At 35.6% G+C, this 72089-nt stretch overlaps 1 protein-coding gene across 1 annotated transcript; it reads right to left on the reverse strand.

Annotated features, from left to right (window-relative positions):
• Window positions 1–26735: 26735 nt before the first annotated feature.
• On the reverse strand, window positions 26736–28370 carry LOC131031600 (allene oxide cyclase, chloroplastic). The gene is made up of 4 exons (XM_057962755.2): window positions 28057–28370; window positions 27856–27977; window positions 27461–27604; window positions 26736–27331 (listed from the first exon to the last, which is right to left on the reverse strand). The coding sequence occupies exons 1-4, from the start codon at window positions 28292–28294 to the stop codon at window positions 27074–27076; spliced, it is 762 nt and encodes a 253-aa protein (XP_057818738.1). The 5' UTR covers window positions 28295–28370; the 3' UTR covers window positions 26736–27073.
• Between the last annotated feature and the right edge of the window lie 43719 nt (window positions 28371–72089).

Below are 72089 nucleotides of genomic sequence, written 5' to 3' on the forward strand. Positions count from 1 at the left end.
GATCAACTCTTCAGGCTTTGGTGTTTTATGTCATTTGTATCTTCAAGTTCAGTTGTTTGCGTTTGTTTGCCATCTGATTCAAGTAGTGTCATTTGAGGGCACTCATGCAGATTACAGTATTCTCTACCTAGTCATGTTCTATTTTAGTGGAGGTTCTTCATATCAACAGTTACTCTTTGACAGTGTTTGCAGTTATTTCATGCTTCAGTGGTGTTCTTCATTCTCTTTTTTTGTTCCTATCTTCTAGAACACTCTTGTTTGGAGGCTTCTTAGTCCTTCACTCGGGCTTTCATCTCTTCTTGGAGAGGAGTTTTGTCCACAAGGTTTTCTCCTTTTTTCTCCACTTTACTAAGATTTTATTGTACTTGGGTACCTCATCAGGCCTAGTTGTCGGGACCCATTGTTGCTTTCCTGCATTTTTACATTCTTTTTTAGTCCTTAGTTGTTTTTTAGCTACTCCCTAAGTTAATCTTAAGGGGGGGTGTTAGAGTTATCTTTTATTAGCTAATAATTATTTATTTAATTATTAGTCTATTATACTCTATGCTTAAGCTAAACTTAGGAATCTTATAATTCTTTAGGGTTTTTCTCCTTTAGGGTTTCAAGTATCCTCTTATAAGGATTCTCTCTTTGTATTTTATTAACTATAATTATTGAATTGCATTCTTGTTGCACAATCAATATGATTCCTCTTTTCTGGATCTCTGAATTCTGGCCTCCATAGCTTTTTTGCTTCTCTCTTTCTATGACAGGTTTGCATGTAGGTGATCTTTGGGAGCTGTAGAATTGATTATTCCTCAACTCTAATACTTCTCTTTTCTAAATTTACTTCCTTTAGACAGGTGTACCTACTTCATAACTATCAGCTTCAAGTGAGTCAATTTGAACAATCTCCTTCAATAGCTTTGGTTGATAAGAATGAAAGTGCTCAACAACCTTTTGTGAAGTTTAAACCAAACAAGGAATTCATCAAGTTCAATGACAATAACAATACCCAGGTAGTAGTTGCAACAACATATGTGCCTCCTTTATCCAAGTATTTAAAAAAATAATTTACTCCTGTTTCAGAATCTTGGCATAGAATTATGACATAATTGTTGAATAAAAATGTGTTGAAACTTCCTCCCATCAAACCAATTGACATATTCAAACCTTTGCCACCTTATCATGATTCCAAATCTTTTTTCCAATGCCATCATCAACCTGATCATGACATTGAAAAGTGTTATTCCTTAAGAAGTAGGATTCAAGACCTTATTGATAACAATATAATATCTGTAGCTAGTGTGAATGACAAAGGATATAAATTTGTAACTCCTCCTAATCAAAATCTCCAAATTTTAACTAATCCTTTGTCTTCCCATTCTACTAATGTGGTTGAATGTGAGCATCTTTTTTTTTCTCCTAATGACCTTGGCCTTGAATCTAATAATATGGTGAATCTTATTGATAAACTTGCACCTCGTAAGGACCTATCCATTACCTTTGATCTAGTGAGACTATTGATGATCTTGATGGCACACTATATATCACTGTGAAGATCAAAGACACACTCTCATGAGGGGTGCTTATTGATCCAATGTGCATGGTGAATGTGATAACTGAAGAATATCTTTATACTTTATAATTATATCAACTAACATATGATAAATCTTTTGTGGTGATTAAGATCTTTCATGATTTCTCTTATCTTGTTATTGGTTCTATTGCTCTTCTTGTTGAGGTTGGTACTAAGAGATTAGATGTCATTTTGCTATCATTCCTATGTCAGATCAATTTTATGTGAAGTTGGGAAATCCTTGGCTCTCTTCCATGAAAGCGATCTCTTCTACCATTCATAAGTGTTTAAGATTCCCTCAAAATGATTAAATCATAACTATTAATCATAGCATGTACCAACCTATGGTGAGGCGTTGAGATGTTAACCTTAATTACTTTTGGTCTAAACAATTTGAACCTCTTAAACCTGTTGTTGGTTCAAAACAATGGATGTTACACACAACTTAGTACTCAAATTAGAGACACAAGTTCCCAACTTAGCAACTATCAAAACCCCACTACCTTGACTTACTTATCTTATCAATCCGAGGACGTAAAACTTGAAATGGGACAAAAAAATATATGCACCAAGAGTGTCTAGGAACAAATCTATCCTACTTTAAGCAAATGGAAATACTAAACAAATATTCATAGGAAAGGAACTTGTTTTAAAATCACAACTCAAAAAGATTATACTAACTTGTACTATCAAAATATAAATTATTTCAACTCATACAAAAATAACTATTCTACTCTGTCTTGGCTGTAGGAACAAACACATAGTAACAGTTTGTGGCTATAGGAGAAAACAATGAGCAATTTAATGGAACAAAATTAGATAACTCGAAAGATAAAGTGCATAAAAGATAATCAGATAAAATCCGCACCAAGTGGGCCCCATTAGGTGAGTCTTCTGAAATGAAAGTTACAACAGAAACTAACTTATTGAGCTCACACAACCATATTAAAACACCATAAGCTTATTCAGAAAGTAGATATACTCTTTATTCAAAAATTAGTTGAACAACATAACATTGCTTGATACAAATATAATAACTAACTATCCAAGGAACACGAGAAGGATTTATAATATCCATTCTTGCAACAGTTCTCATAAGAGTCGCTCCACTTCCTAATATCTAGGTGGAGGATTTTATTTAGACTATGAAATCCAGGAAAACTAAGACATTTAGGACTCTATCCCGTCCTTGAACATATGCAAATATTCCCTAAATATGCTCTAACATCCATCATGACTATCAACAAAACTATTAATGAATCATGACTATTCTGAAGATTCCTTAATGAGCTTGGACAACTAGTGGCTGAGTTGCAACAATCCTTGACCCCTTCATGCCTTATTGTCCAGTCCTATCCATGTTGCCATGATTCTATAAATGAAGCCCTATTTCATCACAAAGAATTTTTCCACGTAGCTGCAACACCAAGATTAGAACAAGCATTCCCATCCACATTTCATCATCATCCATTGCAACACATTCATCAATCACACAAAGACAATAAATACTTTATACTTGCATTCATAAAATTCATGGTTTTGTCAAAATAAAGGTCTCAAACTATAGGTAACATAATTATCAATTAGGTCCATAAAGTCAATTAAAGCATGATATAAAGCCCATCAACAAATATATAAAAGTCCTAAGTATAGCAAAATGTTTGTAAATAAAAGCATAAAACTAAGGCTCGTGACACCCCCCAACTGAAGGTTTTGCTGGTCCACCAGCAAAAAAATTCTGATTCTCCTTCCAGGTAAGCAATATGAAATCATCAACAGAAGTTTCCCCTCTTGTCTTGGCAATAGGGCTCCAATAAACCGTTGATACTTTTTTGAAATTCTCCCATCTGTCCTTCTCTTGTTCTACATCATAATACTGCAAATCTTCCCAATGTGGAACAGGCCACCATAGCATAGGTGGCTGGAAGATTAGGAGTATCCACTTTTCTTGTTAATCGCGGCTTGGGTGAATGTAAGTGGTTGCTCTTCTGAGTGCTACATGATAATTCCTAAGGGAGTGAGGCTCTACTCATTTCAAATCTTCACGCAACCAATTCCATCTATGGGCTAGATGTCCATATACTGTTATGGCTACTGTTTCTGCCATTTGTTCGTATTCACCATAAAATTCTTCCCTCAATGATAGGATCCTCTTCTTAGTAAGTTGATTCCATCTATAATATATTTCATCAGGATCCACTATTTCAGCTCTCAATGACAAAGGAACAATCTGCTCCATGTCTAGGTATTCCCTAGCTTGCTCACCCCTGTTATTCTCATTCTGAATGTAGGACATAAATGTCCTAAGGTGAATGTTTTCGATTGAGTGTAGTGGATTTCACTATGGAGTATATGGGATGGCATTATTATGAAGATAAAATTTACATAGCAAATTCTTCTGTTGGGAAGAGGAGGTGTTATAAGCATTGATAAATTCTTCAGGTGTCATTAATGATGAACTTAATCCAGACAACTCCCTTCTTATCTTTTAAGAAAGATGCAATTCCTTCAAATAAAGGGAGTATACCCTAGGAGGTGATCTACAATAAATTGCATGAGGCAATAGAGTAGCAATATTGTCCATTCTATCCTCCAGCCTATTTATTTCTGCATCTTCCTTTCTTAGTTTTTCTTCTAATTTGATTCAAAAAGTAAAGAGCCAAACAAATAACCAAAGAACCATATTTGAAAATGTGCTTTTTGTCTTGCTTGATTTTCTTCACATTAATCACGAGCTCCTCTAAAAGAACACTGCACAGATCATAGTGCGCATCTTCCTTTACCATTTGGTAAGTTGCATGAATGGTTGTCCCTGACACTGAATTCAATCGGTTAGATTGATACACCTTATACCCAATGACCATTGTAGCAAACTTCATATCATCATCTTCAAATTCTATGCCAGTTAACTTGTTAACTGTAGGGTTTGTAACCTTTCACAGTCCTGGCTTCATACTGGTTTGATGCAAGCATTTCACTACTCTAATTGCCTCAGGTGTGATCTTGTAAGGTTGATCCAACTAGATAAACTCATGATGAATTCTTCTCAGCACATATCTCACCCATTCATTTTCATCAAATGACGCAAAATTTATGAATTGGGTGAAACCCTTTCTCTGCAGATGTATGAATTTCGGCTTCGAGTTATCGATTTCATCCATAATGATTTCAGTATATAGATCCGCAATGTCTTCTATGCTAGTTTCCTCAATTTCACAATGGATATATGCCCGTATATCATTAACATGTGAAACTCTATGTGGAACGAAAGAAAATGCGCCAATGGGATCGTCCTCTATGGATTTGTATGTATGCTTTTTAAATTCGGGACGAGTTCTATCCTTGACTTCAACAAATAATGACATAGCAATAGAAGAAGAGGATACCATTTCAAATTTTCAGAAGTTTAAACTCAGATATACACTTGAGAAATACCTTAACTTCTTATCGGATTCCCTAACCTTCTTGCCAAAACGCTTCTAGCTCTTTGATCGCCTTGATCTTCATCTCAAAAACACTATTCACAAAGTGAAAAATGAATCTCGTATTTTCCCTTTTATCCTCGCAAACCCTAATTTTATTTTGAAGTAAATGCACGTTAGATATCCAACCGGATGCCCTATTTAGCTACTAGATGCCGAAATTAGCCATCAGATTTCCAGATATCAACTGAATTCAATTCCTACCATCTATAATCCATTGACTACATATCTCATCAAGGGGTATTGCAAGATTTGTATGAATTTGTCTCCCTACATATCTCATCAAGGGGTACTGCAAGATTTGCATTAATTTGCCTCCCCTAAGGCCAAAAGCCCTAATTATCGGATGAGGGTTCTACACCAGATTTAGGCACAGTTCCACCATCTGCTTTAGATTCGTCTTTTCTCACCCACATCTTCTCATGTTTGTCTCTGATCTCTTTTACTTTAACCTTTGCTTTTTCATCTGATTTGCTCTTATCTACCAGAGCATTGTTCTTGCTTCTATAATACTTTGCAATGTGATAGGTTTTGTTACATGCACGACAAACACCATTATTCTGCATAGGTATGAAGTTCATCTGATTTGGTCTTGTCCTGCACTGATTAGAGATATGTCCAAAATTTCCACAAGCATAGCTTCTTTTGTTTTGAAAATTATTCATTACCGTTCTACACATATTTGACTTACATATGACCAAAGTTATTGCATACAAAACACTGACCAGTAAAGGTGGGAGCATTATTTATGTTGTTCATTCCATTATTCATCCTACTTTTTCATTGATTCGCCATATGACCAAACTTATTGCAAATAAAGCATCTACCATTGAATTTGTGAGAATTAGGTTGTCTTACCAGAGGATTCTTACTCTTCTTTTGATCAGGTTTTGGATTGCCTTATCCAAATCCGAAGGATTCACCTTTCTTAAACCCTAGACCTCGCATCAAGTCTCTGACTTTCCAACATCTCAGGTTTTGCATTTCCATGTCTCTGACTTTCTAGCATCTCATCAAGCCTTTCTAAGCTAGCTTTGAATTTGTCTTTGTATTCATTAGCAATAGCAAGTTCATCCCTTAAAGTAGCAATTTGTCTTTCAATTTCTTGACCATTATTCCTTGAATGTGTTAACTCAAGCTTCAACTGATCATTCTCATAGGTAAGCCTGAAGCATTCATCAACCCTTTCCTTCAATGATTGTGCCAGATTTTCTTCATTTTTCTTCCGGTCCTCAATCTCCTTAGTCAGCCTCATCATAATGGAATGCATCTCATTCTTCAAAGCAACATTCTCTTTTTAAAGCTTGTTAACTTCATCAAATTTATCCTGGTATTCCATGATCTGATCTTATTTCTCCTTCAACTTGTCCATTAGTTCTTTCCTCTTATCTCTAGAGATGTTTGCTTGATCCTTCAAGTCATTAATGAGGTCATTAGTAACATTTAGGTTTTTCTTCAAGGTACAAATCTCATTTCTAGCTGCATCAAGATCCTCAAGTGCCACATTGAGTTGTCTCTGAAAACCGGAATCAATTGAATCAATCTCCTGGATCTTTCTGAAGCAGTTAAGCTTCCTCAGAGGAACTAGGATCTGATGTCAATTGTTAGAATCAAGGAACATCGAGAGGGGGGTGAATCAATGTTTTGCCAAAGATAAAACTCAAAAACTTATTATTTATCCACCGGTTAGCAATGTATAACGGTAAAGAACATAAGTAAGCAATAAATAAACCACATATCCACAACACTGGAATTTTTACGTGGAAACCCAGAAAGGAAAAAACCACGATGGGGCTGGAACCCACAATATTCATATACTATGGCGAGGACTACATAAATATTACATACACGAGGAATGCACTTGCATTCAGGCTCACTGCTCAATTACAATGACCCAGAAGCCTACAACCTTCAGGGAAGTCTCACTAACTTACAATTTAATTGCAATGAGGAAATACAATTAAAGAACTTTGAAATAACATCTAATAATGCAAAAATGAGTTTTGGTTAAGCACAAGATCTTTGATTGTACTCGCTCTGCAATATGCTTTATTTATGTCTCAGTCAGCTACCGAATCACCTGGGAATCAAATGCGCACGTGAGACTATGCTCAATCGCACCAAAACGGATCACCACAACTATATTATATCAAAACCAATCACCAATTCAATCTTATATATCCGGTCATATAAAAAATAATCTCCTCCAATTTGGCTATAACAAATGTAACGTGTAGCTTCAAGCTGTCTTCAATCTCTAACAAAACATATCATTGGACCAAAACAATTTTCCAAAACGCTTCACCAATGTCGGCCTCGTCATTTTCACCTTGAACTTAGTCACAAAAATCAATGCAATCATTGGAAATCTTTCTGGACCAAAACTGCACTGGAATATTCCCAATTTACAGGTTAACACTTGTTTTCGGATAAGAAGAATTATGACCACCAGATCAAATCTCCAAGAGGACTTTCCATCAATGACAACCCTAAACCATAAATCAAGCATTGAAAATCACTTAATGGGTGTCATTTGCCAACTGGTATAGTATACAGTTTTGTGATCATTCTCATTTTTCAGTGAAGCAGGTTTTGGTTTTGGTGATCATTGATTAGTTGGTTAGGTATATGAAAAAGATTGCCATGATAATCCACCCTCTGGTGTTGATTCCTATGCTTGATTGAAGGTTCGGTATCCAATAGAGCAGCAAAACAGAGTATTCATCATGTTTGGTGGTATAAGGTGTGACTAGATTCTTAGAGTTGATTCCAATGATTGGTGATGTGTTCAAGATGGTTGATGAGACCTATGGGAAGTGCGTTATCATGTATGTTGGGTCCGAAATATGGTTCGGTAAAAGATCTAAGCCGACTTGCAGCTACACATTTCATTTTTTTATATTTGGTGAAGCCGACTTGTGGAAGATCATTTTTGTTGGTGCGAATATATAAGATTGACTTGGTTAGTATCTTTGTGCATGGTAATGATGTATGTAATGGCTTTAGGAGCGATTGAGCGTAATTTCACGTGCGCATCTTGATTTTTGATGATCCAGTGAGTAGTTGTAGAGCATAACAGAGCATATCGTTACATCAATCATAGCAGATCACCTTGAGCCTAACTGAAACTGATTTGTGGCATAGTTATATGCTATTTTCCAGTTCATCACTCAATGTAATCATTTTGTAATCATTTGTAAGGTAGTGAGCCTTTGTCCGGGGTTGTAGCCCCGTTTTTGTAATTGAGCAGTGAGCTCTAGGTAGTGTGCCTGAATGCAAGTGCATTCCCCTTTTGTAATATTGTTTTGCTACTGGCCATAGTGGAATAATATTGTGGGTTCAAATCCCACTATGATTTTTCCCTTTTGGGTTTCTAAGTAAAAATATTGGTGTTATGGTTGCATGATTATTTATTTTGTGTTGCTGCACTTTACTTTCCTTCTTATATATCCGGTGGTTAAAGAATCTAAATAACAAGTTTGAAATTTGCAAAACACTGATTCACCCCCACCCTCTCAGTGTTCATTGATTCCAACAATTGGTATTGGAGCTTAGTTCCTCCAAGAAAGCCTAATAGCTTGAGGAAGATCCAGAAGATTAAATCAATGGACTCTGGTTTGTAGAGACAACTTAGTGTGGCACTTAAAGACCTTGATTCAACAAGGAAAGATGTAAGTTCCTTAAAGAGAAACCTGAGTTCAGCTGAAGATTTCATTGAGACATTGAAAGAACAAGTGAGCACTTCAAGAGACAAGAGGAAAGAGCTAATAAACAAATTGAAAGAGAAAGAAGAACAAAGCATGGAAAATTAGGGCAAGACTGATGAATGTGAAAATATTGCTAGAGAGAATGTTGTTCTGAAGAATGAGATGCACTCCATTATTATGAAACTGACAAAGGAGATTAAAGATTGGAAGAAGAATGAAGAAAGCTTAACTCAATCACTAAAAGATAGAGCGGATGAATGTTGCAGACTAAATTATGAGATTGATCAGCTGAGGCTTGAAGTGACACAATCCAAAAATGATGGTCAAGAACTTGAAAGATAAATCACAATTCTGAGAGATGAGCTTGTTACTGCTGATGATTACAAGGAGAAATTCAAGGCTAGCTCAACAATGCTTGATGAGATGTTGGCAAGTCAGAGACATGGAAAGGACACAAGAGGACTTGGTTATGATAAAGGAGAATCCTCTGGTTTTGGACAGAGCAATGCAAAACCTAATCATTAGAAGAGAAAGAATCCTTAGGTAATACAACCTAATGCTTATAAATTCAATGGTAGACATTTTACTTGTAATAGATTTAGTCATATGGCAAATCAATGCAAAAGTAGGATGAATAATGGGATGGTGAATAATGTTCCTACCTTTACCAGTTAATGTTTCAAATGCGACAATTTTGGTCACAAGTCAAACATGTGCAGAATGATGAACAATTTTTAGAATAAGAGATGTTTTGCATGTGGGATGTATCCAATGCAGGATGAGACCAAATCAGATGAATTTTAGGCGTATGCAAATAAATATTGTTTGCCATGCATGCAACAAACTAGGTCACATTGCAAAATATTGCAGAAGCAAGAATAATGGTCCAATAAACAAGAACAAATCAGATGAGAAAGGCAAAGCAAAGGTAGAGGAAATCAGAGATCAACATAAGAAGATGTGGGTTAAGAAAGATAATTATAATGTGCAGAATGAATCCACACCTGAATCCGGTGATGGAACCTCATCCAGTAACTAGAGCTTTTTGGCCTTAGGGGGAGTTTTTCATGTAGATTCATAAAAAACCATCTTCAGAGATTTGTAGCTAATTCTGGAAGGTTGTAGAAGGTTTAGATCATGTATGTCGATGATACCCAGAAGATTGTTTGAAGACTTAAGGTTCCAGTGAGCGATTTCATGAAAAACAAGACAACTGAAAGCCAAAAGGTTGAAGCATTTATTACAACCTAAAATTAGGTTTTCAGAGGTTAAAAAGGCATTTCAAAGGTTCATTCTTCACAATGCGATCAAGAGAAAAGTGCAGAGCAACAAAGAGAAGAGACTTGGCAGGCTAAATCGAGCTTGTAGCGATCTGAAAGCAATTTCTTGCACCCAATTGAATCAAAAGGTATTTATCTATTTCGCCAAGTTATCTATTTTCAAATCCTAAGTTGAAAATGACATCTACATTTCAAATTGCTACTCCTTTGGTTTTTGAGATTAAGGATAGGGCAAGGCCAATTTTTAAGAAACGCCCTTTCAAGTCTATCAAAGATGATCCAAAAGGAGCATTTTCCTTGGTACCCTACGGTGTTCTTCATAATGAAGACATTAGAGCATACATCCAATGTGATCTTGAGGAGCTCGGTAGTGTTGACATGCTATCCTTGTATAACAAGCATTTGACAAACAACTTGGAAAACCTAAAGACGAAATATAAGATTCTTCAAGACAAGGGTTTGTGCAGTTCATCCATTTCCCGTCATTTTATGAAGCAGAATGGATCTGATACATCTCGAGAAGGGTCCATGATGAGTTCATGTGGCTAGATAGGTCCCATAAGATCACCAAGAGGGCGATTCAAGCCATAACATGTCTGAGTGCAATCGCTGAAGTGCTTGGTGTAAGGAAGGTATCAAATAACACTATGATAGCCACTACTGGTTCAAAGTTTGACAACAGAGCAATGACTATCAATGACATCTTGGAGCATGATATCAGATTTGCATCAATGGTAGTTGGTTACAAGTTCTATCAATCATGTAGGCAGAACTCAGTTTTTGGTACTGCAATATTTTCAGCCTATCAGATCCTGAAAGAAGATAAAAGATATGATTTATGTGAAGTTATTTTGAGCGAATTGTTGAGTAACTTAAAGAAGATCAAGCAAGATAAAAATCACACCTTCAAGTTTGGTTCCCTTATCATTTGTTTGGCATTATACTTCCTAAATGAGATCCCCGATATAAAAGGGAAGGTCCAATGGGCCTATGATAAACTGGTGGTCATGCAAATAAAGGAAGGGTTGTTGGGAATTTGTGACAATGTTATGAGGATATCCACATTATGGGGATACTTCAAGAATTTTCAATCCACTATGAAGAGAAGAGAGAGAATCCCTAAAGCCATAGTGGAGAAGTATGAGAAAACCATTTGTTTCATGGTGGATAAGGATAAATTCCTGATGGAGGCAGTAGAGTCGAGGACAGTGTGGATCATGCCCATGGGGTATGAGCTCGATGCAAACACACTTCAGGTATATGCAAAACATATATTGAGTCAACCCTTAGACAAGAAGGAGCCAAGATTTGGTACCTTTAACGAGAAGGACCTAAGCCTGCACCAGTAATTCTCTGAGCTGACAAGAAAGAGAAAGATCAGAAAGGAAGTGGAGGCTATTGTAGAATAGATGGGATTGAAAAAGGAGGATGCATAGAGGGCAAGAGCTCAAAATATACTGAGAGAAGAGGATGTAATCAAGCCACAACCCAAACCGGCAAACCCTCCTAAGCCATCCAAGGCAAAGCCTAGCAGATCTGCACCTCGCTCTGGAGTGAAGAAACCAATACCTCCACCCAAGCCCAAGACAACGATATCAAATGATAGAGTTGAGGAAAGGAAAAAGGAGAAGCCTTCAAGGGAGTATGTGGCAACTGAGGAGGAGACAGAGTCAAATGAGGAAGTTTAGAAAGTTAAGAAGAGTGCTACTTATACTAGAGTAGTCAGAAAACCATCTGATGATGCTCCATCATCCAAGAAGACAAAGACTCAAGGAGATCCATTCATAAAGCCTAGAGGAAGAAAGAAAAAAAAATCTAAGATAGATGAAGCTCTGGAGTCCAGTAAGGTTAAGATCATCCCTCCTAAATCCTTAGAAGAAATCAAGAATAAAATTATAAAGGATGGAAATTTGAATAATCTTGCTATATACTATGAGAATACTGAAGACAAGGAGCAGAGAGAAATTGAAGAAGCAGTTGTTTAGTACATGAATAACTTCAGTAGAGCTCCGATTGAACTATCAATTGAGATTCCTAAAGAGTTATATGATATTTTGGATATCCAGATAAATGTTGCTTGTAGGAAAGATGAAGAAATCCAAGAGTATGTTTTAGTAAACACTTGTTCAGTCATATCAAGGGATGAAGTTGAAATAATATTGAATTTGGAAAAAGAGAAATTCAAAAGCAAGAGGAGAATTAACAGAATCATGCTTGGTAAAATTGACGAAGTTGCAAAAGAAACAAAGCAAACAATAAAAGACTTTTTGTTAGAGTTGAGATATGAGGTGAATTAGGCAGAGGTTGCCACCCACCCGATAGAGCACATTCCTAAAGACACTTCCATTCCAAAAGTACTACAAAAGTCTTCGGTGGTTTGAAGGATCAACCATTTGTTGATCTGGTTGAGCAAGATGTTGCACAAGATGCACCTACTCAGAATGTAGTAGCAAATATCTCTGGTAATGCTACTCAGGAACCTCATGAGATAGAAGTAATTGTAGAGATGATAGCAAAAGGTGAAAAGGGTGTGAGTACAGAGGTTGAAAAGGAGAAGGGTGATGAGCCAACATAGAAACCTTCAGTAACCATGACTGCGACCAATGTCATTGACAAAGGTAAGGAGATTGATGTATAGGATGATTTTTCTCATGGTCCAGTGGATTTGAGCACATTATATCCTCTTCAAGCATTAAAAATTGCCACTCAAGATCAAATCAAGGTAAGGGAAGACTTGTTGAAATCTCAGTCTGAAGATAAAGAGGTCATCTCTCTTGCAACTAAGGTTTTGGAAAAGCTTTTGCCTAGTTTCACTCAAGACTCTGGTGCTTCTCCCTCTAGAAAGATTAAGAACATGTTAAATGTTGTAACACTAATTTTGTATCATTAGAGAAGGTTGTAGATGAATCTGCACAAAAAATATTTAATGAGATGAGATCGTAGAAAAATTTGAAAGAAGTTGAGAGAGATAGAGCAAGCCTAAAGACTGCTATGAAGAGTGTAGAAGAGGCATTGGATGAAGGCATAAATTTTTTCAAATCATGTCTTTTTGTGCCCAAATTTACTACAAACATTGATCAACAAATAAGAGATCTTGAGGGAAGTTAGCAAGTATCGGTCATTCTTTTGCACCCCAATCAGTTTTTCTGAGTTCCCTTGAAGCACAAATTTTGGACCATACCAATAAAATAAAGGGTTTGAATAAAGACAAGGATACAATTTTAAGTAGAGTGGGAGAATTGAGAAGTCTGATAACTCCCCGAGCGGACACCTTACTTGGAGCACAACAAGATGCAATCAATGCCTTAGGTAAATCAGTTCCATCTAATCTTCAGAGTCTTGAGATTAATGCATTCATGTATAGTGCCCCAATAAATGTTTTGGAGTGTTTCCTGAGAGGATGGAACCAATTTTTGGAATCCTTGAAGGCGACCTACTCAAACATATTTAAGTTCATGTAATCAATTGCATTCATTCATTCTTTTGTACATAAGTTTTGGTGGATTCCCACCCTTTGCCGTTGATGTCAAAGGGGGAGAGAGACAACAGTGGAAAATGGAGAAAGATGCGTAGATTGATGCACATCTTTAGGGGGAGTTAGCTAGTTAGTGTGTATAGATTTTAAGATTGTCGGATTACTTGCAGTGATTGGAACACTTATCATTTTTCACCAGTGTTGCCATCAATGCCAAAGGGGGAGATTATTGGAATTTGATGTTCCAGTGATGCTCCAGTGAAGATTGGTATTTCTTGATGGTTATAGATTCTTAGGAGTTGTCATTGATGGCAAATAAGCCTACTGATTTGATACAGTATGGATTTTTGGCTAACCATATGTCTTGGATAAAGTATTTCTGGATTAAGACTGCCAGTGCAGTTCAGTATACAGTTTTGTGATCATTCTCATTTCCAGTGAAGTAGGTTTTGGTTTCGGTGATTAGTTGGTTGGGTATATGAAGCAAATTATCATGACAATCCACCCTCTGGTATTGATTCCTATGCTTGATTGAAGGTCTAGTATTCAGTAGAGTAACAAAATAGAGTATTCATCAAGTTTGGTGGTATAATGTGTGACCAAATTCTTAGAGTTGATTCCAATGATTGGTGATGTGTTCGATATGGTTGATGAGACCTATAGGAAGCGTGTGATCATGTATTTTGGGTCCAGAATATGGTTCGGTAAAAGATCTAAGCTGACTTGCAGCTACATGTTTCATTTTTTATATTTAGTGAAGTCGACTTGTGGAAGATCATTTTTGTTGGTGTGGATATATAAGATCGAATTGGTTAGTATCTTTGTGTGTGGTAATGATGTATGTAATAGTTTTACGAGCAATTGAGTGCAGTTTCACATGCACATTTTTTGATGATTCAGTGAGTAGTTGCAGAGCAAAACAACGTAGATCATTACATTAGTCACATTGGATCACCTTGAGCCTAACCAAAACTGATTTGTGGTATAGTTAGATGATATTTTCTAACTTTCATCACTCAATGTAATCCTTTTGTAATCATCTGTAAGAAAGTGAGCCTTCCTCCGGGTTTGTAGCCCTATTTTTGTAATTGAGTAGTGAGTTGCTTGAATGCAAGTGCATTCCCCTTTTGTAATATTGTCTTGCTACTAACCATAGTGGAATAATATTGTGGGTTCAAATCCCACCATGGTTTTTCCCTTTTGGGTTTCCATGTAAAAATATTGGTGTTATGGTTGCATGGTTATTTGTTTTGTGTTGCTGCACTTTACTTTCCTTCTTATACATTGGGTGGTTAAATAATTAGAATAACATGTTTGAAATTTGCAATACATTGATTCACCCCCCTCTCAGTGTTCATTGATTCCAACACTCATTTGGGTCCTCATTTTGGCGTCCATGTCCAAAGGCTTGATTGGAGCCCTGAGTTTGCTCACACCATGCAAATTGATCATTATTTTCAACTTGCATTCATCTCTCCCTTATTTCTTGGTTAATGATTGGTAATAACTAGGGCGCTAGCATCCTGGTCCTCAAGGAATAGAGTTCCCAATGCCCTGGTCCTCCCAATCAAGACCCATTTTTGGGCCCCTTAACAGTCACATCATTTTGGTTGGGACCTAGATCTCGTGTTGGCTCATGTCGAAAAATTTAGTTTTGTTTTTACAGGAAGATATAAAAGGAGGTTTACCCCTCTCATTTTGATATATCCAGAAAAATTTAGTGTTGCTCAAATCACACATCCATCAAGCAATCAAGAATTCAAATTAAAGTGAGAAAGCACTCAGTCTTCTTTCAAGCATTGGAGCATAAGTAAGGTCAAGTTTCAAACATTGGAGTTGACATTCGTGTTCTATGTTTATGAAGACTTCATAAAACCCTAGTTCCTTGTGGAGACAAACACAACTCCATTAAAAGGTATATCATTAGTGTTTTTAGTTATTATTCAACATATCCCTCAAAAGGAGAACATTTCCATTACTACAATTCAATTACATTTCATTTTTATTTAATGCTTAATTCCAAAACCAGGGTTTGACTTGAAGGCAAACCCCTATTCCCAACCTATTTCCCTTTTGTGGTGTGTGTAAGAACATGTATGAAGCTACGATTTTCAGAATGGGCTTTATTTATAGTGATGAATAGATTCCCCTTTGCACAACGAAAAGTGCGGAAGACCGGTGCAACGAGCATACTGGTCTTGACATTTCAAGAGCTCCTTTTGGGAATACATCTGAACACAATTACATTCCCTAGATCCCAGTTTGTGGCTTGATCCACTGACTGTAGCTAACTGTTCATGTGTTTTTACTTCATTCACAACACATTTACCCTAATTTCAACATTTTCATAATTCAACTCAAAAGAGGGCAATCCATTCAAATCTAGTAAATCCAATAGAAATATCAGCCCCATCCTTGTTGATTTGTGGCTAGATCTATCAAGTTTACCCCACTCTTTAATGTATTGGTCCCTAAGTAAAAGTAGTGGTTTTCAATATATCTATTTGTGGAAACCCTAATTTTTACCAAAACATTTTGGTGAGTTCTCGACAACATCTCACACTTTAATTCTTTGATTTATAATCTTAGATTTGAGTGTTTATGCATTTCAAATTCAAATTTACAAGTTTAATTTTTCATTGAATTTAAAAAATTAAGAGGTTGATTTCACAAAAAACCCTAATTTTTAATTTTAAAATTGAGCTTGTGGATTGTCTAATTTGGATTTATTATTTCATAAATGATTGTTCATGTTATTTCAAATTCAATTTTCCCTCCTAGATCTAATTCAAATTGAATTACACAACTTTCACAGTTAAATTTACAAAAAATCTAATTTATACTTCTAAAATTTATTATGTGGATTGTATAATTTTTTAAATTAATTTTTAGATCCAATCTTTATGAATTCTATACTATGATCTAGATGCATTTATCTTTCAAATTCACATATCAAATTGCTTAGTTAATTGGTTAATTAATCATTTTTGATAAAATTTAGTATTGCTTAATCATAATTTTCAAATTCAAATTCAAATTTCCCTCCTTTGTGCATGAGTTTTACTACCATTAATCCTACCTATAATATTCTCGTGAGAAGAAGTTGTAGAATTAAGGCTTCCCAAGGTTTTATTACTAAGGATATGAAGCCTAATTTGGATAACTTGTTTCGTGATAATGTGGGTGGTTCTTCTATTCCAACAATTGATATTATTTATCCCCATTTTGTACATAATTCTCATGATGAGGATGAATCTCTAACTAAGGTTTTCGTTGACCAATTGGAGAAGATTGACAATGAATTTGAAAATCTTTAACAATGGATGAGTCAACAATACCTGAAAAGTGAGGTTATCCCCTTGATTAAAGGATTTATAAGAATGGTTCGAAGTGATAAAGTTGGCATTGTTTTGTTGCGTGGCCTTGCTCATATTGTTGACACTAATATCATGCCTATGAAAAGTTGTGTCGAAGTCCTTAGTTACACTCAAGCACCTAGGCAACTTAATCATTATATTCCTATGGCTACATATATGCCTAGTGTGCCTACTTTCACATCTACCATCATGACTAATTCCACACAAAATGTCAATCCTATACATGTTAGTCATGGGGGAAACATTAATAATCAAAATTCTTTCATACCTCCTTCTGCGAGTCTTCCATTTGTAACCCAATCATCTCCCATACCTACCTATCATAGTGTTCCACTTCCTTATTCTCAACCTCCTCCTTCATACAATAATATCACTCCTCCATCCCAATCCAACATGTCTAATTTAAATCCATCCACTAAAGAAACCATTAACCTAGCTCAAACTGTGTCATGCTTACAACAACAAATAGCTTCCATGAATCAATCAAAGTTTAATGTGGCCACATTTGATGTAGCAATCCCATTATCTAATAATATTGTTCGTATTTTCCCCCTTAAACATGTGGAATTCCCTCAATTGGAGCTTTATAATGGAAAAGGTGATCCCTTGACTCATGTGAAAACATTTCAAATTTTTTGTAGTGATTTTGCTCATCATCAAAGACTTTTGGCTAAATTGTTTACTAGAACATTTAGAGATAAAGATTTGCAATGGTATTGTTCTTTTCCTCCTTATTCTATTACATTATATCAACAATTGGCTCATGCTTTCATTAAAAAAATTCACAATAATATTGGTCCTAAGATTACTTTGATTGCTTTGATTCATTGTAAGAAAGGCGTTAAAGAAAAAGTGACTGATTTTATTGGTAGATATAAACATTTGTATTCTCAAATTTCTTATCCTATGCTTGATCATGATGTTCAAAGAATTTTTATTTCTAATTTGAAAAAATATATTAGGGATAAGTTTCTATTTTTTTAATTTTACTTCCTTTACACAATTGTGCGCAATGCTTTATAACTATCAACTTCAAGTGAGTCAATTTAAATAATCTCCTTCAATGGGTCCTGTTGATAAGAATGAAAGTGTTCAACAAACTTTTGTGAAGTTTAAACCGAACAAGGGATTCATCAAGTTCAATGAGAACAATAATACATAGGTAGTAGTTGTAACAACAAGTGTGCCTCCATTATCCAAGTATTTTAGGAGAGAATTTACTCCTCTTTCTGAACCTTTGCATAACATTATGACACAATTGTTGAATAAAAATGTGTCGAAACTTCCTCCCATCAAAACAATTGACACATCCAAACCTTTGCCACCTTATCATGATTCCAAATCTTTTTGCCAATATCATTGTCAACCCGATCATGACACTAAAAAGTGGTATTCCTTAGGGAGTAGGATTCAAGACGTTATTCATTAAGGAGTAGGATTCAAGACTTTAAAGTGGGCTTTAGCTAGGATGAATTGGGTGAAGAAATTTATAAGAAGAAACACCATTTGGTTACCTCTTAAGGTTGAATTGGTGAAACGTAATCTCAATGGGTGTTCTAAGGGTAATCCTATTATTGTAGGAGTTGGGGTATTATAAGAAACCATAAAAGAAAGCTTATTGAAGGATATTCTAAAAAAAAACTAGGAGAGACTACGAACAACACTATTGAAGCAATGTATACTTAGAGAGGGATAAAAAGAATGAAGGAGTTGGGATTTCTTAACATCATCATAGGAGACTTTGAGTTGATAATTGATATTTTAAAAGGAAGTGTGATGGGGCCTTGGGAGATTAGAGATGTTATGGATGAGTGTAAAATCTTGTTAAGGAGCTTTCTTCAATCCAAAGTCTAACATGTCTACAAAGAAGGAAACAATGTTACCGATGTTGCTGCCAACAAAGCATTGAAATTTAAAAATTTGAGTTCGTTGGGACAACACTAATATCCTACCTTTATTTAAAGTGAAAGAAAGGTGGATATATTTATTATGTTAATAATACGGGTGATGTGGATGGAAGGAAACTTGCAGGCTCATAAAGATAATTTCCACATAATCCAATTGAGAATTTAACAAAATAATCACTTAGAATCCATATGCACAAATAGACAATGTACCCATCAAAGATGACATAAGATATACCCTAGGAAAAACCTCATGAGGGAAAAACATAGCCTTCAAAATCATCTATCATGCACATATTATTAGGAATGCTGCATTATTTATCTACATGTTTCATTTGATATCAACTTTGGAGGATCTGTTAGCGTGTGTGGTTCATTAGAATCATTTGGAAAGGATGTGTCGAGATGTGTTTGGGCCCCCTTTATCTCCTAGAGTGGACCACAATGGATATTATAGTTTTGGGTGGCCAAATTTATATAATATCATTTATTTTATCTATGGTCGACCCTCAACTAGGGTTTCAAAAAATTATCTTGTACATATAGGATTGTGGATGCATGAGTTGAGTATGGGAATCAATGTAAAATGGATATGAATGATGCACAAGTAGATTTTGTATTGCAGAAGTGTGGAAGATAGTTGTGAAGAGCTTTGAGATAGGGTTTGTTGTCAGATGTATTAGCTTCCATGAGTAGAAGGCCCGCCTCCATTGCTGGTGGCTAGGGATTCCTTAGCCTTGCCTTTGGAACACATTTATATGTTAAAAAGGGAATAATCCTAATATATCATTCAGATGATGAATTCAGCTTGAAATACTAAGAATTTAAATCATTAAGCTGCCTTCTTACTATCTCTACAATATAGTGTACAAAGATCTTTTGAAAGCTTGGAAACTCTTAAATGGGTTTGAGAACTATATTTATGTATGTGTAGAAATCTAAACTACGCTTAAAACAAAAAACATATCTATATGAAACCAAACTCTTTTCCTTTGGGAAAAACTCAAATGGTACCTACCCACTGATATGAAAATCAACACGTTAGGTCTGCAATATCAAAAGACATAAATAGATCCCTTAAAACCCTTCTTGATCTTCAATGTGGTGCTTTGTTCCTTGAGACCTCTTCAACGTGTCCAATATTTTCCACAAATTTTTCTATCTGGTACACATGCTCCCCATTTCTTGTAGACCTCATAACTGAGTGTGGGTAATATTGGGGCTCCAGATTTTCTTCTCAACATGGCAACCATTACAATTGTAGAAAAAAATAAATAACAAATGCTCAATAATGTGGGAAACCCTAACAATAGTTGATCTAGCCCACGTGAATACCTTTCTATTTCTTTCTTATTTTTAATTTTTCCCTCTCACATGCACATGGACTTAGTATGAAAATAAGCTTTTATTTGAACAATTTGGTACATTTGAAACCTTTAACGTGCTCAAAATATTTGAAAATGATAGGTGATATCTATTAAAAAATTAAATCACGAACTTAAAACTCCTAAATCTTAGCACCTAGAAGGACCTTTGAAACTTAGGAGAAATAAATGCTTGACCAGAGAATCTTGAAAATAATATGATTGATAACATGGTGAAAATTTGTGACTATTTTTGGACTAAGAGGCAAAAAAGTCTACAATGCCTTTTAGACTTAAATAGATAGAAACTAGAGATAGTGAAACTCACTGCACTCACATATGCTAAAATTGTGATTAAGTCACTTTTGGAGATTAAGTGGGGGACACATTTGGAACCCATTCTCATAATTACCTGCATGCCATAGTTTCTACTAACCTATGCACTATTCTCATCACTATTTCAAATTTTGTTGGACCCATATTCGTGCTCACTGTATAACTTCTACAAGTTTTTATAAGAGGAGGTGACAATGCAGGGCCTTAACATTATTACTCTATCCATGTCCACCTGCTTTGCAATTCTGTCAAATTTTGGATGTCTAATTCAAAACCTTCCCACCATGACTTTACCAACATCCCAACTTTGAAAGGATTCGACCTAAATTCAACAATTTGAGCCTAAATATATTTGAGTTGAAAAAATTGAATCCCATGGCCAATATTACCCATGTCCTTGCACCATTGGATAATTTTTTGCCTCCTCCTTGTATAAAATGGTTTGTGGCCCCCTTTGTTTGATGTTGGTAACTCCATTTAGATATGCTATCAAACTACTAGGTGATATTCCCCATTTGTTATTTGCTACCCTCATGGACATATGGTTATCTTCAATATTTGATACTACACTTTGGATGACAAAAAGAGATCAATATATTTTAGAGACATTTGAGGCCTCAAGTGTGCATCATCTAGTTGAGCAATGCCAAAAATTGGTTCCAAACTTGATTAGGAAATGTCAACAATTAATTCCAAACCAAAATCATGCGTCAAGGGGTCTACACAATTATGAGCAACAACTTGTTGGTTGGGGATTTCTATATCTTTTGTGCTAGATGATGTAGAAGTGAACTTCACTCCACGAGTCACTTTAATTGTGTGCCTTCTAGATGTTCTCTTTCCCTTTTTACCTTGTGCCATATTTTTCACTAAATCTACACATCAAGCAAAAAATATTAATACATGTAGCTTTGCTAAGATATGATCTACAATATAAACATAAATATAAACATACATGGTGACAAAAGCAAATGATTGAACTATAATAGTTGTTTGATAAATTGAAATGCAGGGGAAATGGGTTCACTAGCTTAAGCATGCAAACTAGAAATCATTTCAAATATCAAATTTATTAGAGTAATCAATTAGGTAATCAATTATGCTCAACTTCAGTCCTTTATGAGAGTTGAGCATTATGATTAATTGTTCTCTTTTTTATTGATATGATTGAATATGAAATGACGCAAGAACTAAGTATAATAATAGGAAATTGACAAGATTCAACATAAACAAAAAAAAAGGATTAGAAAGCAAACATGAAAGTATGAATAGGGAAATGAGATATAGAAAGGAACGAGTCATTGAAATCTAAGCCTAAAAATGTTGAACTAGTGTGCTAGGCACCCTAGCCTAGGGGTGCTTCCGTCATCTAACACTTCAAATTCTGAATTAGGATGTTATGTAGATTTCTCCCTCCAAAACTTAGCCAAAAAGTGTTGCTCACCATGTGTTGACCAAATTAGTCCAAGATTTTTCACCTATTCAAAGTCTAGAACTAAATGTCTCAATTTTCTCTCTACAATTCTACAATTTTTAGCTGCCTGATTTGTAACCTGCACATAGAAAAAGAGGAAAAATATTGTGCTGTATAGGAGTTTGCCTAAGACAAACCTCAGGTAGGAAGTTGAAAACCTTAAGAAAATATTGAATTGAAATTATTTTACTTGAAGCTTGATAATGGTGGTGATGCAATTATCTTTGGATAAGACCTTCAAGTGCTATCACAATAACATGTGACATAACAAAAGATCAAAGAATCAATCATGAAAAAACACTTCCATGTAGATTGTTGTAGCTTGCTGCTCCGTAATACTTAGATCTTAAGACACTTGCTCAATGATATGCCTAGAATATGCTTAGGTCATTTAGGATGAAAATGAATTAGAGAGGATGCCTTTATATAGGGATTACAATGTGTTTCCTATTTTAGGCTGATTTCCAATGCATTAAAAAAAAATTGGATCAAATAACAAATGATGGGATTGGACACTCTGACACATTTGATTTTGGGGGGTGCTAGGTGACCTAGTCCACTAGGACTATGACGTTAAGCACCCTAGTCCACCCAAAACAAGAGTAGAGAAGGATGGATGCAAAGTGTACAGGCCTATGACATAGGAACTAGTCGCCAAATGAGCACATGATGACAATTTGGTAGTGACAAGGCCGGAAGAAGGCTTGAAATGGGCTATGAGGGGCACACTAAAGCAAGGGCCCAAAATGGAGTGTGAAATTGTAAAGGGTTACAATTTAAGACATTACCGACATATAGTGGCATAATTAGTTATACTTGTTAATGATGGATAATTGCTTAATACTAGCATATAAAAATACTTAATCGGATTATATAAATGTATGTATAATTAAAAAACCCTTAATATATATCCTCTGTAAAAAATATATACAAACATATTGGCAAAACCTTATATATGGATATGTATATGTATGTGTATATGTGTATGTATATGTGTGTATACAAACATGCATAGACATATACACTGTTGGCAATTTGGACGAATTGATTGTGTCTTGCATTGATGTTTTGTCATTGATGGCATGGTTGTTTTCCGGTTTCTGGTTGGTTCCGGTAGAGTGGTTGGTTTATGATATTGATCAGGTATGCTTTGGTTTATGGAATTGGTTTGGATTTGTCATTCATGCTATTCAGATGTGTATCACAATCAGTTGGTCCAAGATTTGATGACTCAGGAGCAATAATTTGTTCTAGTAAGCCTTTTGGTCATCGGTAAGGGTTTTATCGACAGAGCTTTGTTGAAGATATTTTGATGCACATGATAAGTGGTGTTGGTGCGGCTTCTAGATGGCTTTTAGGATGTTGTTGGTTATCTTGTTCGTGCTCCAGTTCATCAGTGGCATTGGATTTGGTTTATGGGGACCTATTTTGGGTCCGATGTAATCTAGGTTATGGACCGGTTTCTGTAATGTGTTGGAGGATATTCTTGATGCGTTACCGGTGGGATTTAAGGATTGGTTTACATTGTTTTCAGCCTATGCTGACTTGGTTGATCATTGGATTGCGAGTTTATGTTATGAACTTATTGTATTACCTTTTTGGTGGCCGACCTAATTGTTTAGGTCCCGGGTTGGTATAAATATGATGTAAGATCTCTTTGTAGATCATAGGTCAAGGATATAGGTTTATCTGTGTGTGAATAATGTTGTAATCATATGCAGAAGGTTTGGTCAATCATAGGTGATCGAATTGGGTTTGTAAGAGAGGTTTAAGGCCTCTGGTATTGAGCTTAACCAAAATTGTACTCAGGCATAAGAGATGCTATACTTGTAGTTCACTCTTCTTTTCAGATTGTAGTCCGGTGTTTATGTAGTTAGTGAGGCTCCTTTTTGTGATGAGCAGTGCACTCTAGGCTGTTGGCCTTCTTGCATGTGCAGACCCCTCATATTGTAATCACATACTTACTGCAGAAGTATTATCTGACTGTGGGTAGGCTTCCCACCACATTTTTTCCCTTTACCAGGTTTTCCACGTACAAATCTTGGTGTCATGTGTTATGGATGGATGGTAACTGTTATGTGATTTATGCTTATGTTTAATTGCTATATCTGTCATTTTGGTATTTGGTTTATGCATTCCGGTATTAAGTTTATGTGTTTCGGTAATAAGGATTTGAATGCTTAAAGTTCTGTAATCCGGTGACAACTGATTCACCCCCCCCTTAGTTGTCCTCTGGTTATTTGAGCTAGCTAACATTCACATACATCATACATACATACGTATGTACATACATAATGAATATGTATGTTGTGTTAATTATACATGTTTTGTTGGTTAATAGAAAACATGGGATTTTAGAATTAAACCTTAAATAATATATTTTAGAGCATCAAATTATACATGCTTTTCGATTATATCACCCTAAAAAAGGGCAATGGGGGTAATGAGAATGAACCTCTAAATGGATTTCACAATGATGAGAAAAATATACAATTAGTGGAGCAAAATAGATCCACGAGCATCATTGTCTGCAAATTGAAAGGACAAATGATAACTCGACATTACATGAAGCCATGGAGAGTGTCTTGAATGCATATTGTATGATGGAGACTTCAGATAGCTAAGAGCAATGCATGATGAAATATGATGAAAACAAATGGTTAAATTATAATAGTTGTTTGAGGAATATAGTGACATAAATACTTGTTAATATGGAGAAATGCTTAATACTAGCATATATGTATTCAAATTGCAAATGTTATAAAGCGTTCAAATTGGAAATGTAATGTGAGGGAAGCATTTTGAAAAATGATTAGGGTGATAATATATACCCTTTGGCAAAAATATATACAAACATATTAAGAAAACCATGTATAGATGATACAAGTTATAGATCAAACCATCAACATATATATAGTTCCATGAATATTAAAGATATTTTTTAATCAAATATGTAAGAAAAGATAATGGACTAAATTTATACCATTACTTACAATTGGAACCGTACAAAGTAAATGTGAATATTTACAGTTATCATTTATTATGAGTTTCCACTATATATATCTAAACAAGGTTTTATTTATATGTTTGCATATATTGACTGTATATATTAAACCCACCTCTGTCTATCAATTTTTAACAATTTTTTTTAATTATGGAAACATGAATTAAATAACTATATTTCACTTTGTATGCATTTAAAAATTAACACATAATGATAAGCTAATGAAATTATGGTTTTCACATTATATTTCTATGATGAATGTGGTTTACAAATATCACATTCCAAGAGATGTAGATAGGTGGTACTAACTTGAAGATGTGTGGATAGTTCAAGAATATGCAAATGATGCTTTATATATTATACATGATAATAACACAAAACCTAGACAAAATTGATAGTTTATTGTGTTGTGAATATGATGTTACCTATTTTCTTTCTTATGATTCATTGGATGTTGAAAAATAAATGAATTCAATTTAATTGTTGAGTTTGAAATTGAATTAATTTAACTTTTATTCTATCAAAACTTGTAGTTGTGATTTATGTATGAATTCTATGATGACATGATTGATTTGAATTATATCTTGTTTGATGTATGGTAGGGGGTCTTACACTATTTATTGTTTGTACAAGTACGTATAATAAATGGAGTAGAGATGTGAGAGGAAGTATAAGGAAAGTGCATTTGATAGTTCATTAAGCCTTTATGACAAATTAGGAACCATTAATTGTGCATAAAGATGTGAATATATAATTCATTTTGTGTTTTGTACCTTATGATGGTTAATATAAACATAAGAAATTTAAAGAATTATAAAAATGGGTATTTTAGAACTTGTCCAATATTAAAAATGCACTTATATCTATAGTTGACTAGTCATTGTACATGTACATATAATTTATTTCGAGTTTTTTACCTTATGGTGGTTATTATAATCATAAGAAATTTTAAAGAAATTAAAAAATTGAGTATTTTGGAACAACTTGTCCTACATTATAATTGCACTTATATTATAGTTAACTAGTCATTGCACATGAAGATGTGTATATATAATATATTTTGATATTTGTACTTTATGATTGTTATTATAAACATAAGAAAATAAAAAAAATAAAAAATGAGTATTTTAGAACAACTTATCCTATATTAAAAATGCACTTATAACGATAGTTGACTTGTCATTGCTCCACGTGTGATATTTTTCAGAGGGTTATTAAAACATTGGCATTTGCTTACCCTACTGCTATAGAATGGAAGTTGTTATGCATAAAACCAAGTACAAAGCCACAGCCTTCAAAATGGCTAGCGATCACACCATACAAATTGAATTATTTAACTTTTATTCAATCATTGAATTTTTAATTATAATTTATGTATGAATTCCACAATAGCATTATTGAATTTTGAACTATATCTTGTTTGATGTGTGATAGGAGAGTCTTACGCTATTTAATTTTTTTTTATGGGTAAGGGGCCGACGCTGATTCGCTTTTGACTGAAACTATGAACCATTAAGACCCACATTGTTGAGGGGTCTCATCCTCATACATGTTCCGCATAGCCTTAGACTATTTATTATTTGTGCAAGTACCTATAATAAATAGAATTGACCAGTGTGGATGTAAGAGGAAGTATGAAGGATGTGCATTTAATAGCTCGTCAAACTGATAAAACTTCAATTTATAGCAAATTAGGAATCAGTAATTGTATATGAATATGTAAATAAATGATTTATTTAGACTTATGTATCCAGAACCAAATTTTAAGAAACTATAAAAATGAATAGTTTGGCACAACTTGTCCTATAATCATTGATCAACACATTCACGAGTGAACATGCATGTGAAATTCTTTACAGGATTATCTACTGACAATTTATTTACTCTACCACTGTAGAATCCAAGCCAAGCCATTGGGGCCGGAAACCCGAGTACAAAGCCACAGCCTCCGGCCGGAAACCCGAGTTCAAAGCCACAGCCTCCAACATGGCCAACGGTCATACCATAGCTATTCCTTCAAATCATTCCCTAAAACCACAACACTATGAAATCCTAAATTTAAATGATACAGTGGCAATGGCAATAGCACACAGTATCACTATTTGACATGTTTCATACTGTAAAAGATGGCACACAGGCATGGGGTTCCACAGCCCTGGCAGCGGGTGCGGGCTCTACATCTGGGGCAGGGGCCACCGGCTCTCCCAGCAGATCATCAGGCAATTTTGGGATTCCTTCCAAGTAAAAAGTGTAGAAGAGCTTGAATGGAAAGACGATCTGATTCAGCTTCACCTGACCCCTCACTCCATTGAAGATCCCACTCCCACCAGTAATTGCAAGGTAAGATTCCGCGTATGTCAGATAAGCCCCCTGTAGCCAATCCACGCCACCAAAAGCGTAAGTAGATGCCCATTTTCACCATCTCAAATTTGAAGAGAAAAAATTTCACAAATTTTTTTTTATCATGTAAAATTTAAAGAAAAGTTCTTCTCAGATGACCTGCACACTTATGTGGCCGTAATCTCCGAAGTAAAAGCTGTAGATTGCTTCATATCGATCTCCCTGTTTGTCAGGGAAGTTCTGGATTAGAACACAGATCCCGGCTGTGATACCTACACGCTTCTGCAGGCAACCACTGTAAAGCTGCACAAAACGGAAAAAAAAAAGGCTTAAAAGAAACCCTAATTTTCAATAAATCATGCCAACAAGCCCTGTGGTAAAACATTTTACAGAGCCACACAAATAAGATCCAAATCTCAAGCCAAAAAAGGCCAAAAAAAAACCAGTTAGAAGAATATGAAACCACAGACTGATCCTCCTTGCTATCTCTGTCGTAAATAACAGCAAAGAAACAATTTTCTGAGAAAGGAGAGAGTTCAGGAGATTTGGAGTACCGTATTGCTGAATGGCACCAAATCCCCCAGATGATTGACAGGCTTTTGACTGAGACGAAGGTAAGCAGGGCTGGATCTGTCCAAGTGATTGATCTCGTAGACATAAAGCTCCTGAACTGATTCTGCAAAAAATACAGAGGATCCAGGTTAGAAACAGAGGATCGCCGTTGAAGGCAAGCAAGGGGATGAAATATGCCCTACTTTTAGGCGGTTCTGATGCCGATGCTTGCGCTGAGCTGTGCAATTTCCTGCGAGTGACAGGATATACGCGTTGCCCCAAATTTTCAGACTTTAACAGCCCCAAGGAATCCCCACGCTTCACTTCCATAGACTTTTCATGTCGGGAGAACGATGAAAGCCCAGCAGGGCTCGAGAAAAGCAATTTTGAAACCCTGGTGCTGCTTCGCACTGCTGTAAGAGAAGTTGCAGCCATGACCATGGAGGATGAGAAGTAAAGATTCTAGAGTAGCATCTGGTTAAATAGACTGCAACTTACCAGACTTTTCATGGCACAGTCAAACCACGTGAAAAAGGCGAAGGATTAGAGTAAGTGGAGGTGGACCACGCACCGACTATTCAACGAGGAGTAAAACGTGAAATATTTTAGTCCTAAAGTCCGCCCATTTCGAGAACGTCGAAATGTACAGGGATGCACAAATTTATTCGGAGTAGAATATATTTGGCCTCCCTTACACCTTACCTCTAAGCTGGTCCTATGGGAGGGGTTTGGGTTCTATTTTTATGGAAAAAGTGGTTTCATGATTTTTTTTTTTTTGAGCTATAAAATCATTTGGAATCTTCCTCTGAAAAATAGAAGCTCCTACTTTTTAGATTTTCATTTTTGAGTCGGTGAAAATGGGGTGGGGCTAGAATTAGCCTCTACAGCTTAGGATAATTTATGCCACTTATCAATTATAATTTGTTTCCCACCAAAAAATATTTAATGAATCCCGTCAACAAAATATTTAAAAGGAAATCAAAATTTATATTTATATTTTTAAGCTGAATTTCATGGTACCACCAGCTTCCTTCAATTTAGGAGCTTAAATTTTTAAGCAAAAGTGCACTACAAATTTCATGGGACCACCCATTTTCAAAAATTCCTGAAAAATCTCTGCAGTACCTGCTCTATTTTTTAGGAAGCCCCCCTCTATGGGACCCCAACCTAAATTTCAGAATAAATAATACTTTGGGTTCGATTCTAAGGGCTCCGATTTATCCAATACACAAGGTTCAACTTTGAGGGCTCCGGCTTCTCTAATACACATGGTTTATGGGCGATTTTGTGCATTCCTAAGAAATTACTTGCCCCGTCCTACCCCCACTTGATTGTAAGTAAGACCAAAGAAAGCGAAATTGGGCACTAGCCTACAACCTTTGACCCCCCCCCAAAAAATGCTTATGTCTCCCTATGCCTTAGCAGATTAAGATTGGTTAATGTGAAATGGTGAAGAAAATGGATTATAAGAAGGTAGGCTTTCTATTCCTTGTGGAATATGTATTTTTTAGTTATTGGATCTTTTCAAAATCTTTTGTATCTTAATAAAAAATGAAACAATAATTGTATTTCCTTTAGTTTTTATTACGTCAATATAATCTTAAAGATTTTGGATCTTATACCTAATTTTTGTGGTAAAAGTATATGAAGATTTTGGAAGTCATAAAGTTTTGGCTTATTTACAATAACTTTTAGGATGAGGTTTCTATTTAATTAATAGGTTTTATTATGGTTTCTAGTTATTATTCTTTTAAGCTTTCATTAGCTAAAGATTTTATGGATTCAATTCTCAAGTTTCGTGTTTAGATTTTTCACAATCTTTAATTTAAAATCACTTATTTATGATTTTCTTCACTTAAAGTAATAGTCAAGCTCAATTTGAACAATTAGAAAACGAGTCATTTCAAGGGATTATAGAGGAATTGTCTTTCCATCTTTAACATAAGGTTATTATTCAAACAAATCAACTATTGTGGAGGGATCTAGAAGTGGTTTATCAACATGTCCTTTTGCAAATATTCTCCTAGCAAATATTGTAGTCGAATTTCTCCTCACTTACCTATAGTTTCAAAGTTGAATGGGAGATGATCTTTTCATTCTTCTACTCATGTTTGAAACAAGATATTTCATACAATTTGGAAAGCTATTTTTAAGCTTAATCTTGTCATTTTTTCTTGATGTATTTTATACCAAGTTCTTCCTATTGACAAGTGTCTTCTTCACGTTGAAGTTTCTAATCCTAAGCATCGATTTTCTAGAAAATTTAAGATTATCAAACATTTATTTTGGTTTTTTTCTACAGCTCAATTATCTTGGTCATAGATACATGACTTCTTTATGCGTTTCCATCCATAGTTATTTACTTAAAATCATGGTTTTTTAGGCGTGGCGCCTAGGATCTCAACTAAATTTGCTCAAATTTGGCACACCTAATAGTGTGAATTATGTTTATTATCTAGAAAGATATAAAAAATGTTTTATTTTCTAACGATCTAATTGACACCTCTTGTTCTACCTAATCTAAATCTTTGGTTATATCCAATATATTTCTACAGATTTAGTAAAAAGCCAATGAGGTGGCTATAGAGTGTCAACCCACCTTCAAACCATCTTTGATAATTGGAATAATGATACTTACAAGATGGCTCACATTGTGTAACTTGGAAATATTTCAAGAAAATACTTGCAAGATTTTGTTAGTTTCACAATAATATAAACCTATAGGAAACTCCAAAATTACCAATGAAACAATTAAAGGAGAAATACTTCAAAGAGAAAACCTCCACTTGCTATCTCATTGTGTCTTATCATCTTTGATCTTGTTGCAGATGTTGCTCTTGGATTGCATTGGTTGTAGCTTCCAAGATGACAAATGATGAATGGAGTGACAACTCGTTGTTTGATAAAGCTAAATGGTTATGCAAAGCTAAATATGCAACTATATGAAAGATTGAACTAAAATGCCAAAGGCACACTGTAAATTGCTAAAATGCTTGATTGCTAAAACTCACGTGAATGCAAGATAACTCCTAGATGACTATTAGCTCCAAAATGCTTAGGAAATGCCCTTTTTATAGATTTTCATGAGCAAAAATCCCATGTGGTAGAGATCAACGGTTGAGATTAAATCTTGCAAGATTGATGGCAATGAAAAGATTGGTTGGGATGTGAGAAAAAAAGGAGGAAGGTGTTCCTTCTACACATGCAGGATGGAGAAAAAGATGGAAGGGGAAGCCAAGTGTTAGAAGACTCACCTTGACTGGAGTTGAAGACTTGAGAGAATATAGGATGGTTGGAGTGTTGAGACAAGTGGGCTCAACTTCCTCCAAAGATGTAGGGATGTTAGAGAGAATATAGAAGAATTGAAAATGTGTGTACCTACACATTATTTCATTTAGGAGATGGAATTTGAAGATAAATATGGCTATTAATTAATTGAAAATTAATAATTTGTTTAGCCACAAAATTGTGAGTTGGCGAGATTGAGTGACGTGGAGATGAGGTGAGTTGGAAAAGGAGATTAAATAATTGTAGAAATATTTAATTAATGGAGACTTTAGAAGAATTGAAAATATTTAATAAGATTGAATTTGAAGGATGACTAAATGAATTAAATTAATTAAACTTTTCAATTTAATTATTTAATAAAAGAATAAGCATTAAAATGAATTAAATAATTAAACTTGTCAATTTAATTATTTAATAGAGAAAATTAATCTTAAATAGATATTAAGTATTTATTTAATTATTCATAGCCAATTTTGAGTGTATAAAATTTGCCGCTCTTTAAAATGTTGTTGGAACAACATTGTTTCAAAGAAAATCAAGTCTCGATATTTTTGCCCCTGTCGATGATAAAATGCCAATAGTATGCGCCCCTTCGGGAGATTGATTGTGAAATTTTGATAAATTTTGATTGAGCAATGAATCTCGCGATAAAATGATGAATTTTTTTGATTAAAAAGGCCTCGAGCAATTAAATTTTTGAAAAATAAAATTTGCCCCTCACATTTTAAAATTAATTACCCCCTTAATAAATCAAAAAGGTAATTATATTACTCTCATTGGGCCCATTTCCAATTCATTTTCATTTTGTCTTTTTGGAGAGTGAAAGTAGGAGAGTTGACTTGGAGATTTGTGAGCTTGTTGAGCTATCACCATGGTGGTCCCCTATGCTAGCCATCGATTTGAGTGAGTGCCCAGATACCAGAGACCGATTGTGTACGGACCCCTAGTAGGTACCCTAAGCTTGATCTTGCATTTGAATTTGTACGGTTTTTTTTAAATTTTCGCATGTTTTAGGTCAAATTTGAATTTTTCTAATTTTTTCGACCCTTTTTTTAGTGCTTTTGTTTGCTTTTTTAGCACTTTTACCTTTTTTGTTAGCACATTTATTGTTTTCATGCATTTGCCTTAAGTTTTCACGCTTTTACATAAAGTTTTGGTGCATTCACCTTTTTAGCACATATGTTAAATGTTTTTGCGCTTTTGTTAGGTTTTGTGGCGCTTTTACTTAGTATAGCGCATTTGCATTGTGTTGTCACACATTTGTTGAATTTAATAGCGCTTTTGTGTGTTTTGGTGCAAATCCCCCTTTTTATCATGCATTTATGATTTTATGTAGCACTTTTGTTTAAAACAACGTAAATACATTAAGTTTTCACACATTTACAATTTGGTTTAGCGCTTTCACATTTCTCCCTTGTACAGTCAATTTTTGATGATGAATTGATAATTTTTTATTTGATTTTGATAAAGATAGATGATTTTGAGATGATTGAGATGTGATTGACAGATTGATAACCATGATTGATGGGTTAATATTGGATTATAAGCTCAAAGAGATCAATTTAGTCTCTAATGAAGAGCTTGATAGATAGATAGGATAGATAGATTGATCATGGATTCCTTGATAAATGATAATGATTGACTTAGATAAGTTTGACTGCTTAAATAAGAGAAATTAGATGTTCTCTAGTGTTGTGAGCGATTTCCTTTTATGTGACACTTAGTTCTCGAGTTGGATGCAACTTCTCTAAGGTATCGATGCTTGTGGTTTGAGACAGGTACCGTATATCACTGATATCAGGATAAACAAGGGTTTTTTGATAGCTCTCGCGGAGAGGTGACATATCAACCACAACTCCTTCCACCTCCCTACTAGCGAGATCAGGATGACCTTGGAGGATGTATATAGGATATTGCGCATTTTGATTATTGGTGAGCTTGTACAATATGATCACCATGAGATGGGAGAGACAACAACATTGAGGACCATTTTTGGTGATGAGTCTATTGATGGTCCTGAGATTAGATGGGAGGATATGCTGATGTATTACAGCACCCCCTTTCAGTTTGGCCAGATTAGTTGGAGGTTTTATTTGTCCAGATAGGAGATCTCACGACTTGTCAGTTGGATGGGGTTGTATTTTGTTGAGCATGATGCAACATAAGATGAGATACGCATGGGGTGTTTGTATGCTTGCACACTTATACCATGATCTTCATCAAGTTGTATACGATGGTGCAACCAGTCTATCATCAGGTGTCACTCTCCTACAATATGGTGTTGGGAGCATATTGCTATCAGTCGACCAGTTCATGATAGGGTATGGGGAGATGGACTGCCATACATTTATTTATACCGCGGCATGATTACCCAACACAAGCTGGGTAAGGTTGAGTATTGGTGATGGGTTTTAGATACCATGGACTCTGTAGTATGGAGACCATATGTAGATCGCAAGCCATGGATGGATGATGCTCGATCATTACTAGTTATCATGCAGACCAAATACTTGATTGATTAGACTCCTTTTGTGATTGAGAGACAACTGATTCAAAGAGTTCTTGGGAAGTTCGACAGGCCACAAGATAGGCCACAAGGCGTCGCCTTGTATGCACGAACATATAAGGATAGGCGAGATTGGGGGCCTTCTCTTTCGTTTGATGCAACATATGTAGAGTTCATTTCCATGACATTTGTTCCTTATGAGCCGAGACCACATATATTGGATGCTTGCACTACTGAGGAGTATGCTAGATACATGGTTGCTCACCCATTCCCATGGATTACAGATCCAACAAATCCACCACCTAGGCTCAGGGGATGATGATGAGGATGGCCCTCGATGGAGGAGGAGGCGACGCCGATAGGGTGGTCAAGTAGGGGATGGAGAGGAGGGAGATGATGGTAGAGGTGGGAGGAGAGGTGGTAGGAGAGGTGACATACCACGTGTTCGAGGTGGACCTTTTGTGCTGAGAGGGCAAGGTCTTCCACCACCTATCGACGATAGGGATGCAAGCAGGGGGAGGGTGAGGTGGATCATTATTACCTGGTTCAGGAAGAGGTGATGAGAGAGTTGGAAGCCAAGGGAGTGGTTCAGATAGAGGCCGAGGGGAAAGAGACGGGAGAGGTACACCTCTTGATTTTGTGTAGGATGGTCTCGATCCAGGTGTTTTGGCTGCACATGGTGGATTCGATGAGGAGAGTTCTGAGGATGATGTGCCACTGATTAGAGGCTCTCTTACTAGGGTACAATAGGTTGATGCCCCGACAGGCGAACACACAATAGAGGGACAGGTGGGAGGGGATGGAGAGGATGAGCCAATGCAGCATGATGTGCCAGAGGCATAAGATGATATAGGTGATTTGCGAGCATAGGTTGCACAGTTGTAGACAGAGATCCGGGCTCTTACCCTTGAGAGAGACACTACTAGGCATGAGAGGGACACTTCTATTGAGCGGTATGGACAGGCAAAGAGCATGCTTCAACATATACAACAACTTGGCTCTGGATCCCTTTCTGCAGATACAATCAGAGAGTTAGTACGCACTGGGAAGGAGATATCTCACTGGCGTAGATTATATGAGAGTGTAGTTCCTCCCAGTTAGAGAGAATGCAGCTATATGTTCAAACAATGACCATCTAGACTGCAGACTAAGAGTGGTGGAGTTATGGGACCACCTCGCAGGGACCTTGATCCAGGCACAAGACCATTTGGTGGTGCACAGTCCTCTCGGCAAAGATATATTGATTTTGGTGGTAGTGCCACATGACGTATCTTTAGACTTGATTCTCTTTAATATTGTATCATGGGACTTTTGTACACTATTGATGATTTTTTGATATCATTGTATACTTGGACATTTATGATTTATGATGATATGCAAACATTGATTGTTTCTATATGATGTTACTCTATGATGTTTACTACATGCATGATGATGATTTTATTATGATCTATATGATGATTTTACATGATCTATATGATGATGATTTACTCTCTATATGCATTGATTCCATGGATAATATGACCTAGATGTATTTATTTATATGAATGACTTTTTTATGATGATGTCATGCTTATATATATGAGTTGTGTTGATGTTTATATGATGCATAACTAACATGATGATTTAATGTCTATTATATGCTTATGCTGATGCTTACAATGAAATGATTATAATGTTGATGATTCTAATGTGATACCTTGTTGCTATAGATGTATATGATGATTGACAGATAAAGTTTCTCTTTTGATTTTGAGACAAATTTGGGGGAAGGATATTCTCTTTTAAGTACAAATAGGTTTGGCTATATAGTGAGGCATCAGTTCCGAAGATATTACAAACGATTTGGACATTATGGAAATTAGGGGCAGGATGAAAGATTTCTTCCACCAGGAATTCATAACGCTCTTGATTTTCTTGAATTTGTATAAGAGATGCTTTTGTCGCCATGACATCCGTTGCTTTATTCTCATTCCTTGTAATCTGAACAAATGTGATCTTAGTAAAGTATTTCTTGAACTCTTCAACCCGTTTCTTGTAGGGCATCAATTTATCATCCTTGGTTTGATATTCATCATTTATTTGGTTGATAATTAGCTATGAATCTCCAAAGACATGTAGCTCTTTGATATTCCATTCAATAGCCATCTTGATCCCAATGATTAACGCCTCATATTCTGCAATATTGTTTGTACATGGGAAGCACAACCTGTATGACTTAAGAATAGTATGACTCTAAGGTGTTATGAATAAAATTCCTGCACCTGATCCATGTTGTGTGTAGGAGCCATCAAAGAATAACTCCCAAGCCTTCGTTCTGATAGTGAGAACATCTGCATCAGGAAACTCAATATGTAAGGGTGCATCATCACGCAGGGGCGCTTCAGCTAGTTGATCTGCAATCACTTGTCCTTTTATAGCCTTTCGATCAACATACTCAATGTCAAACTCACTCAACAACATGACCCATTTAGCTACTCATCCTGTTAATGTTGCCTTGCTGAGCAGATATTTAGAGGGTCAATTTTTGCAATCATCTTAACAGAGTGTGTGAGCATATAATGTTGCAAATTTTGGGTTGCGAATACCACTTCTAGGCATGTTTTCTCCACTGTTGTATAGTTTAGCTCATATCTAACCAGAGTTCTGCTGATATAGTATATGGCTCTCTTTTTTCCTTCATTGTCATGTTGTGCTAAGAGAGCTCCTAATGATAAATCTGTAGCTAAGATGTAAAGAAATAATGGCTTTCCTTTAATTGGTGATGCTAGCACTGGTGGATTGACCAAGTATTCCTTGATTTGTGTGAAAGCTTCTACACATTTATCATCCCATATGAATAGAACATTTTTGTGCAATAAGTGAGTAAATGGATGCCATCTATCAACTAACTGAGACATGAACCTTCTTATTGATTGAAATCTCCCTTGAAGAGAATGTAATTGACTGATATTCTTTGGAGATTCCATTTCCATTATAGCTTGTACTTTCGCTGGATCAACTTCTATGCCATGAGAAGATATGATATATCCTAGGAGTTTACCTGATGTAACTCCAAAAGCACACTTCTTCGGGTTCATTCTCAACTTATATTATTCCAGTCTGTCAAAAATCTTGTCTAAGATCTCCAAATTCTCTTCTCTGTTGTGTGATTTTGCCACTATATCATCCACATAATCTTCCATGAAGGTGTGCATCATATCATGAAAAATGGTTGTCATAGATCTTTGATATGTAGCTTCGACATTCTTGAGCCTAAATGGCATGACGTTCTAACAGAAAGTAACCCAAGGGAATGTGAAAGATGTTTTCTCTTGATCCTCAAGGGATATCTTAATTTAGTTGTACCCTTAGAAGCCACCCATTAAAGAGAAGATTTGATGTCTCGCTATGAGATCTACAATAATATCAATACTTGGTAATGGAAAGTCATCCTCCGGGATGCTTTATTCAGGTCCTTGAATCCGTGCGCACTTTGATACTTTTGTTTGGTTATGATATAGGCACAATAGTTGACACCCATTCTCGATATGCGAGTGGTCTTATGAACTCTACACCCATTCTTGAGCAATATGAGGGTGCATCTTTCTAAGTTTTTGTTTAACTAGTTTGGCTCCCAGAGCAACATTGAGATGATGCATAATGAGATTTGGGTCTAGTCCTGACATATCAGCGTATGACCAAGCAAACTTGATTTGCCTCTTCTTGAAAAACTTGGCAAAGCCCTCTCTTTCTTGTCCTGATAAAGATGTTGCAGGATGAAGAATCTTAAGACTCTTTGGCATACCAATATTAACTACCTCTGTAGGTTCTATCAGAATAGTTGATCCCTCTTGAAAATATTCTGGTAGAGTGTCAAATATTCCATCTTATGGAGGCTCAAGGAGCTTTTCACCATCAGATATGTCCTTTATTTTATCTTTTGACTGATCTAATGTTGCCATAAAATGGTTTTGAACATTAGACCTTCTTCTTTGTTTTATTATTTCACTTTTGTGACTGGAAGATTTGGCACCCTTCTAACTACAAGAAGCGTTATTTGATTCAATGGTGGAAGGTCTTTTTGGTGTTATGGGTTCAATAGCGTTAAGGTATATACGGATATGGCATGGTCGTTTGGGAAGGTATCAATTTCAATGAGTTTAGTATCATCCCATTCAATAAGTTCTAGATGGACTAAGGGTAAATCATCGGCTTGATTGGTCTCAAAGGTCTCAATGGTCATCACATAAGTGTCAAAGTTTCTAGGTATGTTAGTCAAGTTAAGGATTTCACTCTCTTCAGGATATACTCTCCCGATCACTCTCCAGTTAGCTCTAACAAAGTTAGAATGACTAATTGTGATTCACTCTCAAGTGGTCTATTTGTCGACGTTTGTCCCTCAAATGAATGGAACATATCAACTTGTATATCTTTTGGATAACACACCTTTTCAGAAAATGTCTCGTTATTTGATGCAGGAGCATCCAAAGTCTTTGAGCAATCTTGCATCAACCAAAAATATTTCCTTTCAGTTTAGTTCTTGTTTAGTTCAGTGTGCGTTTTCTGTGTTCTTACCGATAGTTGCTTGCTTTTCATTGCAGATCCTGTTTTCGGTTTCTAGGCTGGTTTATGTGCTTAATTCCAGATTTTCAATCCATTTGGATTATTTTCTAGCCAATTATCGCTCTTGGTTGACTGTTTCTAGGGCAGTTCTTGTGCTTACCGGTTAACTTTCCTTCATTACCAGAGCGGTTCTTGGCGTGTGGATCTATTTGGGGGTCTTGTTCAATTTTCTTGGGCGTGTGGCCGACCTTCCTGTTGATCTGATCTTCTTGGTTGTTATTTTCTGGAAAGATTTCTTTCATTCATAGGCTTGACCTAGTTGCACATTTCATTTTCCTGCATTGGTAAATGTAATCTTTTGAGGCCGACCTGGATATGTTTCAGAGGGTATACATATGGCACTATGTAATCATTTTTAGGATAGAGGATGTAGAAATGAGAATAAGGATTGAGATTGGTAATTCATGATCCGGTTGATTCTGAGAGTCCCGATTGGATTGTATCTGGCTTGTAGCCTGCATGTAACCGGTTAACTATTAGATGTTCTAAGATGATTATATGATGATAACCGGTTGGTTGCCAAAGATTTTAAGACAATAAAATGATTTGTTTCTGTAATCTTGCTATGTTTTCTTATTGCTTTCATTGTGTTACTCTTGCTGCATAAGCCGATTAATTATCTTTGAGGGTTTTACCGGTTATGGCTGCATCAGTATTTGAGTCAGTTTCATTACTTGCTTGTAATCTACATATTTGAGTAGCTTTCGCTACTTTTCTTGCCATTTCTTGCCTTCTTTCATACTTTGCTTCCTCTGGACTGATTGTTTCTTTTGTTTGGCTTGCCATCAATTCCTCTTGACTTCTTCCCATGTTTGCTACTTGTTTATTGGGGATTGATTTAGATTTTGTACCTTTTTGTTTTTGATTATTGACTGCTTTTGTTACTTCTTTTTGTTTTCTTCTTCTTGTTTTTTAGAATGTTCATCCTTTGTTTGATGGAAGTTGTTTCCTGTCCCGTAGTAACTTGCTTATTTCCTAAGCTTGTTGTATCTCCATCAAATGGTGAGATTGGATCCCACTCATACTCATTTGAATCTGTTTCATAATCACTTTCTAGGATTATGCCATTGTATGTGACATGGATGTTATATGGCAAGAAAAGTTTGGTGATAATTGATACAAGTTTTGTTGCTTGTTCTGATTTAGGTTCCGTACTTGCTTGCACTCTTTGTATTTGTTTATAAACATACTCTTCCCTTTGAATGTCGAGTTCTTCTTTTTGTTGTTCATATTCTTCATCCCTTTGTTTTTTGATTGCTTCTTCAGCTACTTGTTGTTGTGACAATTCTTGTGATGATTGTTCCCTTTGTGCTATTTTCTTTTTCCATTCGTGATGTTGGTGATCTTGACTTTGTGTAGGTGGAGTATGTTGGCCATACCCAAGTCCAGATTTGTCATAAGCTTGTTGTGTGTGAGATTGGATAGGTTCTGTGATGCCTTCTTGATGCTTTCTAATAGGGCCTTTTCCTTTGTATCCCATTCTTTGCATGATTCTGAATCCATCACCATACTGTTCTGTAGGGATAGTGACCTCTAAAGCTGTTGCTCTGATCTCTTCTTAATCCTTGTATAACCAATTAAGAATGTCTTTGTCTTTAGCTTCTTCTGATAATGTGCCAGCTCTGACAAATGCTCCATCAAATTTTTGAAGAGATTTTTGTGGGCTTTGTGATTGTGAACTTGTTGGTTTTCCACAAGATTTTGGAGAAAGTGGTAAAGTTTGCAAATAATACTTTCCCATTCCTTCATAATTCAATTTAATCCTTTTATCAAAACTCTCTAAGGTTGACGTAAATGATATCTCTTGAGATGACACAATAGGAGATATAGCTTCTCTATTATAAGGCATTGTTGCATCTTGAGCTGGTTTCAGATTACTGCAATATTGAGTTGAGTCTGCTGTAATTGTTATCTCTTGTCCATCATAAGGAAATTTTACACATTGATGATAGTGTTATCACTGTTTAAAATAGATATTCTTGGTCCATAGCTGGCTATAAGTTTGCAAAAAGTGAGTCTGGTATGGCCTTATTGCCTCTATTTGTCTTAGGTCAGAAGAGGGTTTAAGGTTTGAGTTCTAACCCTTCCAGTGTTTGAGAAAAAACCTTATCATTCTATTTCCGCGTTACTTTTACCACTTAAAGAAGGGTCGGTCTATCGTGAAAAGTGTCCCCCCATTAGTTATTTCCCTAGGCGGTCCCTTAAATATTTTAAATCTGTGCGCCTTTACCTTTATCCTATTTTAATGTTGTCGGGGCCCTTAATTATTGTGCAACTCATTGTTAATCCTACGGTTGTCGTTGTTTCGTTAAGCAAAGGCGCCGACAAGTTAAGTTTCGCGAAGTAGCGAAAAGGCTTGGCAGGCCTGACCAAATGGATTGACCGTCAGATAAAAGGACTGCATCTTGTTTTAAATCTAACGGCTCGCGTTGATTCGCTAGCTCGAGATGCACGTGAAATAAGTTCTGCGAAACAACGAAAACACGTGGCGGGTCCCAGAGACGAGCGACTTTCTTTGGTTAAAGGATGACCAGTTTGGAAAAGATCAACGACTCGCGTTGATTCGCGGCCAAAAGATGCACATGTTCTACCTTTTGCGAAGTAGTGAAAAGGTGGTGGGCTCGGGCGAGGTGGTCATAGAAAGGATAAACGACAGGCAAGTTCCTGAGATCTAACGGCCCGCGTAGATTCGCGAAGTCAAGATGATCGCGGGTTAGCCATTGCGAAATGGTGAAAGACAGGTGGCAATCACACGAAGGCATGACATGGCAGGACAAATGGTGTGTTTCATGGAGTAAAGAGTGACCTATCAAGTACACGTGGCTCTAAAGGGTAGTTGAGGGCCCGCCTTGGTTCAATTGGCAGTTATGTGGAGAATAGTGAAGCAAAGCACGTGGCAGATTCAGAATGGAACCTGATGGAACTTCTTGAGCAAATGGCCGACTGCCACGTGGCGTTTGTTAACCGGTGATAAGGTAGAGCAAGTGATCTTTGAGTTAAAGGGCCCACTTGAAAGGTTTAAAGCATGTTAAAAGATGTTCATCTTGTTTTAGATCCAACGGTCATCATTGTTTCATGGCCCGAAGATGCCTACAGCTTAGTCTCTGCGAAATGGCAAAAACCGTTAGCCGTCAAGGTGAGGCGCGGTTAGTTAAAAAGACTGACAGTCATTATTGGAGATAAAGATCGGGTAGGTAGATCTTGATCTAACGACCGATGTGGCTTCGTGAAATAAAGGTACGGAGAGTTTAAGGCCCGCGAAGTAGCAAAACAACGAAACAGAGGAAATACTCAGAGAATTTATGATCCGTTGGAGCCTGTTTTTGAATTCGATTTGTGAATTCAATTATGAGGTGATGGCCGAAGCATGCGGGATTAATTTCTAAAATTCAATGCCAACTTGCTATATTAGAGTCCACATCAACTTGAATGTTAGCATCATTTCATCAAAGTTTGTTGCATAACAATTGGTGCAAAGCGGTTTTTCTTCAGGCGAATAACAAGTTTTTGTGCCTTTTCTTGATAATTTTGGTATGATTTTAGTCATTGTTGTGTGAATTGTTTCATTAGAGGTCTATGCAAGTTTCAATTGGTATAGCTGCATATTCAAGATGACACCAAGAAGGGAGTTGACAGGAAAAGTGAATTACCAGGAAAGGAATATTTGTGATGATTTTCTGGAACAATTAACCATGTCTACCAATGTTGGGGCCAAGGCCAAAGAATTAGTACCAAAGAACCCTCGTCTGAGAATTGGGGATGGCCTATATGATAAAGGTAATTGGTTAAGGGACCCAAAAATAGGGATGTCAGGTTTAGGATTGTTCAAAGTAGGTTTTGGGCAGAGACATTCCCTCGCCCCTTTGAATAGCATATGTGAATTGGATGTGGGGAAGATTGTGGTTCCTAGTGTATTCATGGATGTAGATTTGTTGACCCTAATTGCACATAATTATGACCCCATAGCCAGATGTATCAGGAATGTGAAGGGATCAACCTTGATTGAAATAAAAGATGATGAATTCAGAAATGTTTTTAAACTCAGTGAGGCTTCAAATTTGTTAGAGCCTATTGACTTTGAGTCATTAGCCCAGATCTACAATGCACAAAGGGATCATCTTAGGAGTGGCCCATTGAAAGAATTCTTTGTTAAGATAGGAGGGTTAACAGTTGTAGGCCCCAATATAATGGAACCATTCTCCCTCAATTTGTTTACTCTAAGAGCTAAGGGTATGTATTGGGCACTGTGTCAGATCTTTGGAGAAGATGCTGAAAGAAACATGCCAACCCATTACATGCTGATGATTGCACAAATTCTAAACCCCTCCCTAGCAATAACATTTGATTATGCCCCATACCTTACTAATGCAATTCATGCAAGGTTAGTAGGGATAAAAAATGGTAAGGTGGATAGGCCGTTTGGATGGTATTCCCTGTTAATGCATATGTTTTTGTTCAAAGGTGCTGACTATTTTGCAAAGGAGATGGATTTGGTTAAGGTAAAAGATAAAGAAGATATGCCTGTGCAACTTTGGAGCACTGTTTTATCCATAGATAGAGAGGATGCTAGTTTTCTGAAGTTTGATTGATGCTTTGCATCTAAGATTAGATTTCTTTTGTGCATAGAGAACCCTAGGATTCCTAAGGCTCTCTTGGAATTCCTTAGGCCTAAAGAGTTTGCTGAGGGTATTAAAATTGTTCACAATTGGGGAGACATATATTTGTACCCTGTTTCTACCATTTTCAGAGTGTATGGTTTTAGAGGTACTCCCTATCTACTGCCCTATCGGGTCCCATTGAAGAAAGGAATTGCAGAAGTATTGAGACAAATTGGAGGAGTACAAGAGGCAGAGATGACAAATAGGGGTAAAGGGACCATTTTCCCAACCATTACTGTTGCCCATCATTTTGTAATCACTAAAGGTGGCTGGAAATATTTTGAAGAATTCTTTAAGCCATATAGGTTGTCAACTGCAGTTTCAAGATGTGCAAACCCTGAGGATTTTTTCAACGACATTTTTAGAAAGAGGGCAGTGTGTAAAGGTAGGCCTCACCAATTTAAGTTCCCTGAAGATTTAATTAGAAATGAATTTAGTTTGGATGAGCAAGAACTGAGAAAAGAGAAGTGGGTTGCATATAAGAGGGCTCTTGATTTCATTCATCAATTTGATAGTAGTTATGACCCTCTCTCTAGTTTCAATCCCTTTAAGGAGAAAATCAAATTCTTGGTTCTTTATTTTGAAGACCTCATGCAAACCTTGAAAGTAAAAAGGGAAGCTATAATGCAAAATGATCCTGACAAGGTTAAATTGGTCTTAGCTAAGCCTGCTTTTGCTAAGGCTATCCCACTTGGTGATTATGTGCTGCATAAGAGATCAAAGTACAGTGTGATGATGCCAGTGATAGGCGAGCCTTCCACTTCAAGAGGGAAAAGAGCAATTGAGGATGTCATTGACATCCAAGATTCCCCTAAAAGGCAAAGAGTGGGAAAGGAAGTTGAAACTGATGAGCCTCAGTATTCTCCATCTCAGTCCCCTATCCACATAGGAGATGAGCAAGCGGTAGCTAGACGATTATTATAGTTAGGGAGTCTCGGTGAGATTGCCTATACCTATGAGGAGACCCAAGAGGGGATGCCAGAAGAGCCACCTAGTGCTGAAATGAACTTGACTGATGGTGAGCTAAAGGGCAAAGAATTAGACCTTACTGTTAAGCAAGCCAGTGAGGAATTCCTGGCTGACAATAATTTGGTTACAATAGGAGCTTTCATGTAATTTATGTGGAAGCAAAATATGGAGCAATTCAAGGTCAGATGTGAGCAAAGGAAAAATGAACAAACTCTTAGAGATGTAGCTCAGGTAGAAGAAGAAATAAAGCAAGAAATGACTGAAGAGTTTAAGACTATTACTCCTGACAAGGGAAGAGAGATGGTGTCTAAAGCTGGTGTTTTAATCCTCCCTGAATGGGATATAGCTGATGCTCTAGTTCTTGAAGTAGTGAGGAAGGAAACAAAACCTATGGAAGGAGTGACCTTCACCAAAGATAATGCTGCCTTAGTCATGTGGTCACTGAAGAAGGATGAGAACAAAAGGAGGAAAGGGTAGGTGTAAAAAGAAAAGCCCAACTATATAGAAAAGAATATTCAGATCATAAATTTGAATTGTTTCCAGGAGGTTTTGTTAGTCCAATTCAGTTGAAAGAGGAGAAGACCCGGCTAGAAGAGCTGGACCACAAATTGTCCCTAAGGGTTAATGAAATTATTAACATCGATGACACATCCTTATTTGTCCAAACAGTTGAAGAAATTGAAAAAGTGAAATCACACTATGGTTTCATAGAAACAAAAATTGGGCAGTTAAGGGTCATTTGGAAAAGGCTAGAAGGAATGAAACAAAAGATTGTTAGCTTTGCTTGGCCAAGTGATGATGTGTTCCAGGAGTGGAAGAGAAAATATGTCAGACAAAAGGAAGATGCTCTAGAGCAGGTAGAAGAGGTTGCAGCAGAACAACAAACAAAATAGGCTGTTGATATTGAAAAAGACTTGTAACTGTTTCTTGGAGAGTATCACGGTTTGTAACAAACTTTTTTAAGAATGTCCGAAGCTTGTATGCATGCATAATGTTATAAATGGATACCAGGACTAGTGTAAAAAGGGATCACAAGAATTTTGTAAAGAAACTCTGCAGAAATATATCTGGTTTTTTCTAGTTATTACAGAGAATACTTTGAGTTATGTAAGATTTTTTCAAAATGAATATCAATATACAAATCAGAAAACTTTCGAGCCTAAACCTGTGTTGTCTTTTGGTGTGCTTTCAATTTTTTACTGGTTTCATTTGAGTAATCTAGGGTTATTCAACTGAAAATGGATTGTAATGCAATCTTTTTGGATATGTTTCTTAGCTTTTCTCTTCAGGAGAGGAATTAAATACGCATGAAATATCTCTGTCAGTAGGTTACTTTGTTTGAGGCTTTGAATTTGATAAACACTGTTTAGTTTAACAAGAAAGAACTCTTATATATGTCAGGCATGTATGGGTTTAATAGAAGCCGAAGTGATGAGATGTATGGGGATGTTTAATTGTGAAATCCTTGCTTAATTTAGATGACTCTGTAGCCTGGATAAGGCACTGGTATCAGTTGTAGTTTTTTTTCTACATCTCTTGAGGATCAATACTGAAAATGAGCATAAGTTTTCCTTTATTATTTCAGTTTATGTTGAGGCGATAAAATCCATTGGTTTTTGGACACTGGTTTACTGTGGATCTCGTTTAAAAGTGTGAAATTATTCACAAAAGGTATACCCGCATGAACTTTGGATAAGTTCAAAGTGTAGAAGGTTCTCGAAACCTTGTCATATGTTACTCTAAGATTCTTTTTTCCTTGTTCTCTTCATTTGCAGACAGAGTTATTCATTTTCTTACAGGGGATAAGAGGGAATCAGAATTTGAGACTAACAGATAGGTTGATGGAACTGCTTGGATATCATGAATCCATGGTCTACCTAGAAGAATATTATTGGATAAATTTAAGTCTAAGACTTGACAAACTATATCCTTTTGAACTGGCCCTATTCTGATTGGTAAAACCACTGTTCCTTTGGAAGAACGTTCTTCTTCATCATAGGTCTTGATTTTTAATCTCTTTCTAGGATCCACTATATTTTCTGAAAAACCCAAAGCTTTTACTAAACTCAATGCACAAATATTCAAGCCTGCTCCTCCATTTATGAGAATGGGTTTGACCCGCATTTTATGTATAAGCACTTCAATATGGAGCGAAGCACTATGAGGATGTTGCAATGATATGTCATCATGTTCTGTGAATGATAAGCAATGAGGGGCTATGAGATGTCCCACCATTATTTGAAATTGATCAACATCCAAGTCCTTATAGACTGTTGTTTCCACTAGAGCCTTTTCCAATATCTCCTTATGCATTGGTGAGATTTTTAAGAGCTCTAGGATTGATATTTGCGTAGGTGTTTTCTTCAATTGATGTACTAAGTTATACTGCCTTGAGGTAGAGGTTGTTACACCCAGGAATGTTACCTTAGCCTTACTTTGAGTGATGGCATGCACTGGTTCTGAGGGTATTTTATCCTTAACAATGATGACATTTACCACATTGTCATAAGTGTGTGCATAATTTACCTTTACTTTTCCTTTGTCATCTTGTGTATTTGAGGGTCCACCTTTTCATAGTTAGGGAGCAGAGTTTTGAAGGCTAAATATGATTCATTCATTTTGTGGCCATCCACTGTGATAACCTCATTGTCAATTAAATCTTTGATAAGATGTTTTATTCTTTGACAATAATTAGTTTGATGTCCCTTGTTTCTATGAAAATCACAAAAATGGTTGTCATTCCACCAACTAGGCTTAATCTTGGGCTCAAAATCTCTTGCTTCTGGTAATGTGATTAACTTGTTTGCAAGAAATGTTTTTAAAGCCGATTCCACTGGTTCCCCAATGTTGGTAAATTTTCTATGAGCGTTGGAAAAGAAAGGTTTTGGTTTAACATTGTGTTGACTATTCACTGGTGCACGACTTGAGAGATTAAAAGTAGGCTATTGTACCATAATTGTTATCAGGTACTCCCTCATTAGTAACATTTATGTTCTTTGTCCAAACCTTTGGTTTATCATTGTTGGTATGGTTGTTGTCGTTGTTGTTGTAGTTAGAGAAATTACCTCCTTCCTTGTAGAGTTTCAACTCTCCTTTCTTGACCATAGCATCCTCTATTTTTAAACCATTTTCAATCATCTTTGCAAAACTAGGAGGAAATTGTAACTTGAGTCTATAATTCATCTCACTGGTAAGATTATCAATGAAGATGCCCATTTTCTCCTAATCTGGCACTGGTCTAGGGTATCTATTAAACAATCATCTCCATCGTTGTAGAAAAACCATGAAAGGTTCACCATTCTTTTGTTTGATGTTACACAAATCCAACATTTTTATCTCATGTTGTATGTTATATGAATATTGTGAAATGAACTTGTTCACAATCTCCTCAAATGATCTAATCACAGGTGGTAATTTAGAGAACCATTCCATTGATTGTCCACTCAAACTTCTGGGAAATAAATGCATGAGATACATTTCATTATGCACAAATTCCATACTCATGGTACAAAATTCCCTAATGTGATCTTGAGGATCCATTTTGCCATCATATTTATCATATTTTGGGATCTCGCAATGTTGTGGGAATGGTATCATGTTCAAACTCTTGTCAAAAGGATATGGACAAATATCCTCCAAGGAGTATCTTTTAGAACTTGTTCCATTATGCATATCTTGTATATGTTGTTGCAAAGTTTGCATTTGTTGAGTGAGAGGTAATAGAGTATTATCAACATAAGTTCTTCTTGTATCCTCACGAGTTCTTCTGTCACCATGATCCCTTCTTGTTTCATCTTGGTTCTCTGTGGTATCATCCTGGTTTCTAGTTGTATCATCCTGATCTCCTCTAGCATCAATATTCACCCAATTTATATTTTCGTCATCTTGGTCATTGTTGTGTTGAGTACGAATTGATTCGGCATCTTGTCTCAGGAATTCTAGATTAAAATTTTGAGGCAATTTAGCCCCCAATTTTGCCAACATCAAGAAGTATTTTTGTTTTTGGGTTTCTAATATTCTTTCCATCATTTTGTCAAATTTAGGATCTTGTTGAAGTTCTCTAATGGTCACGTTAATTTCTTCCTCTTCTTTATCTGAGTATCCAAATTGGTGGTAAGCATGATTTTCCTCCTCCATTTCTTGTTGTCGTTTCAATTGGTCGTGTTGAGCTCTAGTCCAAATTGACATTGAATGTTTTGATTTTCGAGATGTGACTCAATAGGTGATCAATTATTTAGGTAAATATGCTAAGTTGATTCTACCACCTCTATTGGTACGTTGAGATAAAGCGTATCTTTGTTGAAAGGCATGTGCTTGTAAGGTTTCTTTGTCAAACTCCATTCCACAACCACGTAGATAGTTATGAAAATGATGTATGAATGTATGATGTTTCAATAGAACTTCTGCAGTTTATGTATAGAAACTTTCTCTTTTTCAAAAGTGCTTTATAACTAAGTTTCCTCTTTTTGAGACGACATGAAATGGTCATACAGGTATTATGATAATTTGAAAGTTTTTGATCTTAATGAGAGTGCAATTTTTTTGAAATTTTGATATAACCAAGTTCAAAGAGGTATGATATATCCAATGCAAAGAACAAAGTTATTTTGATCAAGCTTTGTAGTTTTGTGATAAAGGATGATATATCTTAATGAGAAACTATGTTTGTAAGCTCAGTTTATCAAAGATAAGCGATTATGCACTTTGAAATGTTGGATCTAAATTTTTTTGAGATGTATACTTGTATAAACCTTAGATGTGATCTAGCTTTTTGTGTAAGCTGCTCAAGAAACCTGTTTGTTTGACTAGTTATGAAATATGTGACAGTTGAAATGAGACCTTCTCGAAAATGGGTATCCAAATTTGTTTTCAAAAATTTCTGGTGACAAGTGGAAGTACCCTCTGTTTTGAATGCACTAAAACAAATGCGCTGCAAGATGGTATGAATGTGATACAAGATTATGTGAATGTGCTATAGTGTGTTTCAAAAGCACTACTATTTTCTATGCAGGCGCTAGTATGTGTTGTAAATGCGCTAATGTTTTTCAAATGCGCTACAGGACTGCACAAATGCACCACCAAATATCACAAATGTGCTAACAATTTTTGTATATGCGCTACAAAATGTTTTAAATGCATGAATCTGCGTTTCAAATGCGTGATTATGTGTTTTTTTACAAATTTTTTAGTTTTATGCTGTTTGATATTTTTCAAAAGGGATGATTTTTCTATTTTGATTTTGAAAATGTACTATAAACACAACAGACACAATGTTTGGAAAATGGCACTAAAAAGACAAGTACAATTCCTATGGCAGGCCAGGACAACAGTTGTTTAATCTCACATAGGTTTCCCCAAGGCTACACTATTCAAAGCAGATACTTAGATGCTCGACCCCACTAGTTCCACTCCACGACACTCACTTCTTTGGGGCAACCAAGCATTAGTTCCCATGAAAACTCCTCATGGCAAAATTCGTATCTCTACTAAGAATTGTATGTGTGTGAGTCTCATCAGAGGTCCAACCTCCTGTATCAACAACTAGAAGGATTTTGGCTTCTATAAAAGAGATATTTTAGTAAGGGCATTTGGTTGAGTGGCCATACATGCGGCCTGTTATGCTCCATTAAGGAAGGCCTCCTAGCCTATAGAGGTTGCGCTCTACAGGGTTTATGGGGAGTAATAACGATGGTATGGACTAATCAGCACTCGTTGCCTATAACTTTCACAAACACAATTTATTTATAGTGGATCATTGTTAGGTCCTGGGGACAATTGAGAGGGGGGGGAGGGTGAATCAGTTGTCAAATAAATTCAAACCAAAACAACTTAACCAACTTTAATGCTTAATACCGGTGAACCAGACTTATATGCCGGTAGACAGTTTTATCAGTTAATTATAGTACCAGTAAAGATTAATGCATGAAACAGAAAGACAATAACATCCACAACACATAACACCAATATTTGTACGTGGAAACCCTGTAAGGGGAAAAACCATGGTGGGAAACCTTACCTACAATCAGATGATACTACTGCAGATAGTATGTGTATACAAATGGGGTTTGCACATACAGAAAGGCCAAGCGCCTAGAGCTCACTGCTCAAACACAATAGGAGTCACATTGACTACAATTGGATGCTTAAATCTAATAAGGATGTACTGCTCAAAATAGCATCTTACTATGCTGGATTTAGTACTAGTGTAGTTCGGATTGTCTTCACAAAACCATGCTTCAACCTTCAAATGATGTCTGTGTGTATAGCTCTGCTTATTCTCGCATATACCTTCACACAATTCCTTTTTCACAATCCACATTGATCTTACAAATAAGATCTTACATTTATATCATAACCTAAGACCAATTTTAGTAGGTCGGCTCTAAAGGGTATTATAATAAAATCATTTTACAAATAAAACAATATCCGATGCAATAACCGATTCAACATGTCGGCTCAATGCAATTACAACATTAATAAAATATCTCCATAGTGTGCCGTGCTGATCTAGAATAGATAAGCCTGCCGGTGAATGATCTGGACCTATTTGCCGGTAACAACAAATATGCAAATACAAATATGCCAATGAACAAATCTCCAAGACAAAGTGTCCAAACGATGTCTTCGACATAACCAGGTGTTTTCCATGCCATTCCAGGTGCCTGTGAACATTATATCCTGCTGGTGTACCAGATACCGGTGACTGTGCATAAGTCACTTGCTTGCCGATGAACATTGCCAATTCTTCAAAGTTCCAGAGTTGATAAGTGATAGTAGGTGTTGACATCAATGACAAAACCATACCAAAATACCAACAATCATAAGAGTTTGGATTTAGCTCGTTTCCACTTGGGTCGTTCCCTTTCACCGAGCCTTAAGGGCTACTCAAGAGGCAGACCCTCTAAAGGTTACACATTCTAGAAAGTGGGTCTGGTTTTCTGATCACCTGCTTAAGGTGAGAGCATAATAACCTACCACTTTGTGCAAACACAGAAAACAATTGATGAATTAACCCCTAGATTATTCTAAGTGCAACTATTCTAAGAAGACAAAAATGCAAGTTGCATGCTGTAATTTGACCACCTAGTTTAAACTATGTGAAGAAAACAAAATGGCCAAGTTACTATCCCCTAATTATTCTAGATTGATCAATGCATGTAAAAACACCTGCAAAACCACCAGTTAGTAGTTTTAGAGATTTTATCTTTGATGGTCGAGAAAAAGCTGCAATGCAACTGTTAGTAGAAGAAAAACCTACAAACTGTGATATGCAAATGTGCTAAAACTACATACAAATGCACTACTTTAGACTATAAATGCGCTACCTTGATCTTTAAATGTGCTATACCATGTTACATATGTGCTAAAATGTAACAAATGCATTATTAAATCTAGCAAATGCGCTATTAAATGTGACAAATGCGCTACCAGATATTGCAAATGTGCTACAGAAAGCAACAAATGCACTAAAAGGCGTTACAAATGCGTTGAAAAGTTATACAAATGCACGACTATCCTAAACTTTGCTAAACCTACGAAAATGAAAGACATGAGATAGAAAATGAGGCATCAGCCCCACGGTGGGTGCCAAAATGTGTAACCTATAAATATTTCAAGAAAATACCTGCAAGATTTTGTTAGTTTCACAATAATATAAACCTATAGGAAACTCCAAAATTACCAATGAAACAATTAAAGGACAAATACTTTAAAGAGCAAACCTCCACTTGTTGTCTCATTGTGTCCTATCATCTTTGATCTTGTTGCAGATGTTGCTGTCAGATTGCACTGGTTGTAGCTTCCAAGATGACAAATGATGAATGGATTGATAATTGGTTGTTTGATAAAAGCTAAATGATCATGCAAAGCTAAATATGCAACTATATGAAAGATTGAACTAAAATGCCAAAGGCACACTGTAAATTGCTAAAATGCTTGATTGCTAAAACTCACGTGAATGCAAGATAGCTCCTAGATGACTATTAGCTCCAAAATGCTTAGGAAATGCCCTTTTTATAGATTTTCATAAGCAAAAATCCCATGTGGAAGAGATCAACGGTTGAGATCAAATCTTGCAAGATTGATGGCTGTGAGAAAATTGGTTGGGATGTGAGAGAAAAAGGAGGAAGATGTTCCTTCTACACATGCCAGATGGAGGAAAAGATGGAAGGAGAAGCCAAGTGTTAGAAGGCTCAACTTGACTGGAGTTGAAGACTTGAGAGAATATAGGATGGTTGGAGAAGATTTAGGGACGTTGAGACAAGTGGACTCAACTTCCTCCAAAGATGTAGGGATGTTAGAGAGAATATAGAAGAATTGAAAATTTGTGTACGTACACATTATTTCATTTAGGAGATGGAAGTTGAAGATAAATATGACTATTAATTAATTAAAAAGTAATAATTTGTTTAGCCACAACATTGTGAGTTGGCAAGATTGAGTGATATGGAGATGAGGTGAGTTGGAAAAGGATATTAAATAATTCTAGAATTATTTAATTAACGAAGACTTTAGAAGAGTTGATTTTTTTTAATAAGATTGAATTTGAAGAATGACTAAATGAATTAAATTAATTAAACTTTTCAATTTAATTATTTAATAAAATAATAAGCATTAAAATGAATTAAATAATTAAACTTGTCAATTTAATTATTTAATAGATAAATTTAACATTAAATATTTATTTAATTATTCATATCCAATTTTGAGTGTATACACACATATCTCTTGTTTTTGTGACCTTGTGATTGTTCCATGTGTTAGGGCCAAAGATGTGGGCACAAGAATTGTATTTCTTTTAGTTTTTGCTACATTAATATGATCTTAAAGATTCTGGATCTTATACCTAATTTTTATGGTAAAAGTACGTGAAAATTTTGTAAGTTATATAGTTTTGGTTTATTTACAATAAATTTTAGGATGAGCTTTCTATTAATTAATAGCTTTTATGATGTTTTATAGTTATTATTCTTTTAAACTTTCATTAGTTAAATATTTTACTGATTCAATTCTTAAGTTTTGTGTTAAGACGTTTCATAATCTTTAATTTTAAATCACTTATTTATGATGTTTTTCACTTAAAGTCATAGTGAAGCTCAATTTTAATGAGTAGGAAATGAGTCATTTCAAGGTTTTATAGAGGAATTGTCTTTCCATCTTTAACATTAACCTGTTAATCAATCAAATCAACTGTTGTGGAGGTATCTGGAAGTGGTTTATCGACATGTCCTTTTGCAAATATTCTCCTAGAAAATATTATAGTTCTAGATTTCTCCTCACTTACCTATAGTTTAGAAGTTGAAAGGTAGACGGTCTCTTCATTCTTCTACTCACGTTTGGGGCATATATTTCATACAATTTGGAAAGATAGTTTGGAGCATAATCCTACCATTTTCACTTGGTGTATTTCATACTAAGGTCTTCCTACTAACAAGTGTTTTCTTCATGTCGAAGTGTCTAGTCCTAAGCATCCCTTATCTAGAAAATTGAAGATTATGAAACATTTATTTTGGTTTTTTACCTAGAGATCAATTATCTTGGTCATAGATACATGACTTCTTTATGTGTTTCCATCTAAAATGGCTCACTTAAAATCATGGGTTTTTTATGGGTTGGGCCTAATATTCCAACTAAATTTTCTCAAATTTGGCACAATTAAAAGCGGGAATTCTATTTATTATCTAGAACTTGATTTAAAAAAATGATTTATTTGCTAACAATCCAATTGACACACACTGGGATGGCCCCACAACATAGTGGTTAGGTGCAAGCCTCCTACATGGGAGTTCTTGGGTTCAAGTCTATTCGACTAGTTCTTAGCTCCAAGGAAAAGCTAAAAAATATTGCTTCGGCTGTGACTTATCAAAAAAAGGGGGGGGGATGACCCCACAACGTAGTGGTTATTTGTGAGCCTCCTTCATGGCAGGTGTTGGGTTCAAGTATGCTCGAGGCCCATGTGTCCCACACACAAATAATGGAGCGATAAGGTGATGCCTGGGCGTGGAAGACATGATGACACAATGAGATATAAGGGTGTTATTGCTAAACAAACATGAGGATTCCAAACAAACATGAGGATGAGGCCCCTAAAAAATGTGGTCTCACTGGTTCATAGCTCCAGTCAAAAGCAAATACTGCTTCGGCTGTGATTGATAAAAAAAAATAATCAAAATAACACACACTTTTCTACATAATCAAAATATATTATTTCTTCTCACCAACCTATTATCAATTTTTAAATATGATTTAAAAAATAATAATAAGTAATTATAATTACTATAATATATTAAAAATTGCATTCATTTAATTAATATTCATTGAAAGAATATGTATTCATAGAGAAGAAAAGTGCATGATTTGTAATTTATCTTGTTTGTTTTGCACACTTTAGCTTTTCCAATAAATGTGTCAATTGGGTTCTTTATTTAAGAGATACCATTGCATACGTTGAGTAAATCCAATCCATGTCCCATCCTTTTGTCTAATTCATCTCTTATATGGTCCAAATATAACCTAGATTCTACCATTTTCCTCGCCTTGATTAGAATCTTTTGTCAAAATCTAGTTTTAATTTCCCTAAGTTGATCCAAGTAAAAAAATTAGTTGTTTCCCCTTAGCTTGTACCTAAAGTATTTTAGATTAACCTCACGATTTTATATTTAAAGGAAATATCTTAAGACACTTATGATTTCTCAAAACAAATCAATCTAATCATCTTAGTCCATTACAAGAAGTCTAGAAGTATTCAAAGACGAGTAATCTTGTGTTAGCAATAATTTTCACTACATCGCACATCTTGCATTTTTTCACTCAAATTAATTTCATGTATATTTTGAAAGAAAGGAGATTATTTAGGTTCAAGTAACTATTAACACTTCAATCCTTGTATACAAATCTATTAGGTGTGCATCAATATTGAGATTAAGGAACCCTATTACAATTGACCGATATACTATGATAGATAAATAACTTAAATATGTGATCAAAGATTTATACATATGTATTATCTAATTATCAACATCAAAGGAAGCACATGGAATATAATGCAAATTTAAGTGAAGGAAATAACTCCTTTGGGAGTTTAGATCCTTACCACACTTAGATAAAGCAAATATTGTTCAACAATTTTATTTATCTATTATTTAAAGATTTATAATTGGAATGTAGAATTATTACAATATTCTCTAAAGTATATTCTCATTTATAATTTAATTATTAAGATATTTTTTCCTATTTATGAAAGTACAATCTAATTACAACAAAAATAAAAAGTACATGTGTTGTAGGCCATTATATAATTCACGTAGATCCTCTATCCTAGACATTAGCACCTTACATAGACTACAACACACATATTGCTATCTTGTATGGATAGTCAACAAGTTTCCCAAACTACATTAAATCTTGTTCCAACACAATTTTTGAGGAAACAAGAATGCAATTCACAATGAATTGAAATAATATTATATTATTTAAATGATAATATGAACTTTAAAAGCAAGGGGTAGAGATCACTAGTTTGTATAAAGCTATGGAGAACTCCAAGAAACTTGCACACAAGAAGAAGATAAATGTTTGGGTGTATATTTAGGGGATTGCCTTAATAAAACCCCATTTTAGTATTTCTACCTCTACAAATAACCAAATAGATTGATAGATAAAAAGATGATAAAAGATACAAAGCTCTTGATAAAAAGATAATTGAAATATGCTAGATAATATCTAAATATTACAAATATGATCTTATATTACCACAATGAGAAGACACAATCAAATTAGTAAGAAGACCCTTCTTGGAAGTAGTCATAATATCCCAAAGATGACCCTTTTAATGCCAAAGGATTTCACTTTACTGATACTATATGAAAATATTGCATGAAATATCTTAGGAGAGTGTTGTACAAAAATGGTATTTTTCTTAAAGCTTAAAAAATGCAAAGAAATTGTGTATGCTAGAGTGATATAGTGATATTATTCTTCTTTTTTGAATGGAAAGGTTAAATGTTAAACTAACAAGTTTCATGTGCATCTACAAGACTAGACTAGGCAGGTAGGAGTGTTACAATGGAAAATTCATAGAAGGTTAATGATGGCATGCCTTGCTGATCACTAAATCAACAAAACATACACAAAAACTTACAAGTAATTGAAAAGAGAAATAATGATAAGAAGTTCAGGAAATAAATAGTGCATCAATTAAATCTATAATCTGTTTAAGTTCTGACAAGAATTAATTTTGTTTATACAACATCAGTCAAAAGAACATCAACAAAACTTCCCTATATTTTATTAATGTCTTCTTCACCAACCATTACATCGTATTTGATTCCCACATGGTTATAGATTTATATGACTTGTTCCCTTACAGGCTCCAACAATCATACAAACCAATGTTACATAGTCTGTCTTTTCTCACATTCTTCTTCTTTTCAATAGTTTGTGTCCAACCGACCAACAACCTTCTCTTTTTCTTTTTGTAGATCGATCATCTCTCTCTCTCTCTCTCTCTCTCTCTCTCTCTCTCTCTCTCTCTCTCTCTCTCTCTCTCTCCCTCCTCAAGAACAAGCCAAAAACCCCCTTTAAATAAGAAGGCACTCGGTTCTCAACACCTTGGCAGTCATTCCTCAATGACTAACTTCCAATAATTGTCAAAATATTACCTTTGCTCTCTTGTCATTGATGTCGCCAGAAAGGGACGGAAATAGAAGTTGTGACAAATAAATTCCCATCGCAAATTAGACAGAAAGCTCTTTGACAAGTAATTCAATGACTAAACAAGTTTAAGTTGATTCGAACAAAACCAAAATGGTAAGGCAAAGAAGGAAAACAAAAAGGAAAACATAGAAAAAGGAAAGGGGAGGAAATGTGCCCGATGTTACCTAATTTTACCCTCCATGGTCAAAGTAGTCTTCACAACCTTCGTTTTGATGTAAATGTCTTAAGAGGGTAAATTTAGGGTACATACAAAGAAAATTCAATTGAAACACTTTCTATTTGCCAAAACAATTAATTAGAGCAATGCTTTAATTAATAAATATTCCAAGAGAAGCTCTTTGAATTTATGGTGAAAAGAGTTTTTTATTTAAAAAGTTTCAAAAATTTATTTTTGACCTTGTGCAAAGTAAGTTACTAAATCTTTTGGAGGGAAATTATTTTTGCAATGAGAAGACACATTCATGATTGTGTTTAGGTGAAGTTAAAAATAATGATAGATGTTTTCAGTTTAACTTCCAAAGAACAGAGAAAATACCGGTTAGGGTGTCTAGGGTTTGTTTCAAGCTCTTAATTGAGACCTTAACAGGCAGATCCAAAAGGCACCATCTACCCAGCCCCTAGGTTGCACCGCCATGCCATGCATCGCATGCATCCATCACATACATATTACCAACTCCATGACTCCACTTTTTCGCTTTTCATCCGCCAACTTAACTCGTATCAACTACGACTACCGACGCTCAGTTAACTGGTCGTAACAAAATCAAACTCCACTCATAAGAAAAAAGCGGGAAGACGAGAAAAATACTACATGCATTCTAATTTTTCTGCAGTAGTTTTCATTTTCTTCCATCACAAGATCAATGTTTTGCATCTTCAAAATATAGTGCTGATTTGTTTTTTTTATTTCATGATACATTGGCTTTGAAGTCATCCAACAACAGTAATAAACCAGAAATTTTGGTTTCAAGGTATAAGTTTCAATATAAATCATAATCGCCATTTTTTGGTTGATTTAGATTTTGAAATATGGTTTAATTGTTATAAAAATTATATTTGTAAAGAACAAAAAATAGTGAATTGTTATATTAACATTTTTTTTTCCTTGTTTTAGTTTGCTAGAGATTTTTGGTCATATTTGAGGATTTCAGGCAGTATTGTTTCAAAAGTGAGGTGCACAATTCCTCTTTTTCTATAAAAGCAAATTTTGTTATTACAATCTCATGAGCATGGAACAATTTTTATGTTAATATAGCTCATTTTAAATCCCCATATCATTAATATTTGAAATTTCTTTTAAGGTTGTCAAGTATAGCTACATTCACAAATTTGTCTTCATTGTAAAAAAAATTGTTAAGTAAAAAAAATTATTTTAATATTTTTTATGTTGGAATCACTACGTTGTTGGAGACAATTATTTTCATCTGTGATCTATCAAATATACATGAAATAACTTAGTTCCCAGTTGAAAGCTACAAACACTTCCAAGGTCTTATCTGTTCAGTAAATGAAAAATAAATGATTTTGTGTGTATATCTATCTAAATCTAATTAAACTGTTTCACCACATCAAAGCTCAAACTTTGATAATATTGGTCACTGGCCTCAAGCTACTTTTAATGAGAAATAGCATTTTCAAATGGAAATATTGTAATAGATGTAAAAGAGGTCCTACTGCCTTGTTCTTGTGTTTGGGAATAGCGTATTAGAGCCATGGAATTCAATATACATGAAGCTTTCAACTTGTAATGGTAATTGTTAGAGTAAAGTAATTAATTAACTTTGCTCTCCTCTTAAGATTTCTCTTTATGCATACATTAGTCATTTAATAATTAATATTTAATTATTAAATGCTCACACCTTAGGGTTAGGTTTTCCTTTTGGTGTTGATCTCCTTTATAAGGATTGATCTTTTGTATTAATCATATTCTTGATTCATTTTTCTCTGATAATACATCTTTTCTCTTTGTCAGAGCCAAAACCCTTGTATTCGTTCTCTCTCTTTCTCTGTGACAGGTTTCTTGCATGCAGGTTTCTTTTGGGTTCTGTGGATTTGTATTTCTCAAATCCTACATGGTATCAGAGCCAGATCTGCTGCAGCTTGTTCAGACTTTTGAAAGATTTTGAGATCCAGGTTTTGGTTGCATCAGATCTATGTTTGTATTCTATTTTTTATTTTAGAATAGGGGGTATTTTTTTTTCGGTGCACTTTGAGCCCAAACGGACCTCACCGTTGAGCTCGTAGCGCCCAAAAACCCCTATTTCCATATAAAATTCGTCCGATTTGGACACAGTTGCACCAGGTGGCAAATTTTTTTTTGGCCCCAAGGCCGTACGGCCCTAGGGCACGAAAACAGAGGCGGATTTTCAAAAAAAAAATCAAAAAAAAATTAAAAAACGCAATTTTTTTGTTTAAAAAAAAAAGCGCAGCCAGTGTAAACAACCCGCTCCGTCGGTGCGCAGCCCGGCGGCCACCGCTCGGCCACCGCCGCCGGCGGAAACCACCGGCCGCGGCCAGGCTTCCACCGCCATGCCGCCCACCGCCCACGCACAGCTCGCGCCCAGCCCGCGCTCCGCCCGCGCGCCACCACAGCGCCGCCCCCTGCGCCCGCCCCTGGTCGCCCAGAGGACCAGGGGCTTATTTTTTTTAAGCCCTTGAGGGCTTAAAGGGCCTATTTGGGCTTTTTTGGAGTAGTTTTACTAAATCGGGTATAACTCGGGCATTTTAGCTCGGATTTTCGAATGAAAATAGGCGTTGGAAAGCTGGTTCCGAGCCCGATCTAAAAGATGCAGATCTTTTTTTCTGATTTTTCTGTTTTGTAGTGTTTTTTGCCAGTCAAAGTCAGAACAAGTTTTTTGCACTCCAGGAGCCATATCTTTTGCATACGGACTCCGTTTTTCGAAAGCAAATAGGCGTCGGAAAGGTGGTTCTGTGATCTTTTCAGATCTACAGTCTATTTCATCAGAAAAATCTTTAGGTGCTCCAAATTTTGTCTCAACCCGTTATTGCTTTCTATCATTTTCTGGCTTTCAATTTGTACTGGGGATTAGTTTTTTGCATTGTGGGGGGGTGTTTTCTCTTGCTTTCTGTTATTTACATCAGAAAACTAGAATTTACAAACACCAATACAAAAAAAAATCAAACCCCCTTCTGCATCTTCTGTCTAGTTCTGAAAGACCACTTAATAATAATTAAAAATTCAGAGCAGTTGAGGCACAGTTTACAGGATGGCAGACAGACCTATTGAATCTCTCACACCACATAATTACCACACTTGGAAGGGTCGCATGATGACTCTTCTCCAGTCAAAAGGGTTATGGTCCTGTTTAGATGAGGTTCAGCCTCAGTTGACACGTCCTTTTGAGATTATGCAGCACAGGAACAATATGGATCAGGCTATGGGATTGATGGCTTTACACATTTCCGACAGTCTTAAGTTTCATCTTGAGGGTTGTATCACTCCTCGAGCCATTTGGACCAAGTTTGAGGGACTTTTTGGTACTGTCAATGAGTTCAGAGCTTTGCAGCTTGAGGCAGAGTTAACTTCCTTGGTGCCTGATTCATTTCCTTCTATTGAGGACTTTCTGATGAAGTTCAAACAACAAAGATCTATCTTGCAAGGTTGTGGTAAGACTAAGACTGATACATAGTGCATTTTCCTGATTCTCTCTAAGCTTCGGGGTCCATTTCAGATCTTCTCTTCGACCTTCTATTCCACCATGGATGCCTTGGGTGCTCGACATGTCATGCCTTCTTTTGAGGTCTTTTGTGATCGTCTGACTCGTGAGCAAGCTAAGCTTAAGCAGTTGGATTCACTTTCAGGTTCACAGAACCAAGCATTGGTAGCCCAGTCCTCCAAAGGAAAACAGAAGCAGAAACCGAAGCCTAAGAAAGATTCAGAGGCTAGTGAGAATCCCTCCAAGCCACCACCTAAGTCTGATTCAAAACCACAATTCAATTCTAAACAGGGCAAATCTTCAAAGTCTGGTGAGTCTTCCTCCAAGACTAAGAAGAAATCAGGTGATCCTTGCAGTTTTTGTGGCAAGGAAGGACATCCCGTTTCCAGGTGTTGGAAACATTTAGAGGCTTTGGAGGAAGCCATGCAGCAGCATAATATCAGTGCACCACAACCTCCTTCACAGCCCACAGGGAAAGGTCATGCTCTTTCTGCACGAGCATTGTCCTCAGCGTCCACTTGGATTCTAGATTCTGGTGCCTCTCACCATATGACACACACATAGGATTTGGTCACCGCTCTTGCTCCTACAGGCACTCGACATATTGCAGTTGGTGACTCAGCACAACTTTCCGTTCAGGGTTCTGGTACTGTTTCATTGGATGGTGGTTGTCTTCAGGATGTGCTTTTGGTTCCTGACATTTCGACAAACCTTCTATCTGTTTATCAGATTTGCCACTCTGGCTCTGGTAAGACAGTTGAGTTCTCTCCACATGATGTGGTTATTCGAGATCTTCATGATCCTGACTTGGTTGTGGCTACTGGGAGTGTGGATTCTGCATCTCACTTATATAGTTTTGATGGCTTTGAGAGTTCAGACACTGTTGGTTCCTCTCTTATAGCACATGCAGATTCAGTGAGCAGGCTTTGGCATGAGCGTTTTGGTCATGTCAATTATAGATATCTACAGCAGATGAGTACACAGGCACTTGTGATTGGGCTTCCACAGATTTCTTGTACAGATGGTGTATGTCATGGTTGTGTCCTTGGTAAACATCATTGAGATCCTTTTCCTAAGGGTCGAGCCTCTCGTGCTAGGGCAGCCCTAGAGTTGGTACACAGTGATCTTATGTCCTTTCCGACTCCTTCTTTTTCAGGGGCCCGTTATGTACTCACTTTTATTGATGAGTTCTCCAGACGTACATGGGTGTACTTTCTTAAGTACAAGTCTGATGTCTTTGACTCTTTCAGGAAGTTTAAGACATTTGTGGAGAAGCAATCTGGACTTTCTATCAGGAGGATACGCACAGATAATGGGGGGGAGTATGTAAATCAGGCTTTCAGAGATTTTTGCACAGAGCATGGTTTACAGCATCAGTTTACAGTTCCTTATACCCCTCAACAGAATGGTGTTGCTGAGAGAAAGAACAGAACCTTACGGGAGATGGCAAATTGTATGATACAGTCTCGAGCTATGAGTTCTTCATTTTGGGCTGAGGCAGTCAATTGTGCCAATTATATTCAGAACCGGATGCCCCATAAGGCATTACGACATATAACTCCTGAGGAGGCTTGGACCCATGTCAAGCCTGATGTTTCTACATTCTGAGTTTTTGGTAGTGAGGCTTGGGCATTTATTCCTGATGCTCAGCAGATAGCCATGGAGAGGAAGAGCCGACCACTCATATTTGTTGGCTACTGTGAGGATGTTAAGGCATACAGGTTGTTTGATCCTGATTCTAGAGAGGTCTTGTTTCGGCGGGATGTCCAGTTTGATGAGTGCTATCCTCAGATGGATTCTCCATCACCAGCTTCTCCCTCATTGCCTACTCCTTCCTCTTCATCTCTTGAGGATTACTTATCTATTGAGGATGATGTAGATCATGATCCACCATCTCCACCACCACCAGTTGCTCCGTCTTTGCCGAAGTGGGCCCGTGATACTGTTGATGCAGCTGGTTCTTTGGCAGGTGATCCTTCAGATACTCGTCGCACTCGTGCTCAGACATCTGGTTCTAGTCTTTTGAGTCATACCCTTTCAGATGATCCTCAAAAGTTTTCAGAGGCGACAGGACACCCAGAGTGGGATAGGGCCATGGATGAGGAGTATTCTTCTTTGATGAAGAATCATACTTGGGATCTTTGTCCTCTTCCTAAGGGAAGAAAGTTGGTTCGGTGCAAGTGGGTGTATCGTACCAAGTATGCTGCAGATGGTTCTATTGATAAGTATAAGGCCCATCTTGTTGCGAAGGGGTTTTCTCAGGTAGAGGGTATTGACTACTCTGAGACCTTTGCTCCTATCGCCAAGATGAATTCTATACGCCTGGTACTTTCACTTGCAGCTTCACAGGGATGGACAGTGTTTCAGATGGATGTGAAGAGTGCCTTCTTGCATGGAGACCTACATGAGGAGATCTATATGGAGCAGCCTCAGGGTTTTGTGCAGGACACTTCTTTGGTTTGCAGACTTCGACGTTCATTATATGGTCTCAAACAAGCCCCCAGGGCTTGGTATGAGAAGATGGACTCCTTCTTGCTTTCCTCGCACTTCACACGCTGTCATTCCGATCACACAGTCTATATTCAACGTCAGGAGGGTGATCTTTTGATTCTAGTGCTATATGTAGATGATCTCATCATTACAGGTAGCTCATCCTCCATGATTCAGAGTGTTCAGAGAGCTTTGATGGAGCAGTTTGAGATGACCGATCTTGGTCTCTTGCACTTCTTTCTGGGTCTACAGGTTATTCAGTCTTCGGATGGGATTTCCATTTTTCAGGAGAAGTATGCTCTTGATATGCTTCAGCGATTTGGCATGCTTGATTGCAAGTCTGCCCCCACTCCATTTCAGTCAGGTGTTGTTTTGTCTTCCACTTGCTCTACTCCTTCAGTAGACCCCACTTTATACAAGCAGTTGGTTGGTAGTCTGTTGTACCTGACACATTCTCGTCCTGATCTTTCCTTTGCGGTTGGCCTTGTCTCTCGGTTCTCCCATGATCCTCATGAGAGCCATTGGCAAGTAGCCAAACGTATTTTGAGATATATTCGGGGCACCACACATTATGGCATTCACTACTCTTCAGGATCCCCTCACATCATTGGCTTCACTGACTCCGATTGGGCTGGTGATGTCAATGATCGGAAGTCTACTTCTGGCTTCGTTTTTTGCCTTGGTTCTGGTCCTATCACATGGTCTTGCAAGAAGCAATCTGCTATTGCATTATCATCTACAGAGGCTGAGTACCGTGCAACAGTGTTAGCTAGTCAGGAGGTTTTATGGCTTCGACAATCGATGACAGAGTTTGGGTTTCCTCCAGATTGTCCCACTATTCTTTGGTGTGACAACCAGAGTGCCATTCACATTTCTCACAACCCAGTGGAGCATCAGCGGACAAAGCATATTGAAATCCACATGCACTTCATCAGACAGTTGATTCAGGATGGTTCTCTCATCTTGGAGTATATTCCTACAGAGGAGCAGGTTGCAGACATCTTCACTAAACCTTTGGCATCTCCGCGCTATTTTCAATTGCGCTCAATGCTTGGGGTGAAGGAAGTTGTCCTTGGGGGGTCTCAGTGAGGCCTTCCTTCCTTCATGTTTTCTTTTCAGCATGATTCTTTATCTCTTTTTGGAGAGGAGTTTTTTCCCACTGGGTTTTCTCCTTTACTCCACTTTATAGAGATTTTCTTGTATTTGGGTACCTCATCAGGCCTTGTTGCCGGGACCCTCTTTTGCATTGTAGTTCCTTTGCTTTCTTCTGCATTGTTTGTAGCTGCATTGTAGCTCATCTTAAGGGGGGGTGTTAGAGTAAAGTAATTAATTAACTTTGCTCTCCTCTTAAGATTTCTCTTTATGCATACATTAGTCATTTAATAATTAATATTTAATTATTAAATGCTCACACCTTAGGGTTAGGTTTTCTTTTTGGTGTTGATCTCCTTTATAAGGATTGATCTCTTGTATTATTCATATTCTTGATTCATTTTTCTCTGATAATACATCTTTTCTCTTTGTCAGAGCCAAAACCCTTGTATTCGTTCTCTCTCTTTCTCTGTGACAGGTTTCTTGCATGCAGGTTTCTTTTGGGTTCTGTGGATTTGTATTTCTCAAATCCTACAGTAATCACAGAATGTTAGGAATTTATTTTATCTTAGAACTCCGAAGAACAAAGTTATGTAACTAATTCTTTGATTTACAATTTGAAAACACAAAACTAGTAGAAAAATACAAAGAACAGACTGCTATCAAGCTTTATATTTGTTAAAATTTAAAACTTTTGTCCCAAAACATATTTTGAGGAAAGCACTCTATGCAAACAAATTACCTTGTAGTGCTTGATTTTATCAACAACTGATTTTAGTACTAGTCACATATGATTTTATCAACAAACATCATATAGGATTAACCTGAAGAATTTGTAACTTACCATCTCTTACACCTACAAGATATACCTTTAACTCTGCAATATCTCCTCACATGTACTTTCCCAAAACATCGGTTTTGTGAAAAGAAAATGTCAGTGATGAGTGTTTATCAACATCCCACGTGCAAAGCATAGGCCCTCCGTCCAACTTTGTTTAAATTAGTGGTTTTAATTTGTTATGTAAGGAGCCATTAGATTACTTGTTAGAGAAGTTGCACTCCAACTCTTAACAAATAATTCTTACATTATTTTTCTTAAGATGATCCATTAGATTATTTTTTGAAATGTAAAATAAATAAAAAATGTAAAGAATAAACTCATTTTATGTAATTTTATTAGATTTTCATAATTCATGACAATAATGTATGCAGTTTTTGAATTTGATTATATGCAAGATTTTTTAATAAAAAACAATCAAATTGAAATAAGTTTGCACAAAATCAAATTCAGAAATTGCATACATCATCTTATGCAATTTTAAGATTTATGACATACTACTCTTAGATTATTTCTCTTAAGATGAGTGACCTAAATCTATTCTAACAAGAAGAAACATGATGGAAGAAAACTCAAAATGTATATGTGGTAGTTCTTGAAATGCTGGCATGTTGGTATCAAAAGGAGTAACAATAAAATTAGTATTTCCAACCTATCAAAAAGATGAATCAAAAAACCATATAGTATTTATGTATCACCACCCATATGTTGGAATGTTGGCTAGATGCTTTGATATATGTTGATAATATCAAGCAAGCAAACATATAACATTTATGTATGACAACATTAGATTTATTGTATTTTTTCATAGGTACGATAATTGGACAAATAACAATTTGTTGTTCCTATATTTATTCAGGATGGGTAGAAAGAATAAATGGGAATCACTTATTGAACTACTTGTGCAAGACATTCCAAACCAAGGAAATTACTTCTCAAGTGAGGAGCTTGAATGGACGCCTATTGGAGATGGTAATCATGTGAGGGACTTATGTGCTGCAATACCTCTTGAAAGACTCCCTCAATTTGTCAAAGGAGAAGGTTTATTAGATAGTACAAAGACAAAATTTGTATGCAAGTTTCATAAAGAGTACAACTCAACAAACCCTACCAACCATACTACAAAGATATATTCAAGGTTTTCCTTGATTTACTATAACTAATAAGCATGTCATTTTTTATATTTAATTTTTTTATTGATTTAAATATATATGCTATGTGTCTCTATAAATAGGCATTGGTGTGCATATGGCCCTAAAGATAATATAAATAAACCCGAAAGACACAGAAAGGAAAAGAAGGTTTATCCAAAAAAGAGGTTGTCAGTGCCACTTTCATTTAAGAGTCATGTATGGTAGACCACAAGTTGCAATAATTAGATATAATGAGTTTACCCATTGTGACGCTAATGGTGAGTTTTGCCATGGAAAGGAGGACCCTTCTGGTGATCCAGGGAGTCATTTTGCACTAAGGTTGTCAAATGAATGTAAATCTTATATTGTATCTTTATTGCTGATGAGTGTGGGAATTGACACAATATGTGAACAACATTACTCAGATCATCGATTGACTTAGTTGATGAATAAGAGGGATGCATGTTTATTAAGAAAAGATGTGTTAAATGCATGTAAAAGAGTACACTCAATTAGATCCCAAAAGAATGAAGATGCAAAAAGTGTTAGTTTATGGCATGTAGAGGAGAAAGATAACTTCTTCTACTAGAAAACACCAAACACTGTAGAAAATGTTCCATTTATCATTGGAATCCAAACACCATGGATGCGAGAAATGATGGTGAAGCATTCACATAACTCAATTATCGCAACGGATTCAACATTCTCAACAAATAAATATGGTGTAAGTGAAACAATGTCAACTTAAATTTAATTTTTTTTAATTTATTCTTTTTTTTGCAAATATTAATTCATGAATGCTTTATTAATGTGCAGTATCAATTATATAGCTTGCTTGTTTTTGATGAACAAGAGGCTGGTGTACCTATTTCATGAGCCATATCCTCAAGAAATAAAGTTGAGGATATATATGAATGGCTAACATTAGTTTATAAACGAGGGAGACAAAGTAAAGAAGATTGGCATGTCAATGCATTCATGACAGATGATGCAATTGCTAAAATTGAAGCCATCAGGTTCTTATTGGATTTAGTTTTTATATTTAAAAATCAACTCATTATAATGGATTTTTATTAGTTTACAAGAATTTGTTAGGATGTGACTTATCATGATTTATAATGAAACTTGTAGGCTATCCTTTAAATGTCCAGTACTTTTATGCATTTGGCATGTACGCAGAGCATGGCTGAAAAATGTGTACAGGTAAGTTGATCTTTAATTACAATATGTTTATAATTATATGTTTGAACCAACAAGTTGACATGTTTTTTTATAATCTAGGTATGCTAGCAATAAGGATGTTGGTACAAGCATGTTTGATAGATTAGGTGACATAATGTATGCAATGAGTGATGATGAAAACATTACTGCTCAAATGATAAACAAATTCATGGATGAATTCAAAGAAGAGAGTACATTTATTGAATACTTTCAAAAAACTTGGTGCAATGATAAAAGTCGTGTTGGTAAGTTTGTCTAATTCTTCATTTTTTGTTTCTACGTGTTTATGTTATTTCAGTTATTTTTTTCTTACTAAGAGAACATTATGTTTGTACAACAATGTGGGCAAATTATTTTAGAAACTTCTGTCACTCAAATCAGGAAACCAATGCTTCAGTAGAATCATACCACTTTCACATCAAAAGTCATTATCTAAATGATCGTGCTAAAAAATGTACACGGAGGATGGACTGGCTTATACATACACTTCTTCATAGGGTAGAGCCATTTTACAAAAACAAAAGATATCTACAGTTATCTGGGTTTTTAACAAACTTAAAAAAAGAAAGGTATTACATAACTACTTTAGAGAGGTAAAAAAAAATGCCGGCTACAGATTGTTGTATATATAATCTCCCTAACACATACAAGGTAATAAGTCAATATGTTCCAATGAAATGGTGCCTTGTGAGAAAATTTGGACCACATTTATATGTGTGTGATTGTCCATGGGCAAAAAGGGGAAACACATGCAAGCATGTGTTGAAGATTTTAGATTTTATAAAGAGAAGCAAAACAATTCAGCAAGATCAAATTATTGGTAAGTGTCATTTTACATTCATGTTTTGTATTTATAGTTTTTAATTTTTTTTCTTAAAACTAACTAAATAAATCTTATTTAATTATAGATGGTGTTACTCCATTGGCTGTTGCTATTGATGAAGATGTCAGAGAGAGTTTTGGTGTTGACAATAATACCACTGGTAATTTTGATATAAATTTATAGTAAAATATTTATTTTATTTTATTTTTCTTAAAATCAACTAATTCTAATTTCAATTTAGATGGTTGTATTCCAAAAGAAGATCAAGATGTGATTGGGGATGACCAAAGAATAGGTAAATTTTAATATCACCTTTTTTATTAATGAAATATTAAGATTTTTAAAATATTTTTTACTTGATTAATATTTTTTTCCATTATAGATGGCCCAAAATCATTTGATTCTTCCAATGACAACTTTCAAAATTCTATTGACTATTTAAATTCACTACTCCAAAATTTGCCAATCGGAGAAAGTGAAAAACATATTTTTAGCTAATGTGTTGAACGATTTAGAAAAGATCTCCAAGCATCTCTTGCATCTGCTTCCAAATTTACATCAATCCCTTGCTCTAAGGACATGCCCATGCAATGAAAGGCACCCTAGTTTAGCCCAAGCAAATTGTGTAAACGTAAATTTATTCATCAAAGACGAAATGTCATTCGTCAATATTTGAATGAAAGAGTTGCGAAGCATGAAGAATTCCAATTCCCCTCTAGAAGTAGGAGAAAGAAAAAGAAGAAAAAGGCTTTCAAACATTTGGGAATAGAAATAGAAGAAGAAAGGCTTCTCATCAAGAAACAAAATAGTGAGTATACTTATTCAAAATTATTTTAGTATTTTATATAGTAAAAATTTGTGCTCTTATTTGACATGTTAAGAATATGTCATTGTAGGTTTGGGAAATCAAAAGAATATTCGACGACGTCAATTTCTCTTCTCTATTGATCTAAACCAAACAACAATAGATGAAATGCAAATTATAGATGGTAATTTTCCAACAATTAAATTATTCATTTGTCAAATTGAATATTTTATAGTTGTTATTTCTAACCATTTTTCCATACTTAATCAAATAAATAGCAAGTCCAATTTGTGGAAGTCAACCATCAATGCTTGATGTTATCTCTGCTAAAAAATTTCAACAAACCATTCCAGGTAATAAACAATGTTAATATTATATGTTAAGTATACTTGTATTATTTCACTTAAATGGAATATCCATGTTGATTTATTAAATGCATACATCATTTCAACTTTAGATGATCAATAAAATGCCATTTATAACTATTTCTAATATTTTTTGTTTACTTAATCAAATAAATAGAAAACACAATTTGTGGAACTCAACCATCGATGCTCAATGTTATCCCTGCCAAGGAATTTCAACAAACCATTCCAGGTAATTAAGAAAGTTAATATTTTTTTATAAGTATACTATGAACTATTTCACCTAATGCATTAGCTATGTTGATTTATTAAATGCACGTCACTTCATCTTTATGTGATCAGCAAAATGCTATTTCTAACCATTTTTCACATACCATCGAATAAATAGCAGATACAATTTGTGGAACACAACTGTCAATGCTCGGTGTTATCCCTACTCAAGAATTTCAACAAACCATTCCAGGTAATTAAGAGAGTTAAAATTATTTATATAAAGTATCTAATATATAATTTCACTCAATGCATTATTTATATTAATTATACCATGTATTATTCTCTTAATGCATTAACTTTGTTGATTTATTATATGCAGATGTTGTTCCAACTTTAGATGATCAACATGTTGAACAACATAAGAACTTATCATTTTCTATTGATCTTAATGAGTCACCAACAATAGTGGATCTAATGCAAGCTGGAGATGGTAAAAAATGTTATGAAATGATTTCTAACAATTTTGAATGCTTTCTTTTTAAATTAATTTATTAACTAGATTGTATAATATATAGGTTTGGATGGCATTGTGATGGGGAATCGTGATCAACACTATTATGAACAATGAATACAAGTTAATACTGTTTTAGCTTTTGATAGCCTATTAAGTAATTGATGCTAGATTGATGGTTGACGATGTCATTGGAAAGGAGGGGAATTATTTTAATGTGTAAGTTCAATTACATTCCCCTTCAACAAGTGGAGCATGGAAGGAGTACCTTATAGATTCAAGACAGAGAGATCATTTGCATATTGTACTTCTTGACTTATATAGTATATGTACAAAATTGGCTCATTGGCCTAATTAAACATAATGACATTATATTGAGGTTCATAGTTGAATTGTTGTATTATTAATTGTTAATTTATTCAACGTTTGTATTATTCTATGTCCTACTAAGATTACTTCATGGATAGAAATGACTTAATTTTTTGATGTCTACTTACATTCATAATCATAGTGTATGTTTGTAAATGTTATTAATACATTCAATATCTAGGAGGGAAAATGATTATAATAAGAGTAAGAAGATCTTTTTGTAGAAGCTATAAACTTTAATGTAAATACAATTATATTTAATGATAAAAAATGTACCATATTCTATTGATCTTAACTAGATACCAAGAACAATGGATGTAAGGCAAGTTGAGATGGTAATAAAATTATTTTCCAACAATTTTTGATGATTACTTTTCAAATTAATTTATTAACTAAATTGTGTAATTTACAAGGCTTGATGATATTGTAATGGAGGATCCTGCTGGAAAGGAAAAATCTTGCTGACCTGACCCTAATGATCAAACTATTTTGGGCACTGCTAGTAAAGTCAGCAAAATTGAGGATTGCCTCAAGAGTATTGCAGAACAGAGTTTAAGCATCCTGAAGATTTTTGCTAGCAACACTAATACTCTCATCGGCAAATTTGACAAGGAGAAGGAGACCCTGGATATTGACCCTGACACTGAAGGCACATGAGATGCTCAAGGACCCATAACCAGAACCAGAGGCAAAAAGAAAGAAAAGAAACCTAACAAGGACTTGGAAGATCTCAAAACTGTTGGGGCCACCTATGACCAGTTGGTGAAAAAGGTGGAGGACCTTCTGAAGACTATCGCTGTGTAGTGCTTTCCTAGTTTCTTTGCTGTTTTTATCTTTAGTTGTCCTTTTGGTTTGCTGGCTTTTTTGCCAGTCATTTTGTAAGCGGTTTATAAGCTCTGGACTTTTTATTGTCTTATCTTAATCTCCTATGTAAAAGGTTTCGGGTCCTGAAAACCTATTTTTCTTAATTAAACAGAACACTACTATTAAATGTTTTAAATTAAATTAAATTAAATTATATTTATATTAAACTAAATTTATGTTTGTTAAACTTTTTTATATATATTTAAACTATTTGTTATTTTTTAAAATTATATGTTATCAACATATTTTAAAATAATTGTCTTAAACTTTAAATTTATATTTTTAGATTTAATATTGAGCATTGAATTATATGTTTTCTATTTTATACTAAGCTTTTTCATTTCAAATTTTACATCAAAATTTATAATCTTTATTGTTAGAGTTATCTTGTATTAGCTAATAATTATTTATTTAATTATTAGTCTATTATACTCTACGCTTAAGCTAAACTTAGGCATTTAATAATATTGTAGGTATTTAATAATTATTCTAATTATTAAATACTCTTTATCCCTTTAGGGTTTCTTTAGGGTTGCATATCTTTAGGGTTTCTTTTTCCTTTCATAAGGATTGTGTTGTAACTTTTCTTATTATTCCCTCTCTGAATGATAATCTCTTTTTCAGAGCCTTTTTTCTGTTCAGTCTCCAATCTTCTCTTGTGACAGGTATTCTTGCATACAGATGCTCTTGGGATCTCAGAAGTTGTATTTTCCCAACTTCTTCATGGTATCAGAGCTTTCATCTGCTGCAGCTTGTCCCTGATTCCTTTTTAGAAGATTTTCTTTGGAGGCAAGGGTTTCAGTTCTTTTTCAGAGGTTTTAGTTTGGATCTGGTGTATCATTTTTGTTTCTGGGAATTTTGAGCTCAAAAGGACCTCACCATTGAACTCAAAACACCCAAAAACCCCCATTTTCATATAAAATTTGTCTAGTTTGGACAACTTTAGCTCTGGGATTTTTTTTTGATTCTGCCCTCTTTTTGGCACATTTCCTGAGGGAAAAAAATAAAAAATAAAAAATAAAAAAAATAAAAAAAATAAAAAAATCTAATTTTTTTGATTTTTGGGCAGTTTAACGGCTTTCCCAGGCTGGAACT

This window comes from Cryptomeria japonica, chromosome 2, assembly GCF_030272615.1.
Source record: "Cryptomeria japonica chromosome 2, Sugi_1.0, whole genome shotgun sequence".
Lineage (NCBI taxonomy): Eukaryota > Viridiplantae > Streptophyta > Pinopsida > Cupressales > Cupressaceae > Cryptomeria > Cryptomeria japonica.

Excerpts from the sequence above, each read along its gene's own strand:
- LOC131031600 (XM_057962755.2), bottom strand. The coding sequence starts at position 28,294 with ATGGTCATGGCTGCAACTTCTCTTACAGCAGTGCGAAGCAGCACCAGG. Across the intron at positions 27,978-28,056 it reads GGCATCAGAACCGCCTAAAA|AATCAGTTCAGGAGCTTTAT; the intron begins GTAGGGCATATT and ends TATTTTTTGCAG. Across the intron at positions 27,332-27,460 it reads ACGGCCACATAAGTGTGCAG|GGGGCTTATCTGACATACGC; the intron begins GTCATCTGAGAA and ends GATTGGCTACAG.